At 42.2% G+C, this 57,556-nt stretch overlaps 2 protein-coding genes across 4 annotated transcripts in view; one reads left to right on the top strand and one right to left on the bottom strand.

Annotated features, from left to right (window-relative positions):
* Positions 1 to 2,684, top strand: part of NDUFA7 (NADH:ubiquinone oxidoreductase subunit A7) — a 4,752-nt gene extending 2,068 nt beyond the window's left edge. For 2 of the 3 annotated variants that reach the window (XM_072113275.1, XM_072113269.1), the window contains exons 3-5: positions 1,534 to 1,596; positions 1,696 to 1,845; positions 2,409 to 2,684. In XM_072113275.1, coding sequence (XP_071969376.1) covers positions 1,550 to 1,596; positions 1,696 to 1,845; positions 2,409 to 2,505 — 294 coding nt within the window. In that variant the 5' untranslated portion in view covers positions 1,534 to 1,549 and the 3' untranslated portion in view covers positions 2,506 to 2,684. The remainder of the gene's footprint in view (positions 1 to 1,533; positions 1,597 to 1,695; positions 1,846 to 2,408) is intronic. The other variant, XM_072113261.1, reaches the window with a different exon arrangement.
* Positions 2,685 to 34,630: 31,946 nt separating this feature from the next.
* On the bottom strand, positions 34,631 to 38,794 carry LOC140065663 (potassium voltage-gated channel subfamily V member 2-like). Its single transcript, XM_072113248.1, has 2 exons — positions 37,428 to 38,794; positions 34,631 to 37,041 (listed from the first exon to the last, which is right to left on the bottom strand). Exons 1-2 carry the CDS (start codon positions 38,661 to 38,663, stop codon positions 36,778 to 36,780), a joined length of 1,500 nt encoding a protein of 499 aa, XP_071969349.1. The 5' UTR covers positions 38,664 to 38,794; the 3' UTR covers positions 34,631 to 36,777.
* Positions 38,795 to 57,556: the final 18,762 nt, after the last annotated feature.

Below are 57,556 nucleotides of genomic sequence, written 5' to 3'. Positions count from 1 at the left end.
CCGCCGTGTGCTGGAGGTGAGGAGGAGGTGACCCCTCCTCCCTCCATAGGAAATAGCGGCACACGGCCGCACATCCGCCGAAAGATAGAGCTTGCTCTATCTTTTTGCGGTGCGCGGGCCGGATCGGTGCCACACATGTGTGGCACCGGATCCCCGCCGTGCCGCTATTGCCGTCTATGGGGACGTACATGCGGCCGCAAATTTGCGGCCGCATGTACGGCCCCGCAGACGGCAGTGTGAATGAGCCCTTAAATGTGAGAACTTTCTTTCATGGGCAAACCCCTTAAAGTTTATTATGTTTAACCCCTTACGACATTTGACGTAGTGATACGCCACATGCTGGGTGCATGGAGGGGGCTCACGGGCTGAGCCCTCTCCATAGTTGGTGAGTCTTTGCTGCATATTGCAGCAAAGGCTTACCGGTAACACCCACGATCGGTGGCAGCCGCCGAACGCCACCAGCAAAGCTGCCGGCTGCTTCAAAAAGGGTCAAGGATTGTAGCTCCCAGTCATCTGCTCTGCTCTGTGTCACAACTGGTCTAGTGGATAGATTCAGTGTATATCTATGGCAGGTTTATGAGTGCAAATCCCAGCTGGGTGAAGAAATATTTAATTGCATAACATGAGATAATTTAGAGACCTTGTGTCAGGGAAAGCCCTGGGAGATGTAGAAACGGCATATGTGGACAGGTGATGGTATAAACCTGATGATGTGCTTCCTGTGCTGCTGCTAATGGGTCAACTCTTCTATACAAAGGATTTCAATTAGTTCATGGTTCTTTGTGAAGGCTGGAGTGAATGGGATCCAGCCTGTGTTTGCAGCTTGGGTCTTAAGTCTATGGAAATGTAAAAATATGGATGTATTGTCTGTATCTGCTGGTCCCAAGTCAATTGTTTTTTTTTTTTTTTTTGCCCATTCACTGCACCATAAAAAGGTTATCACCATAATTGTAGTGATTTTATAGAATAAAGATACCTTATCTATACAGCTTAGTTTTTGAAATATATTTGAACAATTTTACTGTAGAGAAAATCTCATTTGTTTTAATATCACCATCTTTTTGGAGATACAACTTTAGTATTGTTTTGGTTGACAGCTGGATGAGGGCTTATATTTTTTATATATAGTATATAGCCAGGAGCGCCGGAAGGTGTGGGTGTGTGGGTTTTTGTTTTTTTTTTTTGTTATAGACTCGCGTATAAGCTGAGGTGGGGTTTTTCAGCACATTTTTTGTGGTGAAAAACTTGGCTTATACACGATTATGTATAGTATTTTTAGGGTTTAAATTTTTAGCTTCCACTTGTGAGCCAGTGCCAGAAGCGACGTAATAGTACCGCACAGGTCAGGAAGTTGTCTTGGACTGTTCTGTATAATTCTCTCATTCATCGGGAAGAGGGTTAAAGTTCATGGGGAAGCTTTGTGCTGGGAGAAGATGATCTTTGACTATTGTCAGTGATGCAATAATGGTATTTTCTCATTTATTTTTCTCCTGATTTTCACTTCTATTTTAATTTTGTCTTGTGTTATATAAGTTAGGGGACTTCAAGAATGCCCTACAGAATTACAGTAGCAAGTGTCAGTGGCAAAGTGAAAATGTCAGTATATAGTGGTGGGAAGCAATATTTATCATTATATGTGTTCTTAAGCAATGCTCTAGTGTTTCTTTTAATAGCTGTTATACAATGTTTCTTTAGGACTCAACCTCCGCCTAATCTTCCTGTGGGTCCAAGTCACAAGTTCGCTAACAACTACTACTGTACTCGTGATGGGCGGAGAGAAGCCACTCCTCCTATTATAATAATGTCTCCACAAAAGGCTCTGGTGTCTGGAGATTCCTCAACCAGGTAAGTGGAACACGTATTTTGTTCTATTACAGTAGTTTGTTGGACAGATGCCTTTTTGATAAGCAGGTGTAACATGCTGTATAACTTTTGTGGGTGAGCCGTACAGAAAGTGTTCAACCCGTTCTGCAGCCATATTGAGACAGTTTTAGAACAACAGACAGTTTTCCTGCCTGCTTCTGTAACATCAAGCTATACTTATCCTCCTCCTGAGACCACTACCAATAGCTTAAAGTGGTATTGCCATGAAGACAAGATTCTTAAATGTACTCAGGGTAACCAAAGAACATTCTCTCATTCGCTGTTATTAACAGTTATATACCGCTATAATTCCAACCTGTCTTTATCGGTCCTGGTGTAAAAAAAAAAAAAAAAAAATTTGGTTCCCCGAATGAGTCATAACTCTCTTGCTGCAGATCTCTCCTATTCAACAGACATGTAAACAAAGATCCACGGAAAGTTTGCAGACAGCACTTAAGTTTTATTTCTTTATAATTCAATCCCCCCCCCCCCCCAAAAAAAAATAGATTCCCCAATAAATATAACTTTTTTTTTTTTCTCCTCAGTTCTGATGTGACTGTTGCAAAAGCAGTGAAGAAACCAGTAACACCAGGAACATGTCCTCCTAAGCTGCAGTTGTCAAGTGATGAGCCATATCTGTGAATATAAAAAAATAAGAAATATGCATCTGTCCACCTATTCTATTAACCAGTAAAATTTTGGGGAAAAATGTCTTGTCTTTTCTTTTACAAATACGAATATTCTGGTGAAATTTGAGTTCTGGGTAGGCTGCACCTTATAAAGTCCATTTTCTTGCAATAAAACTTGCAGGTAATATTTTATTATTTGATGATCTTATTACTGTACTGTCAAACTTCCTGTCCCAACTGTGTAAAATGGCCCCATCCTGCAGAATCCTAGATCTCCAAGAAGTAGGGCACTGCTTTTCTTCTCATGCATAGTTCGGTGATTTTCACAGTTGCTCATGGACACTAAACGGTGTTCAGCTTTCATTTTATAAAATGAACTCTGATTGTTCTAGCTGTGCATGCAACCAATCTTTCTGTCAGACACCTCTGATAAATACCCCATCCCACAGTATCTTATTTGCAATTCACTGATGTCAGTTCAGCCCGTGTCCAGCATGATACACATCTTTTTCCTCCAACACCAAAGCAACATAAAGCGTGTCAGTGTGTCTGTCACTGTGGTAATACACCAATATCTGCAAATCGTCCTGTAAGCAATGATTTTCAATTTAAAAAAAAACGTGCGCCTCAGGGAAGCAGTGTACAATCATGAATGTCAGACATTATTATAAAAGGATTGACATGTGATAATTACATCAACCAGTGATGAAAGAACTAAAGACACCCTTCCCTATGACAGAACACACACTCACAACCTCTTAGGGGTAGTCGCAAAGCTATGTTGGATACATCAGTCAAGGTGTCACCTCGTGTTGCTGCTCTCCGGAAAGGATGGTAAGGCCTGCTGCACCCCAATGGGAAATAAGTCCAGAGAGTCGGGGTCTGCAGTGAACAGTTTCCTTCTTTACGGAAGCGTTTCAGGTGCATAGTAATACAACCAAATCAAAGGGCCGACTTCTCCAATCTCCTACCTGGCAGAAGGGTTAATGCTTAGGAAAGGCCTGGGCTAGCTGTCCTTCTCTTTCTCTGAATCCTGGTACCTGGGTCACAGACTAGGAGCCCAGGGTCAATGGCAGATTATCCATATCTCCGCTTCTTCTGGTAGACTGGCAGTCTTCTTCTCCAAGCTCTGTTCCCTAAATGCAAGGCTCTGACTGGGACTATTCTCCTTATATACTTTCTACCAGGGGAGAAGTAGTTACATTTTAGCACAAAAACAATGACAAGGTGTTCTTCCATAGACTTACATTGATTTCCCATAATATTCAAGTGTAGCAGGGTTATAATGTGTAATCAAGTTTCCAGACAGTACCTGTCATTAAAGGGCGCTGTCCCATGCTGTGTTTGCAGATGCGAACGCAGACCAAACCGCACCCACAGAGGCAGGCCGCGGCCCTATCGCATCAGCGTTTTTATGTATTAAAGTTCCCGATCGCAGGCGTTTCCATAGAATTGCCGAAGCAATCGGACCGCCCCGCTGGGTGCAGTTTGGTTTGTGTTCGCAGCCAAAACGCAACCGGGGACAGCGCCCTAAAGGTCAGGCTTGTCTAGTAAACAAGTCTCTTTTTCTTCTGCAAAACAATCTACTATAGCTGGAAAATTACTTTCCTTCCAGAATAGATACACTACTCTTGCTTAATCCCACATGATGTTATTAGGCGGCTTTTTAGTCATGCTTGATGTTAAGGGGCTGACTTTCAAGTTACAAAAAGAGGCATTGTTTTCCATTTTCCAACTTGGAAAACATATTTGCATATTTCCCTATATTCACACATATAAGTTACAATCACATACTTACAGCTGAGAGAATGTCCCGCCTAGTATACTTTCAAAGCCAGAACTTGCTGTATTGAACAACTTCTACAGAAATCGTGCACTCAATCCTTTTAAAAAATATATGCTCCTGTGACTGCTATCTGTATAGGCAGGCAGCAGATAAAGTGTTAAATGCTTTACTTCCCATAGACCTCCTGTCCCATCACCAATCACCTCAGTGCCCCGATATTCTGTTTTTATTTTGCTAGATGTGACTTGAAGGGGCTTTCCCACAGGATAGGGCCTAACTTGCTGATCGGTGGGAGTCTCAGTGATGAGACCCCCACAGATCACAAAAACGAGGGGTCCGATGCGGTACCAGAGTAATGGAGCAAATTCTGTGCATGACAGTTCTGCTTCAATAATCTCTGTGGACTGGACGGAGATCGTTGAGTGCTGCCCATGCGTGGCGTCTGCTCCATTACTCTCCTGCAGCAATGAGGGGTCCGACTGAGGTGCCTGGGACCACATTAGACCCCTTGTTTTCATGATCTGTGAGGGTGTCATCACTAAGACACCCACCAATCTGCAAGTTAACCCCTACGGGACACAGCATCTTTTGGCCTAAAGGACGCGGCCCCATTTTTCAAATCTGGCCTGTGTCACTATAAGTGGTTATAGCGTGGGAACGCTGTGAGATATCCAGGGGATTTTGAGATTGTTTTCTCGTGACACATTGTACTTCAAATTAGTTTAAAAATTTGGATGAAATCTTTTGCGTTTAGTTATGAAAAAAAACAAAATTTGGCAAAAATTTTGAAAAATTCTTTATTTTCAACGTTCTAAATTCTCTACTTTTGATTCAGAAAGTCATAGCACCCAAATAAATTCATAACTTACATTTCCCAAATGTCTGCTTTATGTTGGCATGGGTTTTTTAAGATTCCACATATTTTACTAGAATGTTATGAGGCTCAGAATTTGGGTGCCATTTTTCACATTTTTTGTAAAATCGCCAAAACCCGTATTTAGATGGACCTGCTCAGTTTCTAATTCACACTGAGAGGCCTAAATAATAGCGAGACTCGTAAATTACCCCATTGTGGAAACTACACCCCTCAACGTATGAAAAACCACTTTTAAGAAGTTTGTTAACCCTTTACTTGTTTTATAGGGGTTAAAACAAAATGGAGGTGGAGTCTGCAAATTGTAATATTTTTTCTCAATACACTCATTTTGGGTGGAAAATTAAACATTTGTAATGGATAAAATGAAAAAAGGCTCCACAAAGTTTGATACGCAATTTCTCCCGAGTACACCAATACCCTATATGTGGTGGTAACCTGCTGTATGGGCGCACGGCCGGGCATAGAAGGGAAGGAGGCGCCATCCAAATCAGATTTGCTATGTCACATTGTACAGGCTATAATTTTTTTCTTTTTTTTATTGAGGACCTATAGGGGCTTATTTCTTTTGCCACATGAGATGCACTTTTCTAATACATAATTTTGGGGCATCTATAGCTAATTGGTGAGATTTAATTAACTCTTTGTTGGTGGAGGAAATGAAAATCATCAATTTTTAGGAATTTTTATGTGTTTTTTTTTTTGGCCGTTAACCATACCATGAAAATAGTATATTATTTTTATTCTATGGGTCGCCACGTTTATGAAAATACTTCATTTATATATATTTTTTTATTTTTTCCCATTTTTACTGAATAAAAAGTAATTTGGCAAAATTGTTGTTAATTTTAGCATCACCGTCTTTCATATGCATAACTTTTTTATTTTTCACCTCACAAATCTGTTTAAGGGCTTATTTTTTGCAAGAATGATAGCTCTTTTTAGTGGTCTTATTTTAGATTGTGTAACTTTTTAAAATCACTTTTTTAGAGCATTTTTAAAGGGCATTAATAAAAAATCATCTTTATCAGAGAGAGTTTTTTTAGGTTGTTTTTTTACGGGGTTCACTTTGCGGATCTAATAACGATTCTGTTTTATTATACAGATTGTTACGGACGCAGGGATACCAAATATGTGGGGGTTTTGTGTATTTTATTCAATTGTACTGAATAAAAACTAATTTGGAGAAAATCTTATTCATTTTAGCATCACCATCTTTTTATATGCATAACTTTTTTATTTTTTGGCAGATAAATCTTGTTAGGGGCTTATTTTTTGCGAGAACAGTTGTTCTTTTTAGTGGGCTTATTTTGGAGTGCATAACATTTTTTAAATCACTTTTTAGAGCATTTTTTATAGGGTATTAATTAAAAATTATCTTTTTTCGGAATGTTTTTTGCGTTTTTTTCCTCCGGCGTTTACCGTGCGGGTCCAGTAACAATTCTGTTTTATTATGCAGATTGTTACGGACGCGGCAATACCAAATATGCGGGGTTTTTTTGTGTTTTTATGTTTTTTATACTTTATTAAGTTTTTTTTTATGGGAAAGTGACATTTTAAGGGCTTATATTTTATGTATTTATTTTTTATTTATTATAATGTGTAGTGTTAAGTGTTTTCACATATTTTTACTTATACATACTTGAACTTAAACCAGTGATGCTCTGATCACTGGTTTAAGTTCAATACACTGCTCTACAATACTATTTTATTGTAGAGCAGTGTAAACTGTCTGAGCAAGCTTGCGCATGCTCAGACAGTTTACAGCCAGACCCGGAAGGGGTCTGGCTGCCATGGAGACCGGGCAGCTCCGGGGCACATGCCAGTCCTCGGAGCTGCCCAGAAGTGGATCGGATCCCCCGGTAAGCGGCACGGGGGATCCGATCCACAGCGCAAACACCCTTACACGCCGCGGTCATGTTTGACCGCGGCGTGTAAGGGGTTAACACCCGCGATCGGAGCCGGCTCCGATCGCGGGTGTTAGCGCAGGCTGTCAGCTGTACTAGACAGCTGACAGCCGCTGCTTCTGGTACCGGCTCCGTTCGTGAGCCGGTGCCAGAAGCAGGACGTTATAGAACATCCCCGTGCGCTAAGCATCTAGCCCCGGGGACGTACTATAACGTCCTGGTGCGCCTAGGGGTTAAGCCCTATCATTTTTTTCTCGACACTTTCAAAATTCCATAACTTTTGTTGTATGTACAAAGCAGTAGGTGGAATTGTTTTCTTTATAACTAAACGTCCTTCCTAGTGAATATTAAATATTCCATACCTTGTACCGGGAAGCTGGAAAAAAATTGACCAAAAAAACCCCCCAAATTTTCTCTTTGGTCCTGTTTTTATGGTTTTTTACTGTGCTCTCCAAATGACACCTCCCTTTTGAGTCAGGACAATCACGGGGATACCAAATTTAGACAGGTTTTATTATGTTTTAGTGAATATTTTCTAACTTTTTTTACTTGGTTTTTGCGGGACTCGACGTTTACATTAATACCATTTCGGGAACTATATGATCTTTTGATCACTGTATATTAAAATTTTTATGTGTCGCAAAATGGAAAAAATGGGGTTTCGGATATTTGGGTGCTATTTTCCGTTACGGGTATATGATTAAATAGATTATTAAATATAATGGAAGGACTCCCTGTCTACCGGCCGAACTGCAGTGCTCACGCAGTAATCATAATGCTTGCTGGTACAAACTTGGGGTGTGGCCGGGGTGTGATTAGGGGTGTGGCTTAGGGGGATTTCTATGCATGCTGCCATTTTGTCCCTCTTTTCCTTCCAGAAATGTTGGGAGGTATGCACTTATACACACAATTATATACATATATATATATATATATATATATATATGAAAATTTGCTCACCAAAATTTTTGTTTCCTGTAGTCCGAGTGGCAGCGCTGAATGGGTTAAGTCTATGTTCTCCTATTGGACAGAAGATAACAATTAATTAGCAATAGTGATTGGCAGGCTGACATCCTATCATAAAGCCCAAGGCAATGAGCAAACATGTTCCTAATGCAGGAATATAAAAATTTATTGGGGGGGCGGGGGGTTACATGTGCTGCCTTTGGACTACTGGAAGGCATATTCCTGGTCGTCCTCAGGCAGCACTGAATGGGACGTGAGAAGCAATAAAAGAGAAAAAGGTGGGATTAAATTGAGGTAGCCGTACTAAGCACTCTTTTGCTGGATAACCGTCAGGTCCCATGATGGAAGTGGAGAATAAACCAGGGGTTTGATTCTTTTAAGACCTCAGAAAAATCTTTTGATAAGCAGAAAAGACACCTCCCATGGTGGAATTTATGGCCGTAAAATGAACCTTCAATGTATTGAATTTCAATCCTTTTTTCAGGCCATCCTGAAGCAATTGTAACAGAGCCGGAACTGCAGCAGTAGATGTTTATTCGTGGAGCACCATTTGTCTGCAGAGCTTCCAAATACGCTGATAAAGAGTTTTTGTTTTTTTTGAGTTTTTCAGTTGCCCCCTTTCAGCTTCCAAGCCGTAAAGTGAAGATGGTCCAGGTTTAGGTGAAGGAGACCGTTCTGGTGTAACAGATCCTTGCATAGGGGCAATTTTCAGAATTTTCCCTCTGATCTGGCCAGGAGCAGAGAAAACCATGACCTACTTGGATTCAGTACTGAATCCAGTTTTCTCAGCTGAATGAGAGGGAATCCACAGCAACAGATTTTTCGTGTTTGTTTAGGGAGCTTAATATTGGAAGTTGGGAGATGTTGCTTGTTACCATCAGATCCATCTGGGGTAACCCCAATTTTCTGGACCACTAGACTGAAAACTTCCTTGTTTAGAAACCATTCTGCGGGGAATGACCAGATAGCAACACAGCCAGTCTGCTCTTATATTCAATACTCCTCTGAGATGGATTGCTGAAAAAGTCTGGATATTTTTTTCTGCCCATGAGATCAGCTGGATACATTCAAAGGATAGAGAACTGCTCCCTAGCCCCCTGTTTGTTTATATAACAGACTACTGGTAGATTGTCTGAACGGATCAGAACTTCTTGTTTCTGGAAAAGGCCTTGGAAGTACAGGAGGGTTAGATGGACTGCTTTCAGCTCCTTCAGATTTGCTGGTTTTGTTCTGGCGAGGACTATTTTCTCTGATAGTCTATATGGGCACGCCAGCCTAAATTTGAGTCATCTGACGTGAGGACTATAGGTTCCATATACTGGAGTGACTTCCCTTTCCAGGGCTTTCTGGACCACCAGATAAGCTCTTGGGTAGCTTGTACAAGAACAATCATGGGTTTATCTAGAAAATACAGTTTCCTTGACCATTGAGAGAGGATTGACAACTGTGGCTACCCTATGTGAGCTTTCGCCCGTGGCACTGCATCCATGGTTAGTACCTCTAAAACAGACATTGCCTTTTGGATTGTTGATCGCGGAAGAGGAAAACTTTTTTTTTACCACATGAAATCCCTGGATTGAAGGAAGGCTGAAATTACAACTGCCACCTTTGTGAAGACTCTGGGCACAGAACTGAGGCAGAATGGGAGGCACGAAGGACTACATCTTTCTGTTGAATGGCTACTCGCAGGAATCTCCTGTGGCTCTGAAGCATTGGAACGTGAAGATATGGATCCTTCTATTGTTGCCATTACATTAACCCCTTTCCGCACCTTGACGTGATTCTACGTCATAGGATGCGGGTTGTTCCCGCAGCTTGACATAGAATCACATCATGGCGATCGCCTGGGCTCAGAAGATGTCTTCTGGAGTTACTTTTTGTCCACAGAAGAAAAAAACATGTGTGCTCATTGCCTTGGGGCTTTCTTATAGGGCAGTGGTGGCAAACCTATGGCACGGGTGCCAGAGGTGGCACTCAGAGCCCTCTCTGTGGGCACCCAGGCCTTCACCCCAGAATGAAGTTCACCAGAAAGGATTCAAAGAATCTTCCTGCAGCATCTTCCTACAATGATAGATGAATTTGCCCTCCTCCTTTCAACTGGGTTGGTATCTTTAGGAGGCTGAAAGATTGAAAGTTGTCCAAGAACAAGGAGAAATAAATTACTGCTTAAAATGCTGTGCTGGCACTTTGCTATAAATAAGTGGCTTTTTGTTAAAGTTTGGGCACTCAGGCTCTAAAAGGTTCGCCATCACTGTTATAGGGAGTCAGCCTTCCAATCACTATTGCTAATTAATTGTTATCTTCTGTCCAATAGGAGAACCATTCTGTGCCTCCTGAGGATATATATATATATATATATATACATATATATATATATATATATATATATATATATATATATATATATTACACGCATACAGCACAAACATACATACAGTATATAATATATATAGCATATACACACCAATTATACACGCACTACCCCAGGTGCTGGGACCCCCTGACACTGTGAGCCACATAGCAGCTGCTATGGCTGCCACCCCTGTAGTTACGTCCTGCTTGGCACTCCCCTACTTTTTAATTTGGCTCTCCCAACAGAATCTGCTGCGTAAAAACCCATAGTCACAGGACATAACAATTGCCAGACTAACAGTGACTAAAAATAGTCATCAAATATAATATACACAGTGTACATGAGAATAAGGCCCTTTGCTCCGTAATAGTCATTGGGGCTTATTTACTAAGGTACCTGTGGCCACATTTTCGTCGGGTTTTCTGGCGTTTCAGGGATCGCGCCAGGTTGTGTTGCACACGATCGGACTTTGGCGCATCAGTGCCGGCTTTCATTTGACAGAAATCGGGGGAAGGGGGGGGGGGGAGCATCGGTTTGTGCTGCAAGATCAAGCACTTAAATGCACCAGGAAGAACAAGGTGAACCCCGGCGCACCTCAGGGATCGTGCAGGGACGGGTAAGTAAATCTGCCCCATTATGTACAATATATACAGCATACATTAAAATAAGCCCCTTTCCACCAACATAGTAATTACATAAAATATCATTTCAACATTTTTCCACTTAACCCTTTGTAGGTGACAATAAAAACATTTTCCTCTTTAAAGAGCGGGCAATATGACAAACTTTCCCACAAAACTTGGAAAGTATATAATCTTTGGCATAGCTTTCAGAGAAACAAAAGATCTTCAGCATCATCAGCAGGAATGGATAACATCCCAAGATAACTTCATTAAGTGGATAAACATTGTCCTACAGTGCAACATTGCACATTTCTAAAATATTATTTTTCCATAACTGCAATTTTAATGATTTAAAAGAAACCTTCCACCATGGATCTACCTATTAAGGTAGATCCGTTGGTAGGTTCCTCTAATGTATGGTAGTGTAGCTCTTTTTAGGGCTAATTCTTTTGTGGCCCATAACTTTTATAAATTTGATTTCCTCCAATATTCAAATTTCCTAAAGAGGCTATTGGGGCATGGAGTAGCCAGAGCTGAGGCTACATGGCGCGGCTACTCCACCCACCAGTAGCCTCTTGCGTTCCGCCTACCAATACATTCTCAGCTCCTTGTAGCTGCGCGCACTTGTCTGTGAAGCTGGGTTCTGCGCATGTGCAGTAGCTCCGGCTTCAGAGCCGAGACTGCACGGGCATGCGCAGAACCCAGCTTTGCAGACGAGTGTGCGCAGCTTGTCATAGCTGCGCGCTAATGATGTATTGGTAGGCGGAATGCAATAGGCTACTGGGGCGTGGAGTAGCCGCAACATGTAGCCTCAGCTCCGGCTACTCAACGCCACAGTAGCCTCTTTAGGAAATTTGAATATTGGGGGGTATTAAAATTATAAAAGTTATGGGCCACAAAAAAATTACACTAGTATACATTAGGAATCTGCCACCTTAATAGGTAGAAACGTGGTGGTAGGTCCTTTAACTAAGATGTGGGAGGAACACTTAAAGGGGTATACTGGGAATATGAATGTCTTATACAAAAACCCATAATTCTATAAATAAATACAACAAAACTCAATGTCACTTCTCACAAAACGGATCTTAAATAGTTAACTTTTATGATTTTCAAAATTTTATGTTCTTTCTAAAATAGGCAGAGTTTTCTCCAAGATGGCTACCATCTACAACTACAAATCCCATAAGCCTTCAGTTCTCAGTAATTGCTCCTCCCTCTTATGCTCTGCTTCCAGTAATGATCTAACAGACTGCTCTGCTCTGTTACCATAGTAATGACGTGTAACTGCCGTCACTGCACACTGCCCCACTGAGATGACATCTCACCACAACACTTGCCATACTGGATGTACTGCAAACAACCGACTACAGCCAAATATACTGATGATAACACGACTAGTCCTGGGGCCAACAAGAGGAGGGGACACTGCTGGACCTTATCCTAACCAACAGAACTGACAGGGTATCAAAATAACATGTGGGGGGAACCTGGGTAATAGTGACCACAATATCATTGATTTTATATTATGCTTTACTAAGATGGTTAGTAGAGGGGCAACAAACACTCTAAACTTCAGGAGGGCAAATTTTCAACAGCTAAGGGAGGACATTATAGGCATAAACTGGGAAAATGTTCTCGAAAACAAAAGCACACAAAAAAAGGGACATTTTTACAAATATATCATAAAAAAGGCCTGTGATAAATACAAATACATAAAGGGGCGTGGCCTAGCTGCCGATGGAGACGGTCGCACACTAGAACCTCTCCTACCTGAACCCCACTGTGGCATCGATTTATAGGCACATCCAGTGACCCGGAGACTCAGCCCACGGGATCGGCCGGTATCTGACCGACATGGCCGCGGCATCCACATCATGGCCACCGCCCGCGGTTTCATCCCCACCCGCCCTGCGGCCGGAGCCGTGGGAGGGCCTGCAGTGTGAGGGGGCCGTGGAGGATCCATCTCACCTGGCCCCGTCCTTGATGTCTTCCAACAGCAGTCAGTTGGAGCCCAGGGAGTGCGGGCCTGCATCACTGCTGCAGCAACATGCAGCCGACCACATGGAGGAGGGACCTGCCGTGTGGGCCCCTGGCCCGATAACACCTGCAGATGAGCCGCCTTCCCCACACTGCTAACCTAAGGCCAGCATAGAGAGTCATAGCGCAGAGCAGAGGACTGCCTGGTTGGTTTCTCCCTTACAGCCCCTCTTGGACAAGATGGTGGACGGATCCCAGGTGACCACAGCAGGACCACAGCCGGCGTGCACCGTATTGGTGGAAGCCCAGGTACACGCTACCCCACTGGATGCTCTTGTAGAGCCACAGCCAAAGGACTTACCCCAACCCGCACCCAGGTCAGGCAAAGTCTTCCCACATGCCCCCTCTGCACAGACACCTGAACCAGTGGTTGCCCTGTTGGAGAACTCGTGCCCCGCTTTACATCCCCAGGAGGTGCCCCTGTGAGGGAATAGAATCCATTTTCTATTGTGTTCACATACCATGTGTTTTACCATACTTAATACCATCCCCCGCATACACAGATCATTTTACACTCATACATCCTGTTGAAGGCTATTGGAATGTGGACATGCTCAGTAGGTTCCTTTGTCCCAAGAACCTATAAAAACTGTCTGCTACCTAAATAAATTGGAATTCTCTCAAACATGTGAAGGTTTGAGTGATTCACCGAGCAGCTCGTACTATACAATAATTTGGACCCACACATCACAGAGATGGGGATATTTCCCTAACAAAATTGACGCCTGAACAGGTACATGGGTTTCCATGACGCTTACCGGACAATTTAGGGATCATCCTTTCAGGACAGACAGACCATGCAGCTGCACAAAAAGGTAAGAAGCTTATTCTTACAATTTGCTCTATCTCCTTGTTTGGATTTCCCCACGTCCGGTGAGTTGCATGCCTATATTGCCCAGTTCAAAGAATCTTGTTATTATTATTTGAAAACTCCATGTGATGTGTGGTAGTGTATATGGGTATTGTGTGAGTTTGAACATGTGTGTTTGATAGTGCTTTATTGTGATACTGTACTGTACTGGTTTTAAGAAAGTAACATAGTCACAGTCAGCCTTGAAGAGCAGTTGGTGGATCGTAATTCGCTTGAGACAAAGGAGACTGAGTTTGGACAGTCAGACTTTATACATTTTTTTTGTGTGGTAGAATCCAAATCTGCTTGAAGGAAGGGGACTACGGTCATTTCTTGACGGGCAAACGGTTTAGGAAAAAAATAAAAAATAAAATAAAAGTGGTTAAAACTGCCCTAGGGAAGAGTGAAAATTTGCTAGGTAGGATGAGAGGCAATTCGGAGGGAAACCAGTACTACATATCGTGAAAGAGAGAGAGAGAAAAGAGGCTGTAAAAGGATGTCAGAGAATGTTGAAAAGGACAAGTATATCAAAAGATGGTTGTTTGGATGTTAGTAAATTGAAAGGTTCTTAAAAGAACAAAGGCTGGTTGCATAATAATGATACGACGGAAATTGTAAGTGGATAGAAGAAAGTTACAGAGGAAGTGACCAGAGGAGGTTATAAAGAAACAGCCATAGGAAATTGTGTGTTGTATGAGTGTTATGACGATGACGGACAAAAACGTTGGACAGACAAAAGACAAAGACAAAACTCAGGAAAAGTTCTACCTCCACCCTAAAATGGTGTATGAAATTCAGAGTGTAAGGCCCAGACTGGCGGGAGACATGTGCAGTGTGGCACCTAGACCCAACCCCCACACTGGAATATATCCGGTCAAGACTAGATTAGAAAAAGTGCGGGCTCTGCACAGGACAAAGAAATAGTCTTCAGATGTTTCTCCTGTAGGGGGCATCTCACTTTGATATACTTTAGTAGACCAGTGGTATGGAGAATGATGTATTGCCTAAAGATCTTTGGACTTGCACCCATAGTCCGCTCAGCTGTATTTAGCTGTATTTGGCTATTGCTGTAACTTTAGAGGACAACTAAGATATAGTACCTAGGGAATAAATGTGGGAGACTGTGCCTTCTTATCTAAGAGTCACCTCTCAGAACTTCAAAGTCCAAAAACCCGGGTAGTAACATATTTGTTACGGATTTTGGTCTTCTGTGGGGAGAACTCCTGGACGGTTGTGCATTCCCAATTGGATTCCCTGAGCTGACCCTTGCCAGATACTGTAGGTGTTCTATGAGTTTATTCCATTATACAGTCCTGCAGATTATGGCAAAGATATAAATATTTGTTTTGTCTATATCATGTATAGTGCTAATGGTATTTCATCAGAGTTACCAGATGTGAGGAGAGTCCAGCACACAATTGTCAACATTGTTCATTGCAGGCTTGGACCTGAGAAATCTTGAGATGTATGTTTAATAAAATCAGAAATGTAGTGTAAAACTTTATAAATACACCTCAAGTTTGAAGGGTGTGGTCAAAAGTTTTAGCAATTTGTGTAGGATGATGGAGTGAAATTAGATGTTACAATGGTGTGTTAGATTCCTTCTTTGTTATCCTGGTATGCTGGGACACGTAGTACTACAGACACCACAGGGAACACAGGGGGAGGGGGAAGGGGGGAGGACATGATGGAATGTTAAGAAACAAAAGGAACAATGAGAATGTGTGTTCATTACTGAGGACTGATAACCCTGACGGCCCAAATCAGATTTTGGGTTTGATTTGCTGCAACTTCTGTAATTTTAATGTTTTGACCAGGAATAAAACCTCCCCATGATCCCATACCATTAGCCCTATTCAGCAGCTATGACTGAGATTATTATTAGCAGCTTTTTAGGCAGAAGTTATAATACCCCTAGAAGCCTCCTACGTCACTGGCTCTAGTGGTGCTTCTGCTCAGTAACACTGTCCCTCAGTATGTGCCCCCAGTATGTGCCCTCAGTATGTGCCCCTAGTATGACTGTATAGGTTATAATAAGATCTAAGGAATTTGTATGCTGTATGTCTCCTATTGTACAGCATTGATACATCGGCATTGGTCCCAAAACTGTGTTTTTCTGGAATATATTACTCATTTTCTATTGTTCTCATTTAAGTTTAAGCCAAGCACCTCAGAGGAGAGGACACAGGCCGGAAGCTCTGCAGATCGTGTGTAACATGACAACCTGGACCCTTCTTGGTTTTGTATCCTACTGCTGCCTTTGTATAAAAAGCTTCTGTAGTAGTTTTGGACTATCCTGTTACTATTTCACCTCTTCATGACTAGAAACCTTGGTTATAATGTGCCCTCTTTATGATGCTCCACTACTTTCGCTAGATTCAAAGGGGGAAGACATGAGGTAGACAGGTTGTATTTAACATTTTCTATTAAATTAATGATAAATGAACCAGTTACCTTTTAATATGTCAAAACTGAATATATCACTAATCTGCGTTTTGAGTTTTTTGTAGATGGCTTTAGAAACCAGGTATGAGGTTAATTCTACATCAGATATGCAGTGGTCACACAACATGAGGTAACAGAACCAGAACCCCTCCTAACCTACCTGTCTGTACAGGAGGCGGAGGTGAAGGCACTGATGGAGGAGTGTAAAGTGGCAGAGGTTAAGAATGTGGGTCCTTTGGGATTTCTTATGATTCCTAACCTGATATAGTAAGTTGTTTAGATTGTGAGCCCCATGGGGACAGGGACCAATTTGACATGTTTTGTGCAGCGCTGCATAATCTGTGTGCGCTATATAAATAAAGAGTTATTATTATATTATTTATTATAAGTTTATCAACAACTATGAGACTTTGAAATAGCTGATAGAGGCCTTAGATCAGTACAGTCCATGACCCTCGCTGGCCCAGTAGGGTTATCTATACTCCTGTCTTTATAGAAACCGGCTTCACAGGTGAGGAAGCAAGACTGGAGTAAACTGGGACCCCATGGATGGAGGGTGGACTATGGCAAAAAGGTGACAAGCAATGTCTGCCAAGGGCCCTTTACCCTATGATGGTTCAGTGTACCCACAGGGTGAGACACCAGGCCAAGACTCTATATGCTCCGTGGTGGATAAGTATTGAGTATCACTTAGATTCACTTTTGCAACTGTCCATTTACACAAGTATGTTTATATATGCTTATTACAATGTAGGGAGAGTAGTGAAAACCCTCATATATACACTCTGAAGCCGCTTTACCCCTTCCAGAGGTTGTAGATTGGCTAAGTACAGCTACCAAAGGTAAGTAGCTATGAACATGTGCTTGTGTGTGTGGACCACTTTTCTGGGTAATCTAAACCCTATCCCCTAACTAAAGCAACTGTAAAGACCACAGCCAGGGATCGAGGAATACGTTAGTCCACTTATTCTAAAGTAAAAATCCCTATTGTGGCAGTAATATAGTTGACGAGAGCTCTAGGGATTAAAAGGCTTTTCACCGACTGAGGTTGTTTTTAGAATTGCCCCATGGATGAACATATACTTCCCTAAGGTTGTTCAGAGGTGTCATAGAGAATTGGTAGGATGTCCAAAACCTGCAGATACATTTTTTTCTTAGGTGCATAACCAAGTATCTGTTTTTAGTTCCTGTTTTAGTGATAAAGTAGCTAGAGCAGAGGACCTGCGATGGTCCTGATGTGACTAACCTGAAGGGTCATCTTTTGAAGGGTCATCCCAAGTACATCTGACACATCAACGTGTAGAAACTACAAGGAGACTACGACAGCTGAAGAAGAAGAGCGCAGTACCCAGAGACTACAGAACATGAATCTGTGTATGTTGATGCTGCTATGGACATTGTTACTCTTACCACTTGCAGCATCAGTAAGAAAAATTGTGATCATAATGTCTTTCATGGGCTATGCAAAAGAAAGCTGTGACAGTGTGTGCGCTGTACTATGTCTAATAGTACTCAGGGGTTGGTAGGGTGACATGTATAAGGATATAGACCAATAGGATGTAGAGATTCTGCCCTTTACAATGGATTTACATGAATTGTGTTGTGATGTAATGTTCAGGATGCTCAGGAGGGAAGCAGGTGAAGTGGTCAGATAAGTCCTGGATGTGTGATTAGCATATGTCAATGTACCACCTGAGCAGTACCTGAAATTATTCACAAAAGGGAGGAATTGTGAGGGAATAGAATCCACTTTCTGTTGTGTTCACATACCATGTGTTTTACCATACGTAATACCATCCCCGCGTACAAAGATCATTTTACACTCATACATCCTGTTGAAGGCTATTGGAATGTGGACATGCTCAGTAGGTTCCTTTGTCCCAAGAACCTATATAAACTGTCTGCTACCTAAATAAATTGGAATTCTCTCAAACATGTGAAGGTCTGAGTGATTCACCGAGAAGCTCATACTATACAATAATTTGGACCCACACATCACAGAGATGGGGATATTTCCCTAACATCCCCCTCCCCTCACTATCCCCGCATGGCAAACTTCTGATGAAATGGAAAGGCAGCAGGGGAGGGAGGAGGAACGAGGGTGCCCACAATGGGCTAGAGAGGCGGCAATGTCACCTGTGCCTCACTCCCCAGTTTTATGGTCGCAGACGGGAGAGGAATGGCTGACAACCCCTGTGGCGCATACCTTGTGCCCTTCTCCCATGTCATCTGCCCGACAACTCTCTCCAGTCATGGCCAACCAATCCAGTACCCACAAGAGCCGTAATGCACCTAATATTGTTCTTTCTCAAGAGGGAGTTTTTGAATCTCAACGAGCTATGCTGTCACAAGAATTTGGAGCTTTGGCCCACCTCCGCACCATTCCCACTAGGGATGATATGGAAAGCTATGTGGCTAGGCTGGAACAGTCTTATACCGCTGAACTGCACGTGGTGCGCGAGGAAGTACAACAGCTAGAGACCCGAGTAACCTCCGCTGAAGTCACCCAGAATGATCTTAGCGTTTGCCTAGTGGCGCCATAGGCCACCATAGCTGCTCACTCTTTCCAGCTTCAACATCTGGCAGACCAACTGGACGACGCTGAGAACAGGGGGTGGTGTAACAACATCAGAGTCTGGGGCCTTCCAAAATCCGTACAGACGCCAATGCTCCATGACACCTTGCGACATCTGTTCAACTTCGTCCTGAAAGTTCCGGCAGATACACCAGTGGAACTTGACCACTACAGCCTAAACCCTCTGCATTAGAACAGCCAAGAGATGTTATTTGCAGAGTTCACCATTATCAACTTAAGGAGGCGATCATGTCCAAGGCAAGATCAACAGAGGACATTGGGGCAGCAATGTCTGAAAGTCAGAATATTTCTAGTTGCCCATGGCAACCAATCACAGCATCATGAGCACTTGTAAAATGAAAGCTGAGCTGTGATTGGTTGCCATAGGCAACTAGAAATATTCTGACTTTCAGACACTTGATAAATCTGCCCCATTATGTTTCAAAGGTCTCTCATACAACTTCTACCTGACTTTACTGAAACAACAGGCTTTGTAGCCGTTCCTGGAGGAGCTACGGCAGCGAAATATACCCTACACCAGGGGTTTTCCATTCCGCCTTCAGGTCCGACAGGGGGAGGGCAGATTTGTCATACGACACCTGAGGGTAATCCCAGTCGCAGCAGCGGCAATGAACATTCCCTTACCCGACATCTCGGATTGGCCGAATCTTCCAACACCCCTAGATGCCGCTCCTGGTGCCCCCGAGGAGGTGCGCGAAGGGGCTGCGATCCCAGGCCGCCGTCTCCGGGGTGGACCAGGCCGAGGAGGTGCGCGAAGGGGCTGCGATCCCGGGCTGCCGCCGCCGGAGTAATTGCTGGCTGCATTGGTTTTTGAGCTCGTGATCCTTGTTCCTCTAGCTACAAAAGTTCTGTTATACCTGGTTACTCTTTTACCCATTTTTTTCTCTTCAAATACTGGATGTGCTCAAAGAACTAATATCAGATTTAATGTGCTACACTGCCCACCGGGGAACCTGTAGTCGACTGGTCTGCATGTGGTTTAGTAATCGCTGTTTCCCCACTGTCTTACGTGTGTTTGTTTACTGTACTTCAACCCTGGTTTGTCCACGGGGGCGCCAGCATACAGCCATGGCCATTAGTTTTGAGAATGACACAAATATTATATTTTCACATGATCTGTTGCCCTCTGGTTTTTATGTGTGTTTGTCAGATGTTTTTATCACATACAGAAATACAAGTGCAATCATATTATGAGTACAAGCGAGTCAATATTTGCAGTGTTGACCCTTCTTCTTCAGGACCTCTGCAATTCTCCCTGGCATGCTCTCAATCAACTTCTGGACCAAATCCTGACTGATAACAGTCCATTCTTGCACAATCAATGCTTGCATTTTGTCACAATTTGTTGGTTTTTGTTTGTCCACCTGTCTCTTGATGATTGACCACAAGTTCTCAATGGGATTAAGATCTGGAGAGTTCCCAAGCCATGGACCCAAAATCTCTATGTTTTGTTCCCTGAGCCATTTAGTTATCACCTTTGCTTTATGGCAAGGAAGTCCATCATGCTGGAAAAGGCATTGTTGATCACCAAACTGCTCTTGGACAGTTGGGAGAAGTTGCTCTTGGAGGACATTCTGGTACCATTCTTTATTCATGGATGTGTTTTTAGGCAAGACTGTGAGAGAGCCGATTCCCTTGGCTAAGAAGCAACCCCACACATGAATGGTTGTAGGATGCTTTACAGTTAGCATGAGACAAGACTGGTGGTATCGCTCACCTTGTCTTCTCCGAGCAAGCTGTTTTCCTGATGTTCCAAACAATCGGAAAGGGGATTCATCAGAGAAAATTACTTTAGCCCAGTCCTCAGGAGTCCACTCCCTGTACCTTTTGCAGAATATCAGTCTGTCTCAGTCTGTCTGGTGCTTGCTGGTCCTTCTTGGGCGCCCTGGAGCCTTTTTGGCAACAATGAAACCTCTCTCCTTGAATTCCTTGATGATGCGATAGATTGTTGACTGAGGTGCAATCTTTCTAGCTGTGATACTCTTCCCTGTTAGGCCAGTTTTGTGCAGTACAATGATGACTGCACGTGTTTATTTAGAGATAACCATGGTTAACAGGAGAGAAACAATAATGCCAAGTTCCAGCTACCTTTTAAAGTGTCCAGTGGTGTGATTCTTAATCATGACAGATTGATCTCCAGCCCTGTCCTCATCAACACCCACACCTGTGTTAATGGAGCAATGACTGAAACTATGTTAGCTGCTCATTTTAAGGCAGGCCTGCAATGAAGTTGAAATGTGTTTTGGGGGAAAAAGTTCATTTTCTAGGCAAACACTGACTTTGCAATTAATTGCTGTTAAGCTGATCACTCTTTATAACATTCTGGAGTATATGCAAAACCTGATGCAGTAGACTTTGTAAAAATTAACATTTGTATTATTCTCAAAACTTATGGCCATGAATGTACTTTAGAGCGGGACAAGCCCTGGTAATAGCCTCAGTCTTGTCCAGTCTTGTCTCTTGCTCCCGCTCTGTAGCTTGTTGGTTGTACACTCTTCTCCTTCTGTTCTCCCCTGGTATCACCTTCACAGCTCCCTGCCCGTTCCCCTCCAAACTTAATCGATTTAGGCACAAAGCGAGATCCGGAATACCCATTACACATGGAGACTGTAAAAATTGGATCTCTTAATGTGCAAGGGCTAAAAGTCCCCCAGAAGCGATCCCAGATCCTTTACAGATAGGGTGTCAAAGTCTTATTTTTACAGCTAATACATGTTAAAACCGGACACTTTCCAGCGGTCAGAGATAGATACTTCAACACCTGGTTCCACAGCTGCAACCCTGACTCACACTCTGGGGCATCTAAATTGCTGTCAACCGTTCCCTCCCTCATGTTGTCCTGGGAGAGCGGCTAGACGAAGCAGGTAGATATGCTTTTCTTAAACTACAAATATTTGACCAGATCTTCACGCTAGCGAATCTATATCTTCCCAACCGCGCCCCTATCCCAGTCTGTAGGAAGATACTGCACGAATTGTCAGGGTTCTCGGAGGGGATTCTGGTGCTAGGTGGAGACTTTAACTTTTCATTAGATGTTAAAATTTACAGCTCCTTAGAGAAGAGTCATATCCCAATGCGACAGTTGAGTTCCCTCAAAAAGGACCTGCACAGCCTCCAACTAGTGGATATTTGACGGATCCTTCATCCTAGGGATAGGGACTATAAATACTGTTCTCCAGTCCACGATTCGTATAATCGTATAGACTTCTCCCTTATCCAAAACAGGACGCTCACCTGGGAACCAACAGCCTCTATTGGCAACATTATCCTATCTGACCATGCCCCTACGTATGTGTCAGTCACTATTCCCTCAGTTGCTTAACGACCCTGGTCTTGGAGCCTAAATGATTACCTGCTAAAAGATGCACTCTGCATACAGGAAATCAAAGCATCTATTGAATCCTATCTACTTTCTTCGGACCTCCACTCGGAAGTCCTTCCAATGAAGTGAGAGGCCCTCAATTTGAGCTCTGTAGCCGCTTTACAGAGCATGGAGTCAGACTGAAGAGGGAGAACTCTGCCAAACTAGGCTCACTACTGCAATGATTACATCAGTTAGAATCCAGACCAATCCCCTGATGATCTGGCGGGATGATACTGGTTAGGGATGAGATTAGGGCCTTACTAGACAAGAAATCTCTGGCACAGCGTTTACAGTTTTAAAGCCACTTGTACGAACATTCGAACAAATGTGGGCGTTCACTCGCACGGCTAATACATCCTCGGTTAGGCACGACACATATCCTCCATATTAAAAATGCAGAAGGTGTGATCACACATAACCCAGCCAATATTGGTGTGGAATTCGGAACGTACTATACTCGGTTGTACAACATTAACCCCTTTAGGACGCAGCCATTTTACAGCTTAAGACTCAGTGCCATTTTTTAGATTCTGACCAGCGTCTCTTTATATGGTTATAACTTTTGAACACTGTTACTTATCAAAGCGATTCTGAGATAGTTTTTTCCCCACATGTTGTACTTCATTTTAGTGGTAAATTTTGGCTGATAAGTTTTGCGTTTATTTACAAAAAAAAGAAAAAAATGATGAATTTTTAGAAAAATTTGCCATTTTTGAAATTCAAAATCACCGCGTTTTCAGGCAGATCGATTTACCACCTAAATAACTTGCAGAATAACATTTCCCATTTGTCTACTTTACATTTTCATAATTTTTGAAATGTTTGGATAATTTATTTTGACGTCACGCGGCCTACAAATCGAATAGCGATTTTCCGTATTTTCAGAATTGACTATTTTGGGGATAAATACTGTTTGAAATCAAATTTTAGATATTTAGCAACAAAAACCCCCTATATAACCAACCCATTTTCAAATCTGCACCCCTCAAACTATCAGAAACAGCATTTACAAAGATTGTTAACCCCTTGAGATCTTCATAGTAATTGAATCAAAATGGCGGTGAAATTTAGAATGGTCAAATTTTGTCAGTTATACGTTCATTTAGCCCTAAAATTTACACATTTCCAAAAGATAAAAAGAGAAAACTCACCATAAAATTTGTTCTACAATTTCTCCTGAGTGCAGCGACCCCCCACGTGTGGACATTACTTGTGTTATGGGGGCACAGCGAGGCGCAGAAGGGAAGGAGCACCCTGCAGCTGCCAGGATTTTAGTTTTCTCGTTGCCCCCTTTTGAAGGCTATAAAATTTTCGCTTTTCCGTTATTTGGGTCATGTGACGGAATTATAGCCTAATAATCATGTTATCTTTATTCTATGGGTCGATACAATTACGGGGATACCAGACATGAATATTTTTTCTTATGTTTTACTAAATTTGCCAAATAAAACCCTAATGTGGGGAAAAATCTATCATTTTTGCATCACTGTCTTCCAAGTGGCATAACATTGTTACGTTTTTGGCTACAGAGCTGGTTGATGGCTTGTTTTTTGCGGGACATGTTGTTCTTTGCAACAGTATCATTCTGGAGTACATATGTTTTGTTGATCACTTTTTATTGCATTTTTAGTGGGATATAATAGGTAAAAATCATAATTTTGGCGGGTTTTTAACGTTTTTTTTTTACGGCGTTCATCATATGGGTTCAATAGTTATTTAGTTTTATTCTATGGATTGTTACGGACGCGATGATACTATATATGTGGGGTTTGTGTTATGATTTAGACTTTTTTGAGCGTTATATGTCTCTTTATATGTTTTGGGGCTTATGGGCATTTTTAGTGATTTATAAAGTAATTTTTTATTGAAAAACATTTTTTTTTTACATTTTTTTACATGATCCACCATGGGATATGAACAAGCAATCATCTGATTGCTTGTTCTTGATAATACTCTGCAATACTAATGTATTGCAGGGTATTAGCAGTGCCAGCCTATGCAGATGCATAGGCTGACACTTTGCCTTTAAGATGACGTCACAGACGCCATCTTAAAGGCAATCCCTCCAGACTTCTCTGGGGTCCCGATCGACCCCCCCCCCCGAAAACGGTGCGGGGGGGCGATCGTGGGGTAAAGACTCCCAGAAGGCATGTTAAATGCCGCGGTCGCGTTGACTGCGGCATTTAACGGGTTAAACACCCGCGATCGGAGCCCACTCCGACCGCGGGTGTTAGCCGGGGATATCAGCGGTAGATTACCGCTGAAATCCCGCGGCTAACGATGCCGGTTCGGCTGCTGTGCAGCGCTGAACCGGCATCGTCTCTGCGCCGTAGCTGTACTGCGCTGAGCGCTAATCGTCGGAAGCTGCGCAGTACAGCTACGGCGCGGAGCGCTAAGGGGTTAATAACCAACTAGCGGATCTAGATCCGGCTACATCTGCTTACAAATATATCAAGAACACTGCCTTGCCCCCCAATGAAGAGGATGCGAAAGAGATGTTGGAATCAGACTTTAGCCCAGAGGAAATACTCAATGCCATTAAGGGAAGAGCCGTGGCAGGTTTTCCCCAGTTTCTATAAACTGTTTGGTGAGGCCCTGTCCCCGTTCCTGACTAGGCTCTTCAATGCCATTTCCCTGAGCATAGCCTTCCATCCACAGTCCTTGGAAGCCAGCGTCCTTTTGAAACCAGTCAAGGATCCCCTTCTAGTGTCAAGTTACAGACCCATATCTCTTTTAAATGTAGACCTGAAACTGTACTAAGATACAAGCGGATCAGTTAGCTCCTCTCCTACTGAAAATAATTAATACAGATCAGGTAGGATTTGTCAGAGCGAGGGAGGCTAGAGACAACTTAAACAAAATGTTCCTCTTAGTGGCACAGGAATGAAACATTACAGGATTATAGAGAGAAAAATAAACTCTGTAAAAAACAGATAAAGGCTTCAAAACTAGAGACTGAGAGAATATTGCCAAGGAGAGTAAAAATAATCCCAAATTATATTTTAAGTATGATAAAATAAGGTAAGATAAATGATAAGAAACTAAAAATGGAGAGTGTGGGCCCTCTGAGGAATAACCTGGGGGTTATGATGGAGGGAGATGAGGAAAAGGACAATCTATTGAATGTTGCCTTCTCAACTGTCTTTACCTAGGAAAATCCCATGGTGGAAGACATGATGAGGAATAATGTAAATTATTTTTGGAATGTCAACAATTTAACCCTGGAAGAGGTCTCCTCATAACCACTAACATAGACAAATCACAAGGGCCAGATGGTATGCAGAGAGCCAGGAGGAATTACCGAGGAACTCCTCAATTTTTAACCATTTTGAGACTTGGTGAGACTGTATATCCTCCCTGCTGACACCTTTTCCCCCTTATTCACCATTAAAAGGGCGCACTATGCCATGACACGTGCTGGCTGACCTGGGGGTCATCCAAGTCCATTACTTACTAGAGACCTTAATTTCTGGGACAGTGACGCCATTCTAAGAGCCATATGACCCTATGGTGATGTCCAATTTAACAACAAAATAGTATCCTTTTACCCTGTGAGGAACAGCATACTCCCTTTACTGAAACTTGTAAACTGCTGAGGGACAAGGGGTATAAGTAAGCCATGCTATACCCAGCAAGGCTCCGTGAAGTAGATGGTCGTACTACCCATTTATTCAAATTCCCTTTTTTTTCCCTTTGAAACGCTCAGGAGTATTCTGTATAAGTATCAGTTCTTGTTTCTATTTATACAGTGGCCAGGGTTTGGAGGCTTGCACACTAAATACTGGCTCAGGGAAAGATAACCTCATCACTGGGCTTCTTTTTTGGCTTATTCCCGACTTTCAATGGAGTGCAATGAAGTAGAGTGCAATGGAGTAGAGCACTAACACTTTTTTTGTTCTTTGTGTATTTTTGGCTAATTGGGAGTGGGCCTTGTTAGTTGCTTCTCTGCTTTTAATCCTTATTCCAAGCATCAAGTTATTTGAAATATTACACCTAAGTATGTTCTCAGAGTCATCTGCGGGGTCTATGGTGGTTTTCATTCTGCCTCCTCCACACGATCCCTGACCTTCTTGGCGCAGAATCATGAAGAGCTGAAGCAGTTCGGCCGCCTTTGTGACCTTCATGGACTGACATGAGTTAATTGCTACGAGGACCTCAGCAAACTTTTGATCAGTGATGGCTGTTGGAGCCTCCAACTCCAGAGGGGAACTTGAGCTTGGTGAGCTCGGGGAGTTGGGGTACCCCATAGGAAAGCCTGATCCGTAATGAGAAAATCGGTCAAACTATTTTTGCAGCATTCGCCTGGTTTTGGACAAAGCAGCAGAGGAATGAGGAGCATTATCTTACAGTACCTCCAGGGAACAGAAGGGTGAATAACCAATTTCAGACTCATCCTCACAAGGCAGCCTGGAGGGTTCACCCGCAGTTTTATTTATTTTTTTTATAATCACTTTATTGACACATTAATAAAATAGAACACATTCAAGGAGCAATTAGTTTATGTACATTAGAGATAACAACATGCATCGTTATGTAATTATTTGCCATTTGTGCAGAGTTTTGCACAATAGCAACAACCTTAAAAACCCCCATCCCAACTTATACATATAACAATAACCATTCTGCTTGAGTGGAACAGGAGAGTAGTACAGTTGAAGAAAATGTAGTAAGTAGGGCTAGGCTACACGGTACTCAGGCTTCTTACACCTGCGGATTGAGAAATCCTTTTTGTCAACAATGCGCAGAGGAGTACGGGAATGGTGTCCATCACTCAATTATATTGTATCAAGATATAATAATCATGTTACAGCAAGTATTACCCTCATTGAAAAAAGCCAAAAGACTCTCTGAGACAATTTTAAACTTTCTTCTACTTATATGTTACCCTAGATGTTACTCGTCCTAGCTGGCACAGTGGAAGTAATGTTAGCCTAGCTGCTGGACTAACTGGCACAGTGGCTGTAGTACTGACTACTAGTCCTAGTTGCCACCCCAATCCCACGTGCCACTGCTTCCATCAGAGTTCTCTCTTCTTCTATCACGAGCTGAGTTCACCCAACCAGTGTTAGGCTCTAAGGGGGTGGGGGCAGGTTTCACTCTGCCTGCAACATAGCTCATGAAAAGCATGCGGCATACAGAATGCGATTGATTATGGGTGGACTGGGCGGAAATTATGTCACTGACAGAGCCAGTGAGTTTCTGTCACTGCCACTGTGCATCACTCCTAGAGACAGCCAACTCACAGCTGTGATCTGGCTGCTGAATATTGCTGCTTGGGGCTTCCTTATGAGTAGTGGGTGCAGTGGGGGACGTGCCGTGGGGCGCTCCCTATAATCTGACCCTGTGGAATTTTGTGGAAACCCCACATCTCCAACCATTCTGGTTCAAAGTATTGCAACTAATACAAGGCTTTACTGGACGGTCCATTCCCAATCTACCCTCCACTCTCATGCTATCTATGCTTCCTACACCCATTTCCAATAAATAAACTCTGTGTTGCATTGTATGCTTACAAAACTGGTAATTTAGGCCAAAGCATTGTTCATTTGTGAAAAAAAATATTGCCTAAAGTATTTTGGGTTGAAATCAAAAACATGAAGTAAAATTCTATGGGACACTTTTTTTGTGTCAAATTGCTCGCTGTAACACTGAAAACATTTCTTTTTGGATATAATTAGCAAAACTATGTCACCTTGTGGGGGTTTCTAATGTTCTGTGACCTCAGAGGTTCCCAAAATGCATGTTGTGGCATGTTGACTCAATAAAAATAAAATGTAAATTTTATGATAAATAAATGTTTTAATAAATTGTAATACTGTTTCTCAAATTTCCCTACATTTACTTGTAGCCCTTGTGAAACACTGAAAGAGTTAATAAACTTTCTAAAAAGCTGTTTTGACTATTTTAAGTGGTGCCGTTTCTAAAATGTAGTAATTCTAAAACCTAGTTGAAATGTGAGCTGATCCCTCAATATTAGGGTTTTGGCAATTTTCAGGAAAATAAAAAAAAATGCTCTTAAAGTTAGAGACTTCCTATTACTTTAGGTAAAAGTATGAACTTAAAAAAAAATGCACACATTCAGCAGCAAAATGTTTAAGAGAGAAAACAGTAATAGGTGCAGCTGATTTGATCGGAATAGTCACATTTTAATATTTGTGTCAAAAGGCCAATATTTGCCATGATGTAGCTTAATTAAGGTCAATGTAGTTTATCTTTCCATGTGATTTTTTTTAGTATTTGATCGTTTGATTTCAGGCCAAATTTTAGAGAACAACAATAACAAATTAGCCACAAGTATGAACCTAACAAATACATTCAGCTAGTAATACAGGTACATCATTTAACCCCTTGTGACGTGTTTTGCATTTGTTTATGAAAAAATGGATACTTGGCGAAAACATAAAAATTCTCGATTTTAGAAATTCAAAATTTTCTACTTTTTTGACACATAGTCATAGCACTAACAATAACTTGATAACTAACATTTACCAAATGTCTGCTTTATGTTGACATGTTTTTTCATGCGTCTTTCTTTCGTTGTAGGATTTTTTTTCTTCCAAAAGCTTTATTTGGTCTGATTGAAGAAAACATTCACGCATGCACTGTTTGTATATACATTATCGATACAGACATTAACCCCTAGGGGACACAGCCTATTTTGGCCTTAAGGACGCGGCCCCATTCTTCAAATCTGACCTGTGTCACTATAAGTGGTTATAGTTTTGGAACGCTATGAGATATCCAGGGGATTTTGAGATTGTTTTCTCGTGACACATTGTACTTCAAATTAGTTTAAAAATTTGGATGATATCTTTTGTGTTTAGTTATGAAAAAAAACAAAATTTGGCAAAAATTTGGAAAAATTCTTTATTTTCAACGTTCTAAATTCTCTACTTTTGATGCAGATAGTCATAGCTCCCAAATAAATTCATAACTTACATTTCCCAAATGTCTGCTTTATGTTGGCATGGTTTTTTAAGATTCCACATATTTTACTAGAATGTTATGAGGCTCAGAATTTAGGTATCATTTTTCAAATTTTCTGTAAAATCACCAAAACCGGTATTTAGATGGACCTCCTCAACTTCTAATTGACACTGAGAGGCCTAAATAATAGTGGGACTCGTAAAATACCCCATTGTGGAAACTACACACCTCAACGTATGAAAAACCACTTTTAAGAAGTTTGTTAACGCTTTACGTGTTTTATAGGGGTTAAAACAAAATGGAGGTGCAGTCTGCAAATTGTAATATTTTTTCACAATACACTCATTTTGGGTGGAAAATTAAACATTTACAATGGATTAAATGAATAAAGGCTCCACAAAGTTTGTTACCCAATTTCTCCCGAGTACACGGATACTCTATATGTGACGGTAACCTGCTGTATGGGCGCACGGCCGGGCATAGAAGGGAAGGAGGCGCCATCCAGATCAGATTTGCTATGTCACATTGTACAGGCTATAATTTTTTTCTTTTTTTAATGTGGACCTATAGGGGCTTATTTCTTTTGCCACATGAGATACACTTTTCTGGTACGTAATTTGGGGGAATCTATAGGCTAATTGGTGAGATTTTATTAACTCTTTGTTGGTGGAGGAAATGAAAATCATCACTTTTCAGGAAGATTTTTATGGGGTTTTTTTTTTGGCTGTTTACCATACCATAAAAATAGTATATTATTTTTATTCTATGGGTCGCCACGATTACAAAAAGACCTCATTTATATAGATTTTTAATTTTTTTCCCATTTTTAGTGCATAAAAAGTAATTTGGCAAAAATGTTGTTACTTTTAGCATCGCCGTCTTTCATATGCATAACTTTTTTATTTTTCGCCTCACAAATCTGTTTAAGGGCTTATTTTTTGCGAGAAGGATTGTTCTTTTTAGTGGTCTTATTTTAGAGTGCATAACATTTTTTAAATTCCTTTTTAGAGCATTTTTATAGGGTATTAATTGAAAATGATCTTTTTTCTGGAGCTTTTTTTTGTTTTGAATTTACGGGGTTAACTTTGCGGATCTAATAACGATTCTGTTTTATTATGCAGATTGTTACGGACGCAGGGATACCAAATATGTGGGGGTTTTGTGTATTTTATTCAATTGTACTGAATAAAAACCAATTTGGAGAAAATCTTGTTCATTTTAGCATCATCATCTTTTCATATGCATAACTTTTTTATTTTTCGGATGAAAAATCTAGTTAGGGGCTTATTTTTTGCGAGAAGAGTTGTTCTTTTTAGTGGGCTTATTTTGGAGTGCATAACATTTTTTAAATTACTTTTTAGAGCATTTTTTTATAGGGTATTAATTAAAAATTATCTTTTTTCGGAACGTTTTTGCATTTTTTTTTCTACGGCGTGTACCGTGCGGGTCCAGTAACGATTCTGTTTTATTATACAGATTGTTACGGACGCGGCAATACCAAATATGCGGGGTTTTTTGTGTTTTTGTGTTTTTTATACTTTATTAAGTGTTTTTATGGGAAAGTGACATTTTAGGGGCTTATATTTTTATGTATTTCTTTTTTATTTATTATAATGTGTAGTGTTAAGTGTTTTTGCATATTTTTACTTATACATACTTGAACTTGAACCAGTGATGCTCTGATCACTGGTTTAAGTTCAATACACTGCTCTACAATACTATTTTATTGTAGAGCAGTGTAAACTGTCTGAGCAAGCTTGCGCATGCTCAGACAGTTTACAGTCAGACCCGGAAGGGGTCTGACTGCCATGGAAACCGGGCAGCTCCGGGGCACATGCCAGTCCTCGGAGCTGCCCAGAAGTGGATCGGATCCCCCGGTAAGCGGCACGGGGGATCCGATCCACAGCGCAAACACCCTTACACGCCGCGGTCATGTTTGACCGCGGCGTGTAAGGGGTTAACACCCGCGATCGGAGCCGGCTCCGATCGCGGGTGTTAGCGCAGGCTGTCAGCTGTACTAGACAGCTGACAGCCGCTGCTTCTGGTACCGGCTCCGTTCGTGAGCCGGTGCCAGAAGCAGGACGTTACAGAACGTCCCCGTGCGCTAAGCATCTAGCCCCGGGGACGTACTATAACGTCCTGGTGCGCCTAGGGGTTAATAAAAGAAGAGACGATTTCTCATATATTTTCAAGCTTTGTTCTATTACAAAGTCGTTGTATGATTTTATGAGGTTTACAACTTTAGGTGCAACATTTCAGATTTTCATTAAAAAAAGTAAAATCATACTTTTGAGGGACCTGCCCGGCTTTCAAGTCACTTTGAGAGGCCTAAATAATAGTAAAACCCCATAAACAACTCTTATTATGTTTTTTAAACCCTTTAATTGTTTTACAGGGGTTAAAACCAAATTTTTAAATTTTTATTTTTTTTAGCTAAATGAATGTAGTTTTCAAATAAGTTACATAAACTTATACCAAACGGTTCCACAAAGTCAATGACCCATATGTGATGGTAACCTGCCTTTTGGGCACACTTAATGGCATTGAAGGGATAATGCACAATTTAGTGTAGATTTGCATTGTCACTTTTTAAAGGACAAACTTATTTTTTTTTTGGGGGGGGGGCTATTTGGACATTTAAGGGCTTATTTCTGTGAGATTAGATGCCATGTACAAATATTCATTTTAGTGGGTCTTGAGCTTATTTATGAAGTTTTATTAACTCTTGAATCTATGGAGGAAAAGAAAATCATCAATTATGGTTTTGGATTTTTTTTTATTATTTTTGGGCCATCCACTGTACTTTAAAAATAATATGTTATCTTTATACTACGGATCACTATGATACATGGATTTTATGGATCACTTCTTACAGTGATAAATCATTTACAGCATTGGAGGGGTTCAGCTTAAGTGCGTAGTTGGAAATGACAAAGCTCCAGAAAAACACCAGTATAAAACAAAACATCACACAAAATCCTTGCCTGTCTGCAGGGCCGATTCTGCTGGAGGCAAATATTAAAATGCTCCCCCCCCCATTGCCGTCTCGCTGTTAAGTAAATGCTGAAAACTTTTCTAACAATTAACATCCCCACAGGCAGCTTCTGGATTCACGGCCAGATATCTTCAGCTCCGTGCAGCACATCTACACCCGGCATCCCTAAAAATACCACAGTTATATAAATATATATATTCTACTGGAAATGTAGCATGTACAGCACACCAATCAATATACAAACCCCCCAATTTATTAACACAGACCCCCCAACATTTGGTTTACATGATGCAAAGTAATCTGTTGTATCCTATAACTTATATATCCCAACCTGTTATTATGTTACATATGATTTTATATACAGTGCTCCCCTGACCAAGGTAAATATATAGCACCCACTAATGATTATATACACATATCCCATACACATCCCCAGCTTAGTGATATACTGTATCCCATACACAGCCCCAGCTTAGTAATATACTGTATACCCTTCAGCTGAAATATGGCCCCATATAAATATATATGCCACCCCTCTGGAAAAAAAATAATCTGGCCTCATATTATATATACAGCCCCCCAGTATAAAATTATTCTGGCCCCATATAATATATACAGAACCCCCCGCCCCACACCAGTATAAAACAGTTATGGTCCCATATAATATATACAGAACCCCCCCCCCCCAGTATAAAATGTTTTCTAGCCCCATATAATATATACAGCACCCCCCCCAGTATAAAACATTTTCTAGCCCCATATAATATATACAGTACCCCCCAGTATAAGTTTTCTAGCCCCATATAATATATACAGTACCCTCCCCCCAGTATAAAATGATTATGGCCCCATATAATATATACAGCACACCCCACCCCAGTATAAACGATTCTGGCCCTGTATAATAAATACCGCACCCCTCCAGTATAAAATGTTTTCTAGCCCCATATAATATATACAGCACCCCCCCTGCCCCAGTATAAAATGTTTTCTAGCCCCATATAATATATACAGCACCCCCCCAGTATAAAACATTTTCTAGCCCCATATAATATATACAGTACCCCCCAGTATAAGTTTTCTAGCCCCATATAATATATACAGTACCCTCCCTCCCAGTATAAAACATGTTCTAGCCCCATATAATATATACAGTAACCCCCTGCCAGTATAAAACGTTTTCTAGCCCCATATAATATATACAGTACCCCCCCTCCCAGTTTAAAACGTTTTCTAGACCCATATAATAGATACAGTACACCCCCCCTCCCAGTACAAAACATTTTCTAGCCCCATACAATATATGCAGTACCTCCCCACCCACTTATTAAAATTTAACTAATGAAAGTACATGAAAAATAATAAAACATATACTCACCTCGATGCAGTCGGGTCCGGTCTTCGCGCGGGTCTTCTGGAATCCGTGGCTCCGCATAGTGACACAGGCAGCGTCACATCATCATCCGCCGCCGTCGCTGTATAGAACGGAGCGACGCCAGCATCCAGATAGGTGCTGCGTCGCTCTGCATATAAATCATGCCTGTGTCTTAAAGAGACAGGCGCAATTTATTTTTGCTGGTGGGCGATTCGGGCATTAATGGGAGCATTTTTCGCCACTCTTTAAAGGGATCCACATTCCGCTGCCTGAGGCGAGATTTTCATCTCGCCTAATGGCAGATGCGGCCCTGCCTCTAACTATACACTTGGCGGCCATCACTAGCCATTGGAGGGCATCTCCCTGCCAGCATAGAAAATACTTTCAGCAACCCTGTGTCCCTCACTTGTGGCTCTTACACAGTCCAGCTTCTGTGTTTCCAGGTAGAGAGGCCCCTCTGACTGCTCCACACCCTTCTTTAATGGATTGCACACCTGGTGCATTGTTAGACCCATTAGAATCTGGAAGCTTTGGTCTGGAGCAGTGATCACACTTCTGTCTCCACTCCAGCAATTAGAGTGCTTTACCAGGTCTTCCAAGAGACCAACACATGGAAAACAGCTTCCAGTTTGACCTAATGGACATTCTGGTTGCTGTAATACACAAAACCTTAATTTTATCTACAATTCAATAGTGACCTTGTCACAGTATATACTTGAGTATAATTCGACCCGAGTATAAGCCGAGACCCCTAATTTTACCACCAAAAACTGGAAAAACCTATTGACGAGTATAAGCCTAGGGTGGAAAATGCATTGGTCACAGCCTCCCTGTATATAGCCAGCCCCAGTAATATATAGCTCACCAGCCCCCTGTGCTATATAGCCAGCGAGACCCCTGTAGTATACAGCCAGCCTCCAGTGCTATATAGCCAGTCCCCTGTAGTATAGAGCCAGCTCCCCTTTATTATATAGCCTGCCAACCCACTGTAGTATATAGCCTGCCAGACCCCTTTAATATATAGCCTGCCAGCCCCTTGAAGTATATAGTCAGCCCCCCCTTTAGTATATATCGGCTGCCAGCCCCTAGTAGTGGTTCCTCTTCTATCTTCATATGCGCGGGTGCCGTCTCTAGGTCCGTGACAGCTCCGTGGGCAGCGCTTCTTCTTTCTTCATGTGCTCAGATGCCAGCTTCAGATCCACCACAGCTCAGTGCGCATGGCCCGGCCGGCGCACAACTGTGATGTCAGCAGCGCCTGACATCACAGTTGTGAGCCGGCCAAGTCTGTCACGTACCTGCAGCTGGTGCCAGCACACATGACGAAGGAAAAAGCGCTGCCAACTGAGCTGTTGAAGACCTGGAGCCAGCACCCGCGCACATGAAGATACATTGGAATGGTGAGTACTCAGTTTATTGTTTTTATATACTCGAGTATAGGCCAAGTAGGAAATTTTCAGCAAAAAATTGGGCTGAAAAATTTGGCTTATACTCGAGTATATACTGTATATAATTTTTTTTTTAATACATTTTTACAATTTTACTGAAGACAAAACAAAAACCTCAATTGTTTTAGTATTGCCATCTTTTCGGAGACATAACATTTTCAGTTGACAGGGCTGGATTAAGGCTTATTTTTTATTTGTTTAGTTGTTTACAGTGGTACCATTTTTTTTTTTTATTAACCTTTGGAACATTTTTGTGAAGGGATTTTACTGTTTTTTTTTAAAGTTGATAACAGAGCGGGTCCAGTAATGTTTTATTATGCATGTATTTTATTTATGTACAATTTATTGTATAGATTGTTATGGATGCGGCAAGATCAAATATGTGGGACGTTTTTTGTACTTTATGTGTATAGGATATGGTGGTGTTTAAGGAACTTTTACTTTATTTAATGAATTATTTACGTTTACTTAAAAAACGTTAATTGTTTTAAACCTTTTTTTTCTTGCTGGCACTGATTGCGGGTGTTAACCATGTAAATGCATCCGGCAAAGCTGCCAGAGGCATTTAAATCCCAGTCATTGGGGGGTGGTGATTGCTTACTATGACAGCTTTGGGTTATACAAAGACCCAAGGCTGTCTCGTTTTAACACATTCATTACAATGTGCGATTTGAACATTGTCATAAATGATGTGGTAAATCCCCATATACTGCTATACTGTAGTATCGCAGTATATGGTAGGATCAATCAGACAACTTAGGTTAAAGTACCCTAGGGGGTCTGAAAAATAGTTAAAAAAAATAATAATAATTTAAAAAAATATATATAAAAAAATACATGAAATAAAAATTAAAAATTCAAATCAACCCATTTTCACTGGAACTGATATAAACATAAATAAACAGTAAAAATCATAAACATGTTAGGTATCATCACGTCCCAAAATGTCTGATCAAAATATAATAATGGTTATTCCCGGGGTTTAACCCCGTAATGGAAAATAGCACTCAAGGTTGAAAATGCCACTTTAATTTAATTTTTTATATTTTTCAAAATGGCAAAAACAGTGATTAAAAGGCTGTACAACTGACCTAAACCCAATTGAGCATCTCTGGAGAGACTTGAAAATGGCTGTCCACCATCCAACCTAATGTAACTGGAGAGGATTTGCAAGGAAGAATAATAGAGGATCTCCAAATGCAGATGTAAAAAACTTGTGGCTTCATTCCCACAAAGACTAATGGCTGTACTAGCACAAAAAGTGATTCTACTCAATACCGAGCAAAGGGTTTGAATACTTATGAAATGTGATATTTCAGGTTTTTTTGTCTAACAAAATTATGTACACTTCTGTTTTTTGTTCTGTGAAGATGGGCTACATTTTTGAGCTTACCAAAATGTAAAGGGGTCTGAATACTATCTGTACCAACTTTATTCCTGTCTTAGGAAATTTGCTTACCTCTACATGGAATTTTATGTAGAGTGATTAGTCATATGGCAACCACATATGAGGATCCCTTTATTTCCAATAGGCGAGTTCCCAAAGTTGGGCCAATAACTACTAATAATTTATATGTTGTTATATTTAAATGGAAAAGGCAAATAATTCAGACAAAGGTGATAAGACTGTCTCATTGTATGTAGAAGCAAAAGAAAGGTTTGTGTGAATTGTTGACACAAAGGCAAACTACCAGTAATAGTTTGCTGCAGCTTAATAAACTGTCCATTATTCATGTCCTCTAATTTCTGCTTTGTCTTGTATCGTAGCAGGTTTTTATCTTCTCAATAATCCTTTCCTTAAATCTGATTTTGGTGCTAATTTTCATAACACTGGTGCTTTCATGTGCTTTAAGTTTTGCATAAAAGTCAGAAAATCGGTTGTAAAGTATAGATATTGGCATTCCATTAAGGATAATCCCAAAAGATATACACAGAAAGGCTACAAGCCGTCCCAAAATTGTATCAGGGATTGTATCACCATATCCTACAGTGGAAATGCTGACCTACAAAAAAGGAAAAACATATAAAAATGTTAGTAACAATGTTAGCAGACACATAAATGATTTGTATTTAATACTATTTTAATTGGATAGTATTTAATCATTAACTAAAAAAAGTATATAGTATATAAAAACTAAAAGTAAATGAAAGTTCCTTATGCTAACATGCCACATCTTATCAAGTTTCATATTATGGCCCCTTTTAATCACATTGTAACAGCCTGTCCATATACATCAAGGTTAAAAAACAGTCTTTTTTTGCCTTTAGTTTAGCTCCATTCTTGCCATTTTTATTCATCGGAATTTGCTTTTTGACAAAGAGAAAATTCTAATCTACATCACAATTAAATTATGTTCCATACAAAATATCATCAACTTAAATAACTTACCGCTGCCCACCACCAGGCATCTGGGATACTGGTGAAATTAGTCCCAGGGATATCATGTTCAACAGAATGCATTAGAGCCGAGAATGTAAACACCCCCATAGCAATGAACAGGAACAAACAGCAAACCTGTTGGTAGCACTGACGGATAGTGAAACCAAAAGCTCTTAGCCCAATGGAATGACGGGCCAGTTTTAATATCCGAAATATCCTCATGAGTCGAATTATTTTTAGGACTTTTCCAAGTTGTCCCACCCTTTCCATTTTCTCTATATCATCAGGGTGCAGGTGAACATATGCTTCTTCTGAGAACCTCTCAAATATAATCTGAACATAAAATGGTAATATAGCAATTAGGTCTACAATGTTTAGCACAGTTTTAAGGAATCTTTTGATATCTGATGTTGATAATAGTCTCATGACATATTCAGTGGTGAAGAAAACTACACAGGCAATTTCCACATGTTCCATATAAGATACACCATAAAGGTTAAAATGTTTAAGTTCTTCCACTGTACTGAGACACATGGTTACAACAGAAATCAAGACAAAAAAACTGGATAATATGGCTATAATTTTAGCAGGAATAGAAGAATATGGATTTTCCACTAAATTCCATATTTTTTTCCGCAAATTACCAAGCCATTTGCCTTCAAAGTGCTTTTCATGATCATGGCGTTCCAGCTCAGCTTGGAGGTCTTTCTGTATCTTAATATTTTCTTTCAGTTCATCTTGATGTTCTTGAAACAGAGTACGACAACAGTTATGTGTATAATTTATATGAATGCCCCAGTATTCTATTTCCTCAACAAAGTTAAGTGGACAAAGTTCGTCCATTATCCATAAAATTCCACTGCGATAGAAATGGAATATGTAGCAGAAAACCATAGGGTCCCGGTCAAAGAAATATTCGTTGCTCTGCACTGAATAGTCATCACAAAAATCTAGTCTTTTTACAGGATCAGCACATGTTGCCATTCTTCCAATTCTAGTTACAGGGTATTTTGCTGCAGCAAGACAGTCAATCTGGAATACTTTTCCTCCAACATTGAGGTTGAGGATAAAAGGATAGTTATTCTTCTTTGATGGCTGAAAAGCATTTTGGTCTTTGTGTTTAGATTTCCCTTCATTGAAAGTGGCATACAAACTTCCTTTGTAGATATCCGTAAGACTATGAGTGTGTTCTCCAAACTTGACATTTGCTGAAAAAGTTTTTCCTCTAGTACATATGTCTTTCATGATCACAAATTTTAAATAATCCGTTATTAGTTATCGCTTGAAGACAAGACAGTAAAATTATAGCTGTGTAATGGTCCTTTGCATGTGTGCTCTTTAGTTCGAAAACAAGTGTTTGATATAATGTAATCCGTTTCTGGGATAAAAGAGGATAAAAGGGATGATTTAGTAAAGGCTATTGCTGTGGCTAAAAACAGCTTTTCTTTAAACACAGTAATAGGATTGCCTAGTGCCAGATGAGTACATTGTGAGCTGTACTGTTAGCGTGACTTCTTGAAAAACCATTATCAGGACCTTAAAAACCACTTACTAAAAGGACTGGATCCACGTGATATTTTGTATTTCTATAGTAACCATAGTTACTGTAGTCCACTATAACTTCATTTTTCTTTTGTTTATTAATTGTAGCTGTCACCTCAATCTGTGTCTCTATTATTAAAGCAAACTTGGCAGCGAAGCATCTGATAAATCAGATGTCACCAATAAGAAATTTGACTACAAATTATGAAGAATAAATTTGCAACAACTTAAAGGGGTTTGTTGAAATATATACATTGATCCGTTTTCCAGGATACACACCATTGTCTTCTATGGGACCGCAGAAGCAGCTTACAGGTCACCTGAAACTCAGAAGTCCTACTTGTATGGAGCTTGAGGTCCCTCATTATGCAGATCCTGGGGTCTCTGCATTCAGAGCCCCTGCAATCATGCTCGTATTCCCTATTTTGGAGACGGCAGATACATGCAAAATTTAATGCAACCCCTTTTCATTTTTAAGCAAATCATCAATGGTAAAAAAAGGAAGAGGTAAAACATAACTTTTAATTCGGATGCTGATAAAAAGCAGTACCCAACGGTACATAAACATCTTAAAATCACAAATAGGTTGCATATCACCACCACAGTAGGTGAATTGTAAGTGAATTTCTCGCAATAACAAAAAACTGAAGCATAGGGAAAAAAAGGGTTACAACATACGATAGATATTAAGGTAGACATAGAACGATCTCACTCCTTCACTCATATTCAAAAGGGTCCAGGTTATCCCACCAAACCAGTGGTTGATGCCATCACCAATCCAAGGTAGAAATGTATAAATAGCCTACCAGATCCCTTTTAACTGAATGCCCTGAACTCCTGGTGAAAGCACAGTCCACAGCTAGATTAGTCTACATAAACCCCATCTGTGCATCCGTTGTGTTGTTGGATAATACCCTATTTCGCCTAAAATAAGACATCCCCCAAAAATAAGACCTAGTACAACAGTGTGTCGTTTGCTGGGTGCTCGGGTTTGGATCGGGTTGACAGACTACTGGGAGAGGCTGGTGAGGAACCAGCGGTCATGGTCCGCAATGGCACTAATGACAAAGTAAGAGGTAGGTGGAAGGTCCTTAAAAATTATTTCAGGGATTTAGGCCCTAAGCTCAGGGCAAGGACCTCAAAGGTAGTTTTCTCCAAAATACTACCGGTACCACGTGCCAGACCAGAAAGGCTGCGGGAGATCAGGAAGTTAAATAAGTGGCTCAAAAGTTGGTGTAGGAAGGAGGGCTTTGGGTTCATGGAGAACTGAGCTGACTTTTCTGTCGGCTACAGGCTCTACAGTAGGGATGGGCTGCACCTCAATGGGGAGGGTGCAGCTGTTTGGGGGGAAAAATGGCTAGAAGGTTGAAGGAGTGTTTAAACTAGAGACCTGGGGGGAGGGCAACTACACTTGTGCAGTGCAAAAAGACAGTGTAGATAGAGAGCTGGGAAAAGTCATAGTCGATGGGGGAGGAAGGGGGGGCTGGAATAAGATTGGGGAATAAAACAAAAGGAATAGGGATAGGGAAAACCATATAAAGTGTATGTACATAAAGTGGATATGTACTTAAAACAACTACATTTAAAAATAGTGAAGGTACCAGGGATTTTTCCATAAAAGGCCATATTAATTGCAACTCGAATGATGTTATTTACATTATTCATTGTCTGGAGTGCAATTTAATATACGTTGGTCAAACTTCACGTAAATTAAAAATCAGGTTCCTTGAACACCTCAATGATATTAAGAACCCATCCAACAGAAACCTTTCAGGAGCCTCTAAACATTTTTTACGTGTACATAATGCTAGAACTGATTGTCTCCGGATATATGCAATAGAGAAAATTTCTAAACCACTGAGAGGGGGTGACCACAATGCTCTACTGTACGATCGCGAAGCCTATTGGATATTCACGTTGGACTCTCGCCATCCACTAGGTCTCAATATGAAAAATGATCTCCTCTATCACTATACAGCTTAAGTGTGTGTAAAACATATACTCTCTTACCAAATTCGTTAGCATCTTCCTCTTCTCCCCATGCCCTTTTGTTCTTCTGACAGTCCATGAAGCATTTATTTTAAAATAACGACTGATTGTTCTTATGCATTTCTTTCCCTTTTTTTTCCAGACTTCCCCCCCTCCTTCTTCTTTTCTTTCAAGATGTTAGGGCCAACTTGATTGCTTCTGTCGCTGCATTTATCAGCAAACTGTAAACTCATTGGTTTTCATGCTTTTTTTTTTGCCCTGCGATGTATCCCTAACTCTTGAAACTAACAATACTGACATGTGTCTTCTTTAAAATGTATTTCATGTATTGTTAACTTATTGTTAACTTATTGTTAACTTATTGTTAACTTATCTCTAGCATGTTGCGATGTACTTCTAATTTTTGAAACTAACAATTCTGACATGTGTCTCTCTTAAAATGTATATTATCTATTGTCAACTTACTTCCAGCATGTCTTTTTGAATTTGCATGTTATCCCACATTGTTGTCTTTTCATATTCACTTTTCTCTTTTTAATGTTAACATGCATTTGTTTACGAACTTGACACTCCGGTCTGTTTCTTCCTCCAATGACGATGTTCGAGGATTCCAGGAAGTGACACATACGGCATCATCAGTTTGGGGGTGTGTCTGTCTAAGCATATGCTTTTTAGTTTGTTTGTATCATTCAGTTTGTTTAAGCCATGATTAAGAGCGGTCTGCCCGCTTGAAACATGTTGGCCATGTAACACTCTGGAATTTTAACAATTATGCCCTAATAAAAGTGTGGATTATCTTGGATGAAGCTGGACACGGAATCCTTTTTTCCTACGTCTGTTAACCTGTTGCAGCCCTTGCAGTGGGGCAGTCCGTGCTTCATTGGATTCTCCTGTTTGGCGTGAGGTGAGCTGGACTCTTTCAACTTTTTTGTATGTACACAAATGCCAGAAGCCTCACAAACAAAATGGAGGAACTGGAACTCTTAATGTTGGAAGGCAAATATGATATAGTGGGTATCAGCGAGACATGGCTGGAGAGTAGCTATGACTGAGTTGTTACTACAGATGGTTGTAGTCTTTTTAGAAATGATTGTATAAATAAAAAAGGGGGAGGGTTTGTTTATATCGGAATTATTGCCTCAAGCCTGTCCTGAGAGATGACATCGGTGACGAAAATGAAAATGTGGAGTCCCTATGGGTAGAGATAAGAGGAGGGAAAAAGAATAAAATATTACTAGGGGTTTGTTAGAAGGCCCCAAAAATAATGGATGCAGCAGAGGAAATGCTGATAAGTCAAATGGATGCGGCTTCAAAGCATGGTGAAGTACTTATCATGGGTGACTTCAATTACTGGGGGGCAGAAACCTGCAGGTCCTTCAAAGATAGAAGGTTTTTGTCGACAACAAAAGACAATTACTTGTCGCAACTAGTCCTGGAGCCAACAAGAGGGGGGCAGTGCTGGCCTTATCCTAACCAACAGACCTGATAGGGTATCAAAATTATAGGTTGGGGGGAACTTGGGTAAAAGTGATCATAATATCATTGTTTTTGTATTATGCTTTACTAAGAGGGTTAGTGGAGAAACACATACCATATGGGAAAAAGTATAAGAGGAACAAGAAAAAGCCAATGTGGCTAACTAGTCTTGTAAGGAAAGCAATAAGTGAGAAAGATAAGGCGTTTAAGTTGCTAAAATGTGAATGTAGCTGTGAGGCATTACAGGATTATAGAGAAAAATAAATCCTGTAAAAAGCAGATAAAGGCCACAAAAATAGAGACAGAGAAATATTGCCAGGGAGAGAAAAAATAATCCCAAATTATTTTTCAAGAATATAAATAATAAGAAACTAAAAACATGTGGGTCATGGTGGAAGGAGACTAGGAAAATGTCGCCTTCTCGACTGTCTTTACCCAGGAAAATCCCCTGTTTGAAGACACGATGAGGAATGATGTAAATTCTCTTTGGAATGTCAAGATTTTAACCCAGGAAGATAAATCATCAGATGGCATACACCCCCGGGTTCTGCATGAATTATGTACCGTGATAGACAAACCGTTATTTTTAATATTTGGACTGGTTATGTTCCACAGGACTGGCGCATAGCAAATCTGGTACCAATATACAAAAAAGGATCAAAAAGCAATCCTGGAAACTACAGACCTGTGAGTCTAACTTCTGTGGTGGGAAAAATAATTGAGGGGTTGGTTAGAGATGCTATCCTGGAGTATCTCACTGTACATAACCTTATAACCCAGCGTCAGCATGGGTTTATGAGAGATCATTCCTGTCAGACTAATCTGATTGGTTTCTACGAGGCTGCTGCTGAAGCAAATAAAATCATGGGATGTATCAAGAGAGGAATTGATTCTCATGATAAAGACATAGGGGCATATTTATCATACGCTGGCGCTTGTGGTCCTGATAAATATGCCCCACAGTCTTGCCCTTATATAAATCCCTGGGCAGACCATACATGGAATATTGTGTACAGTTTTGGGCGCCAGTGTATAAAAAGGACATAGTAGAACTGGGACGGGTGCAGAGGAGAGCAACCAAGATTATTAAGGGAATGGAGGGACTAGAATACAATGACGGATTACAACATTTGGGATTATTCGGTTTAGAAAAAAGACGACTGAGGGGAGACCTCATTACAATGTACAAATTCTTGAACGGACAGTACAAGGATCTCTCCAAAAATCTTTTTATACCTAAGCCTGAGACCAGGACAAGGGGGCATCGTCTACACCTAGAGGAGAGGCGATTCTACCATCAACATAGACAAAGGTTGTTTACTGTAAGAGCATTGAGACTATGGAACTCTCTGCCGCAGGAGGTTGTTATGGCGGACTCTATGTACATGTTCAAGAGAGGCCTGGATGCCTTTCTGGAGAGCAAAAATATTACGGGTTATGGGGATAAAACATTTATTTAATTCTTAAAGGTTGCACTTGATGGACTTGCGTCTTTTTCCGGCGTTATACACTATGATACCTGTAGCATAGGGTTTGTATAGACTGATCTAGTTGTGGACTCTCCTTGCCAGGGCATCATTCAGTTGATAGGGATCTGATAGGCTATTTATACTTTTCTACCTTGGATCATTGATAGCATCAACCACTGGTCTTGTGGGATAACCTGGACCCTTTTTATCTCATCCGGCTGGACCACTCATCCTTGAATACTGTGATAATAATATTACTCCTCCACAGTTTGTTTGTTGTATATATATATATTTTTTTATTCTTTCTTTGTGTTGTTTCATTCTGCCTGTTATAAATCATTAGGCTCTATTTGTTTAAGATCAGCCAGAAGATGAGCCTGGCAGGGTGGTTATAAAACCCCAGGGAGTCTATGTGTGATCAGAGAAGCATGGTCTTCCTAAGTGGTAAAATTAACACCTCTCGGCCAGAGTAGTCTAGTTAGTGGGGGATGAAAAGAAGCCAGAGACTGCATGTTTTTCCCTCCAAATTCAGACAAAGGGGAATATCATAGCTGCCCATAACTGGGACATAATTCATAATTATAGGTCCCAAGTTACACAGGACAGTTATGGGGTCTAGACACACTCCTGGTCCGAAAATCAGAACATTAGCTGCAATGGAAGGCAGTCAATAGCAGAACACCCCTGATATTAGGCTAAGACACCCCAAGTTTGGTATGGGGTTAATGGGAATAACATGCCCGTTTGGTTGGAAGCCATGGCACAATTGTGCCATCTCCCAATCAAAAGTTATGGGGTTCTGATAAAAACCCAGACCCAAAAAGTATCTCACTGATGGGAGGTGGATAGAAAAATCCCCCTCACAGTGACATCACAGCCAGGGGTGGGGGTCAAAAATCACCTGGGCTTAAATTAATGAAGCAGCCACATAGTAGTGTTCAGACTGAGTGACTCTATGACAATAGAAGGCTGGATCGATGCTTATGCCCTGTCCTCGGGCCAAAGAATTTCTTCCTATTCCACTAGCAAGAATTTTTTGTTTCTTCTTCCATAACTGTTTGTAAGTATTGTATGTGTATTGTTTTAATCCTTTTTTCATTTTATCTGACAATTTTATTCTTTGAGTGTACTGCATTTTTATGTAAATTAAAACTTTTTAATAAGCCTCTGCTTGTAGCCTTAAAGAATCTGAGTCTCTAAAGGGAATCACGTTACCAGAGGTCATTGTTAGCATAGTCCATGTAGTAAGCGATTGCATGTTCTGTGTGAGTTTAGAATTGTAATATAGTGTAAGTAGTGAGTGCATGTGCTGAGTTATCATCAGGGTGCATTGTCTGTGTGGTTGAGGTGCCTACGGCCTTCTTTGCATAAGAAACTCGTGGGTGGTGGCAGTGCGGATTCTGTGGAGTAAATTTAGCGTAAGGACACCATTTTGTGGAAGTGGGCAGAGCTTAAGGGCTAAATTCTGGGACTCCATAGAATAGGTATCCCCGTGTGTGAACTCCGGTGAGTCGGGTTCGTGACAGATTGGTGGCATAGCGGTGGGATAGTGTATAATTTTTTATTACACTGTTAAGGCTTTAAGTGTTTGGTTTAAGCAATTAACCCTTTCACTTAAGGGCTGAAGTATTCCTAATACTACAGTCCACAAGCAAGAGACTCAGTGCACTCAAAACTTGTCAGTCAATATACATACGTGCAAAACAGTTCCCCTCCCCCTCTTTTCTTTTCTATCTTTTGTTTGCTTAGTGAGACCACTGCTAAGATGGCAGAGGTATACAGAAACAGATCCAAGGCTGATCTGCTGACTCTCTGTGCGGAGAGAGGGCTAATAACAACGGGCCAGAACAAGGCGGAGATAATTCAAACGCTGGTGGCGTTTGATTTGCAGTCCCATCCTTCTGCAGAACCGGACCAGGGACCTCCAGCCTCAGAGGAACCGATAGGAGATGTCCTGCAGCAACCGGCTGGGCATGGCAGCGCCAGCGATATGGACACTTCTTTTTCTCTAATTCTCCAGCAGATCGGTGACTGTGATCCTAGCCTTAGGATGCAGCTGTATATGCAACAACTGGAGAGACAGGCAGCCCGAGAAGCTGCCCGAGAAGCAGCCCAGCAGCGCAAAGCAGAGCGGGAGCATGAGCTGCAGATGGCCCAGATACAGCTCCAACAACAGCAAAGAGCTTCACCATCAGCACAGAGTGAGTCCATGGACAGTGTTTCTTTTAGGCCCCGCCTGGATCGTTTTCCTGTCCTGGAGAATGATGGGGACCTGGATGTCTTTTTGCAAGGATTTGAGAGGGTCTGCAGGCAATTTCAACTGCCGCCTGCTGAATGGGCCCGATACCTTACCCCTGGACTTAAAGGCAAAGCACTGGAGGCGTTTGTAGCCTTACCTGCCTCTGTGGAGCACGATTATGAGGCTATAAAAAGGGCTCTGATACAGCGTTTTAACCTCACTCCAGAGGTATACAGGGAGCGTTTCCGTACTGTCAGGCGGACAGATACGGATAGCTATGCCGAGTTTGCCAGGAAACTGCTAAACCTGGTGAAACAATGGTCCAGAGGATGGGGTGTGACCACTCTAGAGGAGATGGATGACCTGATCGCCATGGACCAATTTATTCACACCTGTACAGCGGAGGTGCGACAGTTCATACGAGAACGGGAGCCAAAATCGTTGGAAAAGGCTGCCCAGCTGGCAGATGTGTTTGCTGCCAGCAGAGTGCCCGAGGCACGGAAACCTGCAGCTGCAGGATGGAAGGGGGGTAAGCCCCCTGTTAACTCTTCTACAGTTGCCCACAAAGCTTCTGGGGCATCCCCTTCTTCATCATTTAAGCCAGCAGGAGACCAACGCAGGTGTTTTGTTTGCAACCGATCGGGGCACATCAGCATTACATGCCCTGAGAAGAGGAAGACCACCCCTTTGACCAAACCAACATCGTCCTCACCATCTGTTTTGTTTGTGGGTGGGAGTAAGCGGGTGGTTGGTGACAACCTACAGGAGGTTACTGTGGGTGACAATGTCACAATGGGGTTGAGGGACACTGGTGCAGAGATGACCCTTGTGCACCCCTCACTTGTCAAGCCGGAGGATCTCATCCCAGGACGGACTCTTACAGTTGCTGGAGTTGGAGGCCTCACCCCTGCATTGCCCATGGCCCGGGTGTACCTGGATTGGGGGGCGGGGAGAGGGATGACAGACGTGGGTGTAACAGATAAAATTCCCACCAATGTGTTGCTGGGGACCGACCTGGGGCGTCTGGTCTCTAGATATGTAATCCAGGATGCCGATGAGGACACAGGCATCCCTGGTGCCCCACGTGAGTTAACATCTGATGTTGTTGGGACTATGCCTACTGTAGACTGTGACGATGATGCATCATGTGATATTGTTGAAATGTGTAGTAACCATTTACCTGTTTCTAACCTAGCTTCTAATGCCATAGACCATGAATGTGAACATAGTAATGATGTAGAGTTTAACTGTGTTAATAATGTGGCTAAGAGTGGTAGTATGTTAACACCCACAGCTCTGCGCCAACAGCTGGAGTGTGGTGTGTCCGTGTCCGCTGTAACTCGCAGTCGGAGTCTTCAGGAAGCTCACCGTTGCCTGAGTCCTGAACCTCCTGCTGTCCGGGTTACAGAGGAACAGGAGCAGACTGACAGCCTGTCACCAGTGGCTGAGACCAGTCAAGGGGTTAAACTATTAACCAGTACAGAGTCAGAGCGTCGCCAGTTTCTGGACGCCCTGCACTCAGATGAGAGTCTACACAAGCTACGTGAGAGGGCTGGTCAGACCCCTGAGGAGGGGGACAAGGAATGTATTACATGGGACCAGGGTAGGCTGTATAGACAGAGCCTTCACACTGACCCCCAGCAGGATGTATCCTTTGATAGGCAACTGGTGGTACCTCGCCCTTTCCGGGAGCAGCTTTTGAGAGTTGCCCACGAGATACCACTAGCAGGCCATCTGGGGATAAGTAAAACCAAAAGTCGACTCAAGCAGAATTTCTTTTGGCCCAATATGGGGAATGATGTGGCGGAATACTGCCGTTCCTGTATAGTATGTCAAAGGGTGGGGAAGGCCGGCCAGGTACAGCGAGCACCCCTCATCCCTTTACCCATAATTGAGGAGCCTTTCCAGAGAATTGCTGTTGACATTGTAGGCCCTGTGAATGTCACCAGCAGCTCAGGTAAACGCTTCATCCTGACGGTTGTGGATTATGCCACACGTTACCCAGAGGCCGTGGCATTGTCATCCATCCGGGCTGACAAGGTGGCAGATGCGCTCCTCGCTATATTCTCTCGTGTAGGGTTCCCCAGAGAGATGCTCACAGATCAGGGGACCCAGTTTATGTCTCACCTTATGCAGTGCCTCTGTAAGAAAATACAGGTGCAGCACTTGGTAGCCAGTCCTTATCACCCGCAGACCAATGGACTCTGCGAGCGGTTTAATGGGACCCTCAAACAGATGCTCCGGACGTTTGCGGATACCCATGGGAAGGACTGGGATCGTTATTTACCACACCTGCTATTCGCTTACAGAGAGGTACCGCAGGCATCGACTGGATTCTCTCCCTTTGAGCTTCTCTATGGCAGGAAGGTACGGGGCCCACTAGATCTCATGAAGGAGTCATGGGAGGGAGAATTAGGGTCACCAGAGGTCTCTGTAGTTGACTATGTTCTGAAGTTCAGGGACAGACTGCAGGCATTGACAGGGATGGTGCAGGAGAACCTGACTCAAGCCCAGGCCGACCAGAAACGGTGGTATGACAGGAACGCCAGGGAGAGAGTGTATGAGGTGGGCCAGAAGGTGTGGGTCCTGATCCCCACTACTCAAAACAAACTCCAAGCTGCGTGGGAAGGCCCATATCCCATTCATCAACGCCTAAATGACGTGAACTATGTAGTCACGATCGACCATGTTCGCAAGAAGCACAAGGTTTTTCATGTCAACATGATCAAGGCTCATCATGATAGGGATACGTGCGTCCTGCCAGTTTGCAGTATACCAGAGGAGGGAGAAAGGGAGGCCTTGCCTGACTTAGTGGCATCCGCACAGGAGGGAGGGTCCATTGAGGATGCCATAGTCAGCGCCCAGCTGTCTGGATCTCAGAAATCCCAGCTGAGAGAGACACTCAACCCATACCTTGACATTTTCACCGGTAAACCAGGAAAAACCCCACTAGCCTCTCATCATGTAGACACGGGGGAACACCCACCAGTCAGACAGGGTGCATATCGGGTTTCTACAGAAGTAAGGGCTGACATTAAGAGGGAGGTGGAGGAAATGCTGGGACTGGGGGTGATCCAAGAGTCTCAAAGTGCGTGGGCATCACCTGTGGTGCTTGTCCCCAAAAAGGAGAAGACCACACGTTTCTGTGTGGACTACAGGAAGCTGAACAGCATCACGGTTTTTGACGCTTACCCAATGCCCCGCATAGATGAGCTTTTGGATCAACTCGCCAGCGCCCAGTATATCACCATCATGGATTTAAGTAGGGGGTATTGGCAGATTCCCATGACAGTGGAGGCGCAGGAAAAGTCCGCCTTCATCACCCCCTTTGGACTATATGAGTTTAAAGTCATGCCCTTTGGCATGAAGAATGCCCCTGCCACATTCCAGCGCTTGGTGAACAAACTGCTAAGTAAGTCTGAAGGGTTTGCTGTGGCATACCTGGATGATATTGCAGTGTTTAGCCAGACTTGGGAGGAGCACTTGACACACCTGTCACAGGTGCTCAAGCGCCTCCGGGAAGCCGGTCTCACCATCAAGCCTGGGAAGTGTCAGATAGGCATGTCTGAGGTGCAATACCTAGGACACCTGGTAGGTGGGGGGACACTTAAGCCCGAGCCAGGGAAAGTAGAGGCCATTGCAAATTGGCCTACCCCCAAAACGAAGAAACCGGTGATGTCATTTCTAGGAACAGCTGGGTACTACCGTAAGATCGTCCCTAGCTACAGTACCCTGGCCAAGCCCCTCACAGACCTCACAAAGAAGAAACTACCACAGGTAGTCAGCTGGACTGCCGATTGTGAGCGGTCCATGGCGGCTCTGAAATTGGCTCTGACTAGCTCTCCAGTCTTACAGAGTCCAGATTTCAGCCGCAAGTTCGTAGTCCAGACTGACGCCAGCGCCTATGGCTTGAGTGCGGTACTCAGCCAGGTCAACCCAGAGGGAGATGAGCACCCCATCCTATACCTAAGCAGGAAACTCTTACCCAGGGAGGTGGCCTATGCCACCATAGAAAAAGAATGCCTTGCCATTGTGTGGGCCCTAGAGAAACTACAGCCCTACTTATATGGCCGAAAGTTCACCGTGGTAACGGACCACAACCCTCTCAGTTGGCTTCACCGGGTATCTGGGGATAACGGAAAGCTGCTGAGATGGAGTCTAGGCCTACAGCAATATGACTTTACCATTCAACACAAGAAGGGCAGTGAACATGGGAATGCGGACGGGTTGTCACGGCAGGGAGAGCCGGCGGACAATGGCTTGGGATATTGATTAGAATATCAAAATCCCATGCCATATCTCTGGAGGGAGGTGTGATAATAATATTACTCCTCCACAGTTTGTTTGTTGTATATATATATTTTTTTTAATTCTTTCTTTGTGTTGTTTCATTCTGCCTGTTATAAATCATTAGGCTCTATTTGTTTAAGATCAGCCAGAAGATGAGCCTGGCAGGGTGGTTATAAAACCCCAGGGAGTCTATGTGTGATCAGAGAAGCATGGTCTTCCTAAGTGGTAAAATTAACACCTCTCGGCCAGAGTAGTCTAGTTAGTGGGGGATGAAAAGAAGCCAGAGACTGCATGTTTTTCCCTCCAAATTCAGACAAAGGGGAATATCATAGCTGCCCATAACTGGGACATAATTCATAATTATAGGTCCCAAGTTACACAGGACAGTTATGGGGTCTAGACACACTCCTGGTCCGAAAATCAGAACATTAGCTGCAATGGAAGGCAGTCAATAGCAGAACACCCCTGATATTAGGCTAAGACACCCCAAGTTTGGTATGGGGTTAATGGGAATAACATGCCCGTTTGGTTGGAAGCCATGGCACAATTGTGCCATCTCCCAATCAAAAGTTATGGGGTTCTGATAAAAACCCAGACCCAAAAAGTATCTCACTGATGGGAGGTGGATAGAAAAATCCCCCTCACAGTGACATCACAGCCAGGGGTGGGGGTCAAAAATCACCTGGGCTTAAATTAATGAAGCAGCCACATAGTAGTGTTCAGACTGAGTGACTCTATGACAATAGAAGGCTGGATCGATGCTTATGCCCTGTCCTCGGGCCAAAGAATTTCTTCCTATTCCACTAGCAAGAATTTTTTGTTTCTTCTTCCATAACTGTTTGTAAGTATTGTATGTGTATTGTTTTAATCCTTTTTTCATTTTATCTGACAATTTTATTCTTTGAGTGTACTGCATTTTTATGTAAATTAAAACTTTTTAATAAGCCTCTGCTTGTAGCCTTAAAGAATCTGAGTCTCTAAAGGGAATCACGTTACCAGAGGTCATTGTTAGCATAGTCCATGTAGTAAGCGATTGCATGTTCTGTGTGAGTTTAGAATTGTAATATAGTGTAAGTAGTGAGTGCATGTGCTGAGTTATCATCAGGGTGCATTGTCTGTGTGGTTGAGGTGCCTACGGCCTTCTTTGCATAAGAAACTCGTGGGTGGTGGCAGTGCGGATTCTGTGGAGTAAATTTAGCGTAAGGACACCATTTTGTGGAAGTGGGCAGAGCTTAAGGGCTAAATTCTGGGACTCCATAGAATAGGTATCCCCGTGTGTGAACTCCGGTGAGTCGGGTTCGTGACAAATACGATTAAAGGAGTGAGATTGTTCTTTTTCCAACTTAATTTATATTGTGTGTTACTGTATCCGTAACCCTGTTTTCCCTATGCTTCAGTACTAGAGTTTTTTCACTATTGCGAGAAATTCACTTACAATTCACCTACTGCGGTGGTGATATGCAACCTATTTGTGATTTTAAGATGTTAGGTACTAGTTTTTATCAGCATCCAAATTAAAAGTTATGTTTTACCTCTTCCTTTTCACCATTGCTGATTTGCTTGATCTCTATTTGGTGTGATACAGAGTCATACTGATTGAGTGGCTTATATTGTTACCCTTGCAGTATTAAGTTTGCAAATCAGACACTTCTTAAATTCATGTGCAAGCATTTTGCACTGAAAATAATCTGAAAAGTCAGAGAGAAAACTGACATAGGGACTTTAATAAATCTTGGCCTGCAACTTTTGGCACTGATTGGATACTGTGGATGGCTACATAAAACTACCAACTGTGCCAGAGTAAGAGGAGTGTCAAATACATTAAATAATCAGTATGTAGAGGTGAAACTCTTTAAAGCGAACATGTCATCAGGAACGTAATTTTTAGCTCTGCATTCCATCTGATGGCTTCCAGTTAGTATAGTACCTCTGAATCTGTCTTTCATCTGAAGTAAAACTGCATCACAGATGGGGCTGAAATTGCTGAAGCATGTATGACATGATATATTTTTAATGTATTGCAACACAGGCCCACATTCATTTAAGCGCCTACACTTTTTTTTCGCCTGACTTTGCACGTTTTTTTCAGTGCATACTGCTCGCACATGTATTTATAAAGTGTTCGCGACACATTTATACCCGACGAAACACAAAATTCTGCACTCAAAGGGGCATTACGGTGCACAGTCGGACCGTGCGCCACATTTGTCATGCAGTGTCCAACAGAATTGTGTCGTATAATCGATGTTAAAGGGGCACCAAAAAAAAAGTTCTTAAAACAATATACTCACTATGGGGGTTATTTATTAATATGCCGGCCCCTTGGGACAGTTATATGTCTGTCTTTGGGACTCTGCTGCCCATCATATTCATTAAAGAGGCTTTGGCACTTTAATAAATGTTCTTATTCTCTATTTGCTGCATGGGAATTTTTTTTCAAACATCACAAATTTTCCAAAAAAATATCTATATGAAAATGGCCCTGTTGTAAAGTACAAAAACAAGATCTCTACCAGCTACATAGGACAAAAATTAAAAGAGTTATACCACTTAAATAATGGTGATGCAAAAAAGATTTTTTCTCCACATTACATTTTACTACTACAAGAAAACCTAAGTATAAACAGAGAAATGTGGTATCGCTGTTATCGTACTGACCCGTAGAATACCGAACCAGAGACTGGTGACTTGCGACAAGGTGACGTGTTTTCCACACAGGGATTAAACAAGATATGTGTCTGCATCAGTGTAACTACAGCATTCTCAAGGTATGTTTGCTTCATAATAATGCATGAACTCAAAAATGGTAGATTTTCTTTAGAGTGAAATCTCTCGTTGAGTTAATTTGTGCCTCCTATCTATTGATGCCCAAAAGGCTTTAGATCAAGTCAGCTGGGACTTCCTACATGACCTATAGCAACCGTCACTGGTACACTATCCCCATTGATATTTGACCCCAGATATCCCTTAAGAGACCTGTAACCAAGGCTCTATGGATTGCCAGACGCACTTCAGGTTCGCCATGCACCCAGACACTGAATTTCCTTGATCTACGGGTGGTTTCTGGGAGACAGGACCAAAAAAATCAGGGATACCATTTTGTTAAGCCTGGGAGAGGGAGTTAAATATTTCCCCTGTGCAAACTAACTTTAACATGAACAAAAATCACTGGATGAAAGGAAAAAATAAAACCTAACTTTGAATATGACAGCCTAAAATATACTTGATCAATAAAACCAGGCTAGAAAACAAGGACCATCAAAAAACAATAGATACATTGCACTCACCCAGGCTGGGTATCACCTCATCTATAACCGTAATTCTCCAACAGGTCTCAAGCCTTAGAGAAAAATAAGGAAAGTTTTTACCAATTCCTGGAGTAGGCAACTTTAAGATAATCTCCAGATGGTTCCAAATCCCTGTGAGGTTGCATAAGTGCTCATGTCCCAGGATCAGGAACTTTGTTATTGAGGTTGAACACCACATTCTTCAACTGTGGTCCGCCAATGTATCTGCCACAACTGAGATTACTCTTCTTTGTATACCCCCTGGCTCAAAAGGGAATTTTTGAGACACTGTCTCTGCTATGAGGAAAATTATCCCCAGACAGTAGAAATCTTCCACATGTCCTACTAGGGCACAGTGGGTCGAGGCCTAGAACAATATTATAAAAATGGAGGAGGGCTACAGAGAGCTTGGTGGACTTACAAATCTCGAGATTTGCTATGATCTGGTCCCATGGATTGACCTCCACAGCTCTACCGAGTTTGGACCCTGGCTTATATCTGTATCATGTCTTACACGGATAATTCTCTACTCACTACTCCAAGATCATGACACTGGTAATTAGTCCCTCCCCCACCATCTCTTTTGTCTTCTCTTTCTGTCTTTCTTCCATAGTTGTTCCTTCCTCACGTTTCCTCTTTTCTTTTGATACCTATATATTTTCTTTGAGTGCTGTTTGTGTGGGCATTTGCCTTTGCATTGTAGTGTACTCCCTGGGAGATTTGTGAGTTGTACGCTAGACATCACAAAACTAAAGTTGTTTAATTAAGTGTGACAGTGTCCTAGAGGTTGGTGTCAGTCTGCTGTCAAGTGCGAAGTCAATTAACGCACAAAATCTCCCCCCCACTAGTGGTGATATTTCTAAAGTATTGATACTGAAAATCTCGCTTAGATAATAGGCTTTTTCTCTGTCTTTTTATATATATATATACAGGGTGTCCCCTACTTAAGAACACTCGAGTTACATATGACCCCTAGTTACAAGCAGACCTCTGAATATTGGTAATTTATTGTACTTTAGTCCTAGGCTACAATGATCAGTTGTAACAGTTATCACAGGTGTCTGTAATGAAGCTTTATTGTTAATACTGATTCTTATGACAACCCAACATTTTTAAAATCCAATTGTGGCAGAGACAAAAACAGTTCTGGCTGGGGTTACAATGATAAAATATACAGTTCCGACTTACATACAAATTCAACTTAAGAACAAACCTACAGACCCTATCTTATATGTAACCCGGGGACTGCCTGTATATATACACTCACCGGCCACTTTATTAGGTAGTAACGGGTTGGACCCCCTTTTGCCTTCAGAACTGCCTCAATTCTTCGTGGCATAGATTCAACAAGGTGCTGGAAGCATTCCTCAGAGATTTTGGTCTGTCACGGTTACACCCACGATCCTCGGTACGGATTGAGAGTGTACCAGTGCCGCGTTCCCCGCTCCCCCAGCTCTCACTTACGTCTCCAGGCTCCGGCCTGCACTCTTGCTCCCAGCGTGTAGGCCGCATACTGTTTCCATGCAGTCGCGTGCTCCTGCCACTAGAGGGGGCATGCCCAGACTTCTCCCAGCCTTAAAGGGCCAGCGTCCTCCTTATTGGCTCTGGCATTCCAGGCTCGGCTATATAGCCTGGCGACTCCCAGCATCCCCTGCCGGATCTTCAGCTCATTCTTCTGAGGAGAAAGCCTTCTTGAGCGTTTCCAGACGCCTCTGAGATCCCGGTTTCCTGTGTTCCGCGTTGTTCCCCTGTTCTGTGGTTCCTGTGGCGGTCCTGGCATCCTGTGGCACTCCGGTACTCCTGCCTGCCTTCCCGTGGTCCTGCCTGCCTTCCCGTGGTCCTGCCTGCCTTCCCGTGGTCCTGCCTGCCTTCCCGTGGTCCTGCCTGCCTGCCTTCCCGTGGTCCTGCCTGCCTGCCTTCCCGTGGTCCTGCCTGCCTGCCTTCCCGTGGTCCTGCCTGCCTGCCTTCCCGTGGTCCTGCCTGCCTTTCCGTGGTCCTGCCTGCCTTTCCGTGGTCCTTCCTGCCTGCCTTTCCGTGGTCCTTCCTGCCTGCCTTTCCGTGGTCCTTCCTGCCTGCCTTTCCGTGGTCCTTCCTGCCTGCCTTTCCGTGGTCCTGCCTGCCATCCGTGGTCCCCTTGTCCCTACCTTGGCTGCCACCGTGGGCCTAGTCGCACCCGTGGAGCGACCTGGTGACTCCCCGCCGCAGCAAGTCCATCCCGCTTTGCGGCGGGCTCTGGCGAAGACCAGGAGTTCACTTAGACTCCGCTCCCGGGTGTGGCTAAGGTTGTTATCTCCCGCGGTGGTCCAGGGAGTCCACTTACTTAGTCCTAAGGGACTAATCCCCATAGACTGTGACATGGTCCATATTGACATGATGGCATCACACAGTTGCCGCAGATTTGTCGGCTGCACATCCATGATGCGAATCTCCCGTTCCACCACATCCCAAAGATGCTCTATTGGATTGAGATCTGGTGACTGTGGTGGCCATTTGAGTACAGTGAACTCAGTGAATTGTCATGTTCAAGAAACCAGTCTGAGATGATTCCAGCTTTATGACATGGCGCATTATCCTGCTGAAAGTAGCCATCAGATGTTGGGTACATTGTGGTCATAAAGGCATGGACATGGTCAGCAACAATACTCAGGTAGGCTGTGGCGTTGCAACGATGCTCAATTGGTACCAAGGGGCCCAAAGAGTGCCAAGAAAATATTCCCTACACCATGACACTACCACCACCAGCCTGAACTGATGATACAAGGCAGGATGGATCCATGCTTTCATGTTGTTGACGCCAAATTCTGACCCTACCATCCGAATGTCGCAGCAGAAATCGAGACTCATCAGACCAGGCAACGTTTTTCCAATCTTCTACTGTCCAATTTCGATGAGCTTGTGCAAATTGTAGCCTTAGTTTCCTGTTCTTAGCTGAAAGGAGTGGCACCCGGTGTGGTCTTCTGCTGCTGTAGCCCATCTGCCTCAAAGTTCGACGTACTGTGCGTTCAGAGATGCTCTTCTGTCTACCTTGGTTGTAACGGGTGGCGATTTGAGTCACTGTTGCCTTTCTATCAGCTCGAACCAGTCTGCCCATTCTCCTCTGGCATCAAGGCATTTCCGCCCACAGAACTGCCGCTCACTGGATGTTTTTTCTTTTTCGGACCATTCTCTGTAAACCCTAGAGATGGTTGTGCGTGAAAATCCCAGTAGATCAGCAGTTTCTGAAATACTCAGACCAGCCCTTCTGGCACCAACAACCATGCCACGTTCAAAGGCACTCAAATCACCTTTCTTCCCCATACTGATGCTTGAACTGCAGGAAATTGTCTTGACCATGTCTACATGCCTAAATGCACCGAGTTGCCGCCAGCTCATTAGAAATTAAGTGTTAACGAGCAGTTGGACAGGAGTACCTAATAAAGTGGCCGGTGAGAGTGTGTGTGTATATATATATATATATATATATATATATATATATATACACACATACATACACATACAGGTTTGGTTATTGTTGTAATTATATTGCAATTTCCAATTTGCAAATAGATTGGGGTTCATTTTAGGATGAGATTTATATGCTAAAACTGATATATGATACCATCTAGTGGCTGGTTGTGGGACTACAGGTTGTTATATAAGTTTTAGTTTGGAGTGCTTTTCTTTCTTTTTAGGTTTGGTTGATGTTATAATAACACTCCTTTTGAGGCTATTTAAAGGGTAACTGTAAAGTTATTTGACAAAATAGTTTTAGCACAACTGGGGAGAGCCTTTGACATCAATTCCAAAGATACCTTTGTCATGCTTCTGGCTTCTTCCTTACCCGAGAAATAGCCTCATATATCTATC

Source organism: Engystomops pustulosus, chromosome 1 (assembly GCF_040894005.1).
Source record: "Engystomops pustulosus chromosome 1, aEngPut4.maternal, whole genome shotgun sequence".
In the NCBI taxonomy this organism is placed as follows: domain Eukaryota; kingdom Metazoa; phylum Chordata; class Amphibia; order Anura; family Leptodactylidae; genus Engystomops; species Engystomops pustulosus.
Note: the sequence above shows the minus strand (reverse complement) of the source record. Positions and strands in the feature narration are given on the sequence as shown.

Coding starts and splice junctions, on each gene's coding strand:
- LOC140065663 (XM_072113248.1), bottom strand. CDS start 38,663: ATGAAAGACATATGTACTAGAGGAAAAACTTTTTCAGCAAATGTCAAG. Junction 37,042..37,427: donor ATGCCTGGTGGTGGGCAGCG/GTAAGTTATTTA, acceptor CCTTTTTTGTAG/GTCAGCATTTCCACTGTAGG.